The sequence below is a fragment of the Barbus barbus genome (assembly GCF_936440315.1).
Source record: "Barbus barbus genome assembly, chromosome: 19".
Taxonomy (NCBI): domain Eukaryota; kingdom Metazoa; phylum Chordata; class Actinopteri; order Cypriniformes; family Cyprinidae; genus Barbus; species Barbus barbus.
In genome coordinates, this window is record NC_136747.1 from 16,165,250 (window position 1) to 16,236,794 (window position 71,545).

Here is a 71,545-nt window from a genome sequence, read left to right on the forward strand (position 1 = left end):
GCCCATCTGATTCCTTTTCTCTGTGACACTCGCTGATCTCTTCCTCTGGCCTGAGGACAGCCAATCCTGTAGCACAAAGCTGATATAATGAGGTTTACAGAAACTTTTTTGCTGCTATTTGTCACAATCCTTATATAGATTTCAGTGGTTTTATACCTTCATATTGATAAATAATATTTTTAGAGTCCTTGGTCCAAGTGTCTTGAGCGTAATTAGATTACATAATTAGATGTGCTGAGCATTACAGTGTTACGCACATAATACGACATAAGACAATTTGCTATTTTGGCTGTGCCATTTTATTAAAAATGTCTTTTCATATCAGCATATTTCTACCTATTATATTGTGTAAGAAAACAATATACAGTTGAGGCCAAAAAGTTTGACTATGGGTTTCAAAATTGAGTTCAAACTTGGAAATAAATTGAAAAGTTTAGAATTTAATAATCAATTATAACTACAAAATCATAATGTAAAATTAAAAAGAAATGTGTAAAATAATGTAAGAATTCAGCCATCACTAAAATCTCTATGTTGATAATTCTATTTATAAAAATAATTGTGTTAAATAATAAAAATGCAAAAAGATGCTCAGATGCTTGGACTGTATTCTGTATATTCAAGAAATTAGGAAGAATAATTTTAACTGCAGCATGACTTTAATTAACAGCATGGCAATAACAATTTTAATGTTAAATTATAAAAATGCAAACGCTTTTTTTTTTTTGAGGGGATTTGCAAAATACAAATTACATTATAATGCAAAACTAGTGGTCTCAGATATTTGGACCCATGCTGTATATTCAGTATTTTTTTTATTGTTTAATTAACAACATAACCTCATTCTTGTAACATTGTTAATGTGCTATAAATAAATGTAATGGGCTCTTTCACATGCATAATATAGATTTGCTGATTTCCATTTTAGTGAATAATTTAATTGCCTCTATACACAACCAGAGTTTGTTATGTGACTGAATAAATGTGTTCTTTCATCATGTGGCTGAGCAGTCTTATAATTGGTGTTTCTCTGCCTGTTCAAATGTTTCTCTAAATACTTCCTTTCAATTAGTAGTCTATAATGGGAGGGGATGGGCCCATGGGCAGACCACTCACTTTATTTAGCATGCAGATCCATTCATATACGGCTTCATATGCTAATCCCTGCTAATTGAATCAGTTTGTTGGGAGTTTTCCTGGGTTTATTGGTGCTTTGGATCTGACCACACAGGGTGAGACAGGTTGGACTTAAAATGCTGTGCAAATAAAGAGGTTTTGTTAAGGTTAGGCTACTTTACAGTGCCACAACAAACGTTCCTGTGGTTCTGTTTAATACAACAAACGAAATCTGTGCCCAATTGTATTGGGCATCTAAACAAACAATCGCTAGCATTAGAACTTTTTATGAGCTTAATATTTAAATTCTAAATATTTGATTAATGACAACAGCTTGGTTACGATCTTTCTGAGTGGTAAAGCAGTAAAGAGGCATTTTTGCTCAAATATATTGTTAGCCATAACGCACCTATCCAAGGCAGCGGTTGGTTTAACGATTGGTTCATCACAGAGCCACCTGTCACTAAAGGCGAGAGCGCGCGCGTCAACGTCAAGCTGCTACAACAGTATCATGAATAATGAATGATCGCTGCACGCGTTCAGCGCTGTGCTGAGCCGCTCGCGAGGTATTCTCAGAGTGGCCGTGGACGTGACCAGCAGCGCCCAGCTGGAGCGACGTTAATGTGTAGAGTAACGATGTTATTTTAGGTTTACTCCGTTTGGAATTTGTATTCGAATAGAAAGACATTTCACTAGTTGAATTTTTTTCTTTCACTTTTTAAACTCTCTTTTTTTTACCCCAAAGAAGTATAGCCTACCTGTTTTCATTTTGAAGGATTTACACACAAAAATGAAGCCACGGATTTTACTGACCTTCCTGATGTTTATTGGTTCATGTGAGTATAAACTTATTTATTTTTTTACATCGTAAAGATATGGTATAATTTTTTGTCGTTTTATTTAGGCTACCATTCACCCATTTGTGTGCGCTTTTCTATAGGCAACGTTTTTATAGAAGCATAATTTGACCAGAAAGATTTGAAGATCATATTTTAAGATGTTCTGTATCAAAAGAATAACTGTTTGTAATGTAACTAAGACTTCAAACTGTCTGATTGTTGTTATTTAGATTATGTCCAAAGTAGTGCGTTGATATGACCTTTAAACTAATTGAAATATTACAATATTAATATTTATTAATATTTTACTGCTTTGTTTTTAACTAGTCTACATCAAATAGCCTACTTTTGTTGTAGAGTTTCTTTACCCTGATGCAGGACAAGTTATTGATGCACAAAGATGTTGGATCTTAGTGACAAGTTCATTAAAATACTCATTTCAGCTGTTACTATTCACCTTTTTCCAGTCTTTGCTAATTGCTGATTTAAGTATTTGGGTTTTAAGTAAAAAAAAAAAAATAAATCAAACCCATAAAATCGAAAAGAAATGCCAGAAATTGTGGCAAGTTAAATGCATGCTAACAAAGATTGTGCTAATATGTAAAAAAAAAAAAAAAAAAAAACTTTTAATATAGTGTTAATACAGAATCTTAACGCAGAAATGTAAAATCTATTGCTTTTTTTTTTGACTGTTGATTTGTCTGATTTGATCATCATATTAACTTATTCTTCAGTCTACTAAAATATTTAAGAACATTTAAAAAATATCCAAAGCAATATAAGTTATCAGAGTAGAGCGATTATACATCAAACTTCCCTGCATCAAATAATTTTTTCTTCTCAGTAATTTTTCTTTCCTTCTCAATAATTCTTATAAAAACTCTGCTTGTATATCTTTTTTTATAAAGAGATTAAATGACTTGGGATCAAAACAGTTTTCAAACCAGATGTTATGGCCATAAGTTTGGATCATGTGTGTTCTTTAGAATAAATCTCTCATGGAATAATAAATAAACATAGTCGGAATGTTGAACAGAAGGAGATGGTGAGTCTCAGGGAGAAGGGGGGATAGAAACAGATGACCTTATAGACAGAGGGGCTGCGTTGACCTTGGGTGGTATTAACCTTTGGGGTCCCCTTTCTGGACAGTGGAGCTGTCCAAAGTGGGTGGAGCAAAAAGAGAGCCAGGGAGACAAAAGTGGCCACCTCTCCCCACCCGCTTTGACCTGACCCTAACACCCTGATCTCCATAACACTGCTCCAGCCTTATTGGGAAGCAGGGGTTAATTTAAAATCGTCTTAAAGCTGTTGGAGGTTTATGAGTGTGCATGCCTGAATATGTTTATGCTGGAGTAATCCCTCCACAGACTCCTCATCTGTGGAAAGTTCTCACTCCATGAAGACATATTTGACAAGACACCATCTAGCTAATCCACATACAGGGCACAGGCTGCAGTGGCTGGCGATGTCTTAATCACTGCATGGATTTCCTTCCTGTTGAGAAACTTGGGAAATTTGACCAGAAGCATATAGATCATTTGGCTAACTTTAAGCTCCAGTAGATGTTATTCAGCATATCGCCACAAAAAGTTGTGAGCAATCATGTTTGCTTGATGCTATCAGGCTATAGCCACTTCAACATTCATTGCTCTAATTGAAGCAATAGCCATTTTCCTCGCTGTAATGAAGCTGCCGTAATAACCTGTAATACAATGTACGGGCTAATCAGCCACAAAATTACTTTGTTTATAGAGGCCTTAAAATGTATAGTTTCAGCAATTCTGTTAAAGAAAGTGATTAGGGTTCATGAAGCCAAAGAGGAACTAAGAGTGGCATTAAAACTTTCATGTTGCAGCAGAGGGATATTTTAACCCTTGGTTGCGCCATTAATGAGATTGGCTTAATGGAAGCCCTGGACCCCCTTCTGGTCCTTATCCCAATAATTAAAGACCTGAGGCCATAGTGATGGGGTGATGGGAGCATATTGCTTATTGATTTTACCCAAAGGTTTTATGTCTGGCAATGACTTTTTCATAAAAAGCTGTTGACCTACAGACATGATCTAATTAATAGAAACACGTATATTTTGCTAAGCACCATTATATGACTGAAATTAGCATCTTAAAACATCCTTTAAAAAGTTTGAGTCAGATACAGTCATTTTTATGAAAAGTGGAGGATAGATCAAAAGAAGAGCACAAAAGAGCTAATTGTTGAGTGGTAATTGGTTGAGTGGTTAATTGGGAGGGTGGAGGGAAACTGCAGGGGGTTGTTTCCTCTCTTAAGTGGAAATGCAAGTGTGTTTGCATGACTTTGAACTTGGCATATGCCACCTAATGACAATCAGTGTTTAAACAAAAGACAGCTTTGCTCAAATGATCAACTCAAAGGAGTGTTTGTGCAGGCCGCTTGTGGCTGTTGTAGTCAGGAAGAATTTAACTCCCATTATGGATTCAAAAGAAGCCCACCCGGAGCAGCATGATCCCCCCCTTTCCACCCAGATTCTTTACAATTCCTCCCCCAAGTTTGTATTCAGCTATTGTTTACGTTAGATCTCCTGCTGCTGCTGTTGATATAATGGGAGAAAAAGAGAGCGAGAGGAATTTGTGAATGTTTGTATACATTTAGAGTTTCTATCAAAGGCTTAAATCACTTTTTCAAAGTGGCAGGTCAGTTTCAGTAATGCTAAAATCTTCTCTGGACAATGGAGAGACCCATATAGAAATTATAATGAGCATTAAAATATTTGGCCTGAAGTTTCAATTCCAAATCCTTGAAGTTTTTTTTTTCTTTTTCTTCTACTCAGATAAGCTATATAACATTGCAGATCTATATGTTCACTACTATTCATAAGTCTTTTCAAAAGTTCAAAAGGCTTTTATTCAGCAAGGATGCATTAAATTGATCAAAATGGAAAATTAAGATATTTATAATGTTACAAAAGATTTCTACTTAAAATAAATTAATTTTTTTTGTTTTTTTTAATACTTTCTATTCATCGAAGAAAATATCATAGTTTGACCGCAGCTTCAGCTTTGCCATCACAGGATTAAATCACATTTTAAAATATACTAAAATAGAAAACTTATAAATTGTAATAATATTTCACAATGTTGACTTTTTTATCAAATGCAGACTTGCAGACATTATAAGTTTAAAGTAAGGTAAAGTGATGGTGGGGGTTGTTGCAAATCTTTGCCACATTGACCCTTTAGAGACTCTGGTTAGAGATGAAGGCCATTTGCATGATGTCTGGATTCCAACAATAGTTTGTGAAGTTCAGGTCCAACATTAGACTGGGGACAATGGACCAACCTGGGGGCTGGGACTGTGTGTGTGACTGGACACAGGCTGTCTGCCTTAAGCCCCACGTTGTTCATCCACCCTTCACCAACTCTCTCATGACCCTTCAGGGACCCAGGTCACAGCTCAAGGGGTGGGGATGGGTGGGGGTCTCCTGCTGCTCAGAACACCATCTAAAAACCCCCAAAACCCCATTTCTATCCACCTCTCATCTGAATGATCAGAATTATCCCCAGGCTTGAGCTCTTAATCACACTTCTGTTCTTATGCAGGTTGGAATGGGTTTATTAGCATAGACTTAAGGTCATTGCACACTCAGTTCGAAATTTTCGCATGCGTTTTTCCGTTTTTTCGTATTCCCCATCCTTTCTTCTCAAAATGCATGCTACGGATGCGAAAACGCAGAAAATCGAACCTGATCCAATTTTTTTTTTGATGGACGAAAGTTTTGGAGGCAGTGTGCAAACGTGATTGACACAACGTGAGGTCATATTTATTTTTTAACGTGCGAAAATTTCAGACGAAAATTTCGGACTCAGTGTGCAGAGACCTTTATAATCGACATACTTTATGCACCATCATCACTGTTGTAGCAACAATGGAGCTCTTAGATCCTAGAGTATGAGGTATAATGACAAACTTCTCTAATGGGAAGATCATGGAACACAGTTTCCATTGTGAGGTGAGCAGAAACCTTAGAAAACAGTATATTAATATATTTAATTGGTCTCTAACATGTTTAGTGTTAAATATGCAGTCCATTTATATCCCTGCTACAAGATTATGTTATTTAATTGGATGTATCAAGCAAGAACTAACATTATATTTGTACATCCATATCTTTAGTGCTTAGGCCCATGTGTTATTCTCTGTATTTCTGAATCCAGCTTGTGTGACATAACCCCCTTTCCCCTGGGACCTCTGAATTTCATTAACACTTCGGGTGGAGTAAGCCAGGGAAGGGTCAGATGTAAGCTAGCCCTCATAAAAATGAAAAAGGAAGAGACAGACTCGTCCCATCTACATCTGCTCAGTGTGTGACCTAACCGGGAGCAAAAGGTGCACCCCAGATATTCCCTTCAGTGGAAGTCAAGTTTATAGCGCTATATATTTATGGACTCCAGTATTGATATTGTTCAAGGTATATAAGTCTAAGGTATATGAGACTGAGGCGATTGAGCTTATCTGGTCATCTTGTCATGGGTAATGTCAGATATTGCAGTAATGGTTTCCTGTATGCACTTTGAATTAGTATGAAACAGATATTTCTGGACTGTACCAAGAGTTTGTAAAAGTTACAAGTAAATTCATCGCATGATTATAATGTACAGTCTGTATATTTATTTGAGATTTGCTAAAGATAATTTTAACACTGTCATTAGATTATTAGTGTTTTTAACTATACAATTTATTGGAGCGCTAGAGGATGTTAAAGGTTACCTGAAAGGGAAAAAGTCCAATACTGGCATAACGATATCTATATATGTAAAGATATTGCTGATTTCTGAAATATTGCTGATAGCCAATATAGTACAGATGTATTTTGCATTTGCAGCATAATATATTATCCTCTGTTACAGCTCTAAATGGCATATGCAACTTAAAACATTTTCTTTTGTGTTCCACAGAGTAAATGATGACACAATGTTCATTTTTGTGGTGAACTATCCTTTTAAGACTCTTATGACTTTCATGTTACAGCTGTCACGATCAAGTGCAGGTGGTGTTTGAGGACCCCGGTAGTAAAAAATGAGTATATTTTAGCAAGCAGAGGAACAGAAGTGCATATTGAAAGTGGGGTCAGTTATATCTACCTAACAGATGCTAAAGGTACTTCATATCTCATCTAGTGCAAGTTCAAGAGCAGACTTGTGCTCTTTAACACAACAGCTGCCGGAGACACCGGCCATCTCCAGAGGTCACATTAAGGGTGGCTATAGGTCTGGAGTTCTCCATATGAAAAGCACAGAAGATGTATGAAATGGCCATGTAGCAAGTTGACAATGAGAGAGGACCGGGGTGAACCAGTGGCATGGGAAATTCACCCTGGAATCAGACTGAAAGGAAAATGTGACCGATGGGGGTTTAGAATGGTGGGGGTTTGTATAAGTGGGGGGCAGATGGTCCAGACTGAGAGGGGTGCAGAAGGCTCCTGGTGGTTGCCGGGAGTTGTTTTTTGGAAAAGGGTGTCGTCACAGGGCTATTGTCATCAAGGGTGCGTTTGCTCAAAAGAGATTCCTCTAACTTGACCCCATAACTCACCCTAATTCTCCATCCCTTCTACTCTGGCTTTGTCACAGCCCTCTATGGTTCACTGGCTGCATTGCATTTGTCCCTATTGTGATGACCAGGTTTGGTTTGGTGATACTGAGTAAATAGGCCGATATGCTTAGATGGTAAAGCTCACTATGACACCAGTAATGAGACAAATTCAGTTTTGTGGATATGGAAAGTTTGACCTCAGAGCTTTCATTTTCAAAGGCGTTTTCCTTTTGAGTCTTGAATTAAAAGAAAACACAGACATATGCAACAAACACAAAAATGTACATGTAGATATATCATAAACTCAAAATCCATGATGCAGTTGCAGATGAGACCAAAAAGGACTATTTTAAAAGAAAATAAAAATAAAAATTTCAAGGAAAGTTGCTACAGATTGTTTCAAAACAACTTTGCAGTAATAAACAAGAAAATAACAGTAATAATGTTATGAATTGAAATATGGCTTCGGCTGTTAAGCAGGTCGGTAACAATTTAGTATAGGGACCAATTCTCACTATTAACTAGTTGATTATTAGCATACCTATTATTAACATATTGGTTGTTTATTTGTACTTATAAAGTACATATTCTGCATGACCATATTCTACATCTCTGATCTTACCTAATACCTAAGCCTAACAACTACCTTACTAATTATTAATAAGCAGCAAAATTAGGAGTTTATTGAGGCAAAAGTCGTAGTTAATGGTTTGTTAATAGCGAGAATTTGACCTTAAAATAAAGTGTGACCAGCAGCAGTCATTATTGAACTCAGTTTAGTTCAATGCTGAATACATTTAGTTCAGTGACAGTGTTGATGTTGCAGAGTTCATCAGTTATGAGACCAATTTAATTTAGCTATAAAGCAGCTCTACAGAAGACAATTGTCATTATCCAGTTCATGGTTTGTTCTCCATCATTAGCATCTGTGCAGTCAAATAAATAATATTTTGGAATATTAAGTGTCTGTTAAATCCAATATAACTTCATCACCATACTTTTTACATATCATCAGTGCATAACCTTTATTATAATCTTTCTTTTTTTGCATTGTAGATCATAGGGTTTGTTTCAGTTGTGTTCTGATCCATCTTCCATTTCTCTCTCTCACTATCAGGTTTGTGTAATGGATCTGAGCTGGCTTTCCTAACTGAGCCCAGTGATGTTATCGCGGTACGGGACAGGCCGTTGATGCTGGACTGCAGGGTGGAAGGCGAGGGTCCCATTACGGTGATGTGGCATAAGAATGGAGCTCCGCTGCTTGCAGGAGTGGGCAGTCGCGCGAAGATCCTATCCAACGGCACACTCTTGATTCGCAGCTTCCAGAAGAGACGGGATGGAGATGCTACTGATGCTGGAGAGTATTACTGCGCTGCACAGAACCACTACGGCCTGCTGGTCAGCCGCAAGGCCCGTGTGCAACTCGCATGTGAGTGACTGAAGAGAAAGCATTTCAAACATGGGCGACAGGGTGACAGTAGATAGTTTTTCACTAGGATATGAAATCGTATGCTTTGCCTATGATTACCCAATTGTTTATGTGGGAAATACAGTGATATAGTGGAGGTACCAATGTCTGATTACTATCTGTTACTCTGTCCTTTCCCATCTTCCTCTGGTTCTCCCTTTGGTCCAATACAAGTAGTAGGGTGGGTGATAATCCTGTAGAATTATAGTTGTCACTACATGCTTCCCCAGAAGGTACTGTTACCATGGCAATGAACTCTCATTGGGAGCCCCTTCTTCTACCACCCCTACCTATTGATTATATGAATGACCAGGCTATTTAGACCACAATTCTCTTGGCACCTCACCCTACATCCCCAATGAAAATCACCATTTTAGATGCCAATATCAAGTTACCACAGTAAATTCACATTTGGGACAGTACAAACAGTTGTTATACCACAAAGAGTCATAAAAATAGTTTTCTTAATAAGTATGCTTATCTTTTATTTCTGTATCTAGAAAATATCTAGTAAACTATATAATGTTATATCCAAATATCTTAACATCCTCAAAACAGGATACATTTATTTGACATGCAAAATCATATAAAGAATATATCTTTGAATAATCTTAAATTTAAACTAAACATAAGTTTTGTAATATATAATAAATATATTAATACAAATAAATCTATATAATATTTTTCAAGGAAGTCTCTTATGCTTGTCCAAGCTGCATCTGTTTAATACAGTAAAAAAAAAAAAAAATACTGTGAAATTTTGTTACAGTTTTTGTTTCCTGTTTAAAATTTACTTTATACTTGTGATGGCAAAGCTGAATAACAGCAGCGATTACTCTAGTCTTCAGTGTCACATGATCCTTTAGAAATCATTATTTGGTTTATAAATAACTCTCAATTCTCTTTGTTCCACAGCTCTTCCAAAATTCTACACTCACCCAGAGTCCATGTCAGTAGATGAGGGAGGTGTTGCACGTTTCCAGTGTCAGGTCAATGGTATTCCTGAGGCCAACATTACTTGGGAGAAGGACCGTGTTGTGCTTGGAACATCTGATGACAGGTAACACACAGTTCTTACTGTCTTTCTTTATATTCTTCCTCACAGGATTGCTCATTCATGTTACTCTTTCTCCACAGGTATACACTTCTCCCAATGGGTATTCTGCAGATTACAGGAGTTAAGAAATCAGACGCTGGTGTCTATCGCTGTGTTGCCACTAATATCGCCAACACCCGCTACAGCCATGAGGCCTATCTGAACGTAACCGGTCAGTAGTCACCCTTAATTTGGCAAACACCTCATACTGCATGTACATAACCTTAACCTTAAACTCTATGCATCCTGTAAATAAGCAATGTGCTGTATTATGTTTGTATTGGACAATCAGCACATTGATTACCTCAAATGTCATGATGTCAAATGTCATCCTTATATTAGTGATTTGTAATTTAGCTCCAGTTTCATCATCTCTTTATTTGCCCTTCTACTCTCAGGAGGTGTTCCTCGCACCTATAAGGAGCCAGTCATCCTGTCAGGCCCACAGAACCTCACCATCACCGTCCATCAGACAGCCATCCTGGAGTGTATCGCCACTGGAAACCCTCGCCCGATTGTGTCTTGGAGTAGACTTGGTATGAATCCTTACTCTTGAACTGTCCAAGGATAACTAAATGTTAGGGATTTCTCATAATTGAATTTGTTCTCATAATTTTTTAACAGACGGCAGATCTATCGGAGTGGAGGGCATACAAGTGCTTGGGACGGGGAATCTGATGATTTCCGATGTCTCCCTTCAGCACTCTGGGGTGTATGTATGTGCTGCCAACCGGCCTGGTACCAGGATGAGGCGTACTGCATTGGGCAGACTGGTAGTTCAAGGTAAACTTCCTGGATACTGAAGATATTTTATGACATGATCTTACTGATTTAAAACAATTTCCTTTTGGCCTTTTGTCTCAGCTGAAAGATCGTTTGCAGTGTTTTGTGATGTACAGTACCATTCAAAAGTTTGGCGTTGGTGCAATTTCTAAAATGTTTTTGAAAAAAATCTCTTACGCCCACAAGGATGCATTTATTTCATCAAAATACAGTCAAAACAGTAATATTATAAGATATTATTACAAATTATTTAAAAATAATAAGTTTTCTATTTGAATATATTTTGAAATGTAATTTATTCCTGTGGTGGTGAAGTCATCTCTCCAGTCTTCAGTGTCACATGATCCTTCAGAAATCACTCTAATATGATGATGTGCTGCTCAAGAAACATTTCCTTTCATTATCAGGGTAGAAAACAGTTTAGCTGATTAATATTTTTGTGAAAATTTTGACTTTTTTAGCATTCAAAAGAACAGATTTTATTTGACATTTATTTCATGTCTTTACTTTCACTTTTGATCAATTTAACGAATCATTGCTTTTTTTCAAAAATCGTACTGAACCCAAACTTTTGAACGGTAGTGTATTGAATCAGAAAAGTAGATATTTTAGCTTCAGTATTTCATAAATGGTTCTAAACCATGTGGGAAATAATAGCTGACCCCACACTGCTTAATCCGGATTTGTTGTGACAGAAGTTCACAAAGCTGCAATATTACATTTTATTATTTGCACACTTCACTGAGCACAACAGAGCAAGCCTATTTTCTTGTGTGTGTGTGTTTGTAGCTGTGTTTGTATTGAATGAATATAGTATTTTTGGCTGCTATGATGACCAGACATCAGGCAGAACTGGTTTTGAACATGACCCTTGGAGCTGACTGGTCAGCACAGCAGGAGAAGTCAATATGCAGGCCCTCCCTTCTCTCTTCTTTGCCCTTCTTGGTTTTTTCCTCACTCTGTACTGGGTCTGATGGTGTGAGATTTTGAATGCTATTATGGAAACTAAGGCCTGCTGCTGCTGTCCAGCTGGGCTTGAGAGGAATAGCTTGGGTAATGAAGTCAACTTAGGAGATATCCCCCTTCAACCCCCCTATGACACCTCTCATCCATCACCCTGCTACTGTCCATACATTCAACCTGATCATATATCCCTGAGGTATATGTGCTCCTTTCATTGGCTTTCTTCAAAGTAGCTGCACACTGGGGGTCTTTAGGAAAGAACAACATGAGAACAAATGGGTAAATCATCTATGAGGTGCGTAGTACAAAAGTTATATTTAATATCACAGTCGGTGGTAGTAAGTGTGAACGACTAAGCTTCTTATTCATCTGAACTAAAGAATAATCCTAATAATGTCTTTTAACATCTTAAACAGTAAAAGTGATGGCCAGGAGGCAGATATTTGATCAGTGTATGCTAAATATCTGCTGCGATAATGAAAATTATCCTGTTGTCCCTTAGCTTTATGCATCCATTCATTTGTTATATTGTTGTTGAAATTGCACCCAGGTGTGCTTTCTCTATCTGTGTTCCAAATGTCCAGCTTAAGTCTGATCAATCAATAGTCACCCCTATCAGTCTTTTTACAACAGAATTGGCAGTGAAGCCATTTGGGGGAGGTAATCTTGAATGTATTGATTCATTTATTGATCCACTTTTTGTGTAAGATGGGAACAAAGAGATTAGGTTTGGTTATTTCTCCAAAAAAAGAAAGCAAAAACCTTCCAAACAAACCTTGAGAAAAGCCTCATTAAGTAATTCAGATCAGTGAAGCAAAATTAATTTTAGAGTAACACAGAGTGACAGAAATTAAATTCATTATCAAGGAACTGTGCAAGAATATGTTTGATTAATAATACTTTATAATAAGGTTTAATATGTTAACATTAGTTAACATATTCAGCATAATGATTTAACAGCATTACAGCATTTATTAATCTTGGTAAATGTTAATTTACTGTGTAAACATCATATCGTTCAATCATAAAAATTATGTTAATTTATCTCATTTAAAATGTTAATATTTATCTGTATAGGGTACAGTTCTAATGCTTGGGGTCAGTGATATTTTATGATATTTTTAAAGATATTAAAACTTATATTCAGCAAAGATGCATTAAATTATTCAGGTTATTCAAGTGACAGTAAAGACATTTATAATGTTACAAAAGATTTTTATTTATACACAAAAAATATTAAGCAGCACAACTGTTTTTAACATTGATAAGAATACAAAATGTTTACTGATTTCCAAATATGAGCATATTATTTCTGAGAGATTGAAAAGACTGCAGCAATGTCTGCTGAAAATGCCATCAAAGTAATAAATTGATAGTTAAATCGGTAATTAACGTGATAGACAAGCACTGAAATTCCACACAAGAAGAAGATATTTTAATCATGTTGTGAGAACACATTTAATAACAGTCTGTCTGCCAGTCACAAAGGTAAAATCAGCACATCCTAGTCAAGTTCAAAGCTGAGTGGTTTGTTTATGTCAGGTTATGGTCCTCCAGACTGCTCATTGTGGACGTGAGGTCTGCACTTTCACACAGTCATGAAGGTTAGGACAGATGCTGAGCCAGGATGTGGACAATAGAGAACAAAAAGGACGGCAGACAGGCAAAGAGCAGTCTTCCTTGTGTGCATGTGTATGTTTTGGGAGGGGCGAGGTATCCCCTCGCACCTCTGCCCTCTCGTTTCTCACCTTTGACATTGGCCTAGGAAGCAGAAGGGGTGGAGCCTCCTCTGACAGACAGGTGATGAAGCAGCAGAATGGATGGTCCTCAAATGAGGAAGGGTGATGGGCCTTCATGACCCCTCCCCCACAGTTTCCATAGCATTATGAGGGCAGTTGTTCATGTCCCAGCTGGTGGTCAGGCAGCGGGTGACGAAGTTCAAGGGGGGGATTGTGACGTTATAACAGCTTTGTGTTGAGCGAACCTCTTCCTCTATTTTCACCCTGGGCTATTTTTAGTATGAAAAATTAAATTGACATCTGGTTCAGCTGAGGGGTTTCCTTAAATTACATTTTCTCAATCTGAAAATGTATGCCTACACATCAAAGCATGTGCAGAAATAGCAATTCATATAAACATGAGGCTTAGTGATATAAATCATTATATGTGACTTGAAATCCAAGAATGCATTCAAGAACCAGCTTATTCAAGTCAGGAGGCAGCCATGTTTTTCAATAATATTAACTGATTGCATAAGTCACACAACAGAATTAAATGAATGAGAAATAGCCACCTGATCAGACTCAAGGTCAGGATCTGAGACCCTGCTAAAAGAATAACTGATCAATACATGAGATGGATTGGGCACTGATGCTGTCAGTTGATCCTGGTTGTAAAGACACAGCTGGTTAGATGCTGAAGTGGAAAACAGACCCCAAAAGCTGATGCTGTCATTTAATTGTACTCTGATTGCTTCCTGTTTGCAGGCAGGGGAAATTACATGTCATGAAATTATAAATCCATCTGAATCAGTCACAGATCGACATGTGCATGTGTGTTTTAAGTGTGCTTGTATTTATAGCTGACTTTCACTGGGCTTTTACACATTCTTAAGAAGTTCGGTTTAAGTCAGACCTAAACACTTATTGTTTTTTTTAAATGACGTATAAATTCTTTTGTCTAACAGAAATAGATCCAGTGCAGTTTTGTGTTAGTATTTTTTAAATAGGCCTAGTCTTTAATGGTCATTACACATTCTAATGTAAAAAAAACAAAAAAACAATTCTAGATTTCTAAGTGTGTAAATTGCATGTTTAGTTAACCCTATCACTTTTGAAAATCAGGTCTAATATTAAATATCAACTGATAAAAGCTGCTATAATAATACAGGTCAAAAGTTAGGAATAATTACGTTTTTTAATGTTTGAAAAATAAGTCTCTTATGCTCACGTACTTTAAAAAAAAATGCTGTAAAAACAGCAATATTGTGAAATATTATTACAATTTAAAATAACTGTTTTCTATTTGAATGTATTTCAAAATGTAATTTATTCTTTTGATGGCAAAGCTGAATTGTCAGCAGCCATTACTCCAGTCCTCATTGTTGAATGTTGAATGTTGAACTGTTAATATTTTTACCATTCAAAAGTTTGGAAAAGTACGATTTTTTTAAGAAACTCATATTTTTATTCAGCAAGGATGCATTAATGATCGATCAAACGTATCATGGTTTACACAAAAATATAAAGCAGAAAAAAAACAGATTTTTAGCATTGCTAATAATAAGAACCATTATTAATATTTGAGCACCAATTCATAGAGACAATTCACAAAAACATTAAAAATTCTTAATATACACAGATGTGTATATCAGCCAGACAGATGCAGCATGTATCAGCTCCCTCTCCTTTAAAGGGCCTTTATTTAGTCCCTCCTCAGTTTAAAACATTTCTATTCAAGGATGTCTATTCATCAAAAGTTCTTCTCAGGTTCAAATGTGAAGTGCTTCTTGGGAGAGAAGAGAACTACAATGACGTGTACACACACACACACACTGTGTGACCGCCGTTTATTCAGACTGTGTCTGGAGGTCTGAAGTGACCTCTGTCCTATTGTGCCCTGCCGTAGTTTCATTATACACACACCCCTCCAGCCCCTCCCACTTTTCTCTTTGACCCTAAAGCCTGCGCAGAACCCACTGAAGTGTTTTTAAAGGCTGTATTTTTTATTTCAGGCCTACTTGCACATATATAATACATTTTGTGTTTTAGAGTGGTACTTGATGTCTTGTCATGGTATTCTAACCTCAGGTTATATAAGCTATATAAGGTTATACGTATTAAACCATAGACTGTAAACACACATACACACACATATGCATATGCCTATGTTAACTCACTTTGATTACAAATTGATTCTGAAGTAGATTTAAAAAAAATGTTTTAATTAAAAAAAATGTAATTCTGTTTAGAGATATTATTCAGGACACAATGATGAGAAACAGAACAATCAGCTGTGAAACCCAATTAAACAGCTTCTCTGCAGCTCATATTGATCTGGCAAATCTATATTTCTGTCCAACAGTTGAATTTTATTTTACCTCATTTGAAGGGGAAGCTGCGCTGTTTTAAAGATCTGTGCCTGCATTGATTAATAGCTGTCTATTGAAATAGGGTTCTCTTTGACCTATGACCCTCCACACCTCCGCAGACCACTTCGGACCCTCTTCCCAGGGAGAAGGGGCTCTTGTGGGGGTGTTTGGTTGTGGTGGGTGTCAGTAGATCAATGAGATGCATAGTCCTGGGGTCTGGAGAGCTCTACATATATGCATGGCCATTGTGTGGACACTGAAGGGGTGTCAAGCGGAACGGTGAACCTGCATCTGCGTTGCTGAGCCAGAGGAGAGGCTGCAGGGGTCATTTAGGAAGATACAAAGCGATTATAAAAAGAGTTTAAGTTCAAGATCTGATGTTAGTGTTAAGGTAAATTAGTGTGTTTCAAAGAGCCATATAATGGTAAAATCATTTTAATTTATTAAATATGAATATTAATGTGTCTTGCTGTTAAACAAATGTCTGGTTCTCATCTGACAGAAAAATGATCTTTGCCTCACTGTCAAACTGTCTGTACTGCACAAAAAATTCAGATTTATTAATGAAATAAAAATTTGGAAACACTTTAGATTAGGAAACACATGCAGTAAGAGTTTTCCCTCTCTAAACTCCTAATTACTGCTTATTGATAGGTAGTTGTAGTAGTAGTTATGTTTAGGTATGGGATCTAAAATATGGTCATGCAGAATAAGGCATTAATATGTGCTTTATGAGCACTTATAAGCAGCCAATATGCTAATAATATGCATACTAAAAAGCTAGTTAATAGTGAATATGTGTGTCCACAATCTGGTGTTTTTTTTAAAGTGCAATTTTAAGTGACATTTTTATTTTGAGAGATTGAAACAGGCAACACATTTAAAGTTATTAATATTATTCAGTTGGTTTTGAAATAATTATATAATTAAATTGGTTAAATCAATAATGTCTTCTTGTTATTTGTGTCTCACCCAGTGTTATTTTAGTCTCATTGAGATTGCATAAGTTATTTAAATTAATAGTTTAATATTTTTGTTTTAGGTTTTAGTAATTTTGTTGTGTGCTTTTGTCATTTTTTATATATGTATATATAGTTTTTATTCATTTTTATTTCAGTTCCAGTCCTATTTATTTTAATACATATAAAATAAAATTTAAGTAAAAAAAAAAAAAAAAAAAAGATTTTTCATATGATTTAGTTTTAAATTGATTTATCTACAATAACCCTGGTCTCACCCGGTTCCTCTGTTTCCGCAGCTCCTCCAGAGTTCATTCAGTGGCCGCAGTCTGTGTCTAAGCCAGCAGGAGGCAGTGCTGTGTTCACATGTGTTGCTCAGGGTGTTCCTGAGCCTCATATCATCTGGCTGAAGAATGGAAAGATACTCACACCAGGCGATAATGTGAAGCTCACTAACAATAACAGGTACACACTTAAATTATATAAGACAGGGATACACAAACTTACTGCTGAAACACACAGTCCATAAAACCTTAAACAATACATAGGCATATATCATAAACAGACAAATTAACAATAAATAAATAAATAATGATCTAAAATGGCATGAAATCTAAAAGTGTTTATTTTTTTATATACCTATTTAGATTATTATTATTATTTGTATTGGTATTTTTTAATTTAATTTAATATGTTTTGTATTTATTTATTTATCTATCTCTTTTTCTTCTTTCTTTTTTTTAAATGTATATGTGTACAATATTTTAATTGCTTTATTTACCTGCAATAACTTGTGTCCACTAGATGTCAGTGTTCATCGGTTTTATATTCTGTCATCCAAATTGTGAGATGTGCAATATATGTGTATGTTAACAAGGTTACATTAAATTTAGAGTATAGATTTAAAATAATAATAATAATAATGATTGTTTTTAGCACCCTGGCCGTGACTCGTATCACATCAGACGATGAGGCCATATACCAGTGCATCGCTGAAAACTCTGCTGGCACTAACCAGGCCAGTGCTCGTCTGGCTGTGTCCCTGGCCAAAGAGCTGCCCGATGCCCCTCAGGGCCTGAAAGCCACGGCTCTGTCTAAAACCACCCTGCAGCTCTCCTGGACCCAGCCACCAGCTGAAATTACGGACGGGATCATCGGATATGTGCTGCATATCCACAAATATGGCGGTGAGTATCTTTGGAATTCAGATTTTCCACTAAATTGGAATATATTTTGCTCTCTGCTAGTATTTTTACTTCATAATTGGTGCACTTTTGTTTTCAGAGCCTGAAAGTAAGGAACTACAGGAGGCTGTGAGTAAGACAACATTTCAGCATGACCTCACAAACCTTGAACCTGCGACCACCTACTCCATCTACCTGAAGGCTTACTCTCCACTGGGTGCTAGTGAGCGGTCCAGTACTGTCGTTTCCACAACACTAGGGGGCGGTATGTAGCTGCATACAGATTACACATGGCATGCTATTTGCTTTTGTTTTGCTTAGGTCACTACAATTTCAAACTCTCTCTCTTGCTCTCTCTTCCTAACTGTCACTTCTTTTTCCCACATCAGCATTTTGGCTACCTCTGTCTGCTACCTTGTCCTTTAATATGATCCTTCTCTCTGCTTTGTCACAGATGTTTAAGCATCTGTTTTTTCTTGCTATGGCTTCTCTTTTTGCCCATCCACCTTATGCTTTTTGCTTGAACAGAATGAACTCTGACAGTGTTCCTTGTTGCTCTGAGCTCATTATAATGGGTTTTCTCTCTTTTTGCACCCTATGTAGTGCCCAGTTCACCTATATTTTTCACCAAAGCAATAAACACCACAGCAGTCCAGGTCCTGTGGGAGCTGCCCAATAAGCCTGGAAAAACTGAAGGTTTCCGCCTGTCTTACCGCAGGGTCCCCCACGGAGAGATCCTGGGGCCAATTCAATTGCCATGCCATGTTAACACTCACACCATTTCTCATCTCGGTGAGGGAAAATAGGATTTCTTGTTTGTATAAACTATTTGAAACTATTGACGCAACTATAGACTATAGATTCAGTATATCTTTGCACATGCCAAGTGGTTTGCTAATCTAATGCCGTTAAATGTTAATACATACAAATAAATTGATTTTAAGTATATCTTAAGTCAATGGTTTTCAAACTCGGTGCAGAGAATTGTATTTTTTACAAAATATGTTTTAAAAATGTTTAATGTGTCAGCTAATCTTAAAATGACTTTGCAATCTGAAAATGTTTTTCTTCAGGGTTTTTTCTACATATAAAATATACAATTTTAATATAAAGAAAATACTTTTATCATTTTAATAATAATAATAAATATATAATATAAATAAAATAAGCTTAAGTACAATTTAGCAAAATCAACAACAAAAACACCATCAGATTCCATCTAGCCCTCCTTATTTTAATGTTTTATGTTGTATACTCTCTCACTTAACTATTCTGTCTACATGAAAAAGCCATTATGTTTCTACAGTGACAGATGAAATATTCCTTCACTCACCCACCTTAAGAGCAGACCTGAAATAAATCATGGGCACTAGAGAACAAATGAGAACAATACTCCTCTAAGTATTTCCAAGTATTGTTACGTGACAAATGTGTGAATCCAGAGAACTCCGCAGAGTGTGTGAAAATTGAGATATTGACAAAAACAGATCCTACATGACATAACAAGAAAATTGCCCAAGTAAATGAAGGACTATAATAGCCAGGAGGTTTTACACTGGACCTCAATCACCATGACTCAGCTGATCAATAGTTCTACTGTGACTGCAAAGTCAACAAAACCAGCTCAATGTATATGTATTAGATTGTGCATGTGTGAGGCAAATGCATCAGTAACTTTGATTGATTTGCAGAGTGTGTGATACTGACCATTTCCATTTTTTTTTTCACAAGACCCCGGCGCTGTGTATGAAGTGAAACTGGTGGCCTACAATGGCAATGGAGAGAGCGACTGTTCAAAGAAACTTGTTTCACTGGCTGAGGACAGAACTAGTGCTAAAACCAGAGCAGGTAAATTAGCATTTGTTTTGGTACACATGATTGTGTTCATTATTTATTATAAAGTATATAATAATGATTTTCTTTGCTGTAGGAGAGGAAACTCAATGTAACTGCAGAGGTGTAGAGAGCTCGGTGAGCAGCATTGTGGTTGGCATCCACATTGGCATGGCCTGCATCATTTTCTGTGTGCTCTTCCTCATGTTTGGATATCGGCGCAGGTAATAGACCTTTTGGAGAGATGTGCAAAATATGTGCAAATTTTAATATTGATTCACTTCACAAACATAAAATATAATAACATCATACATTATTAATATACAGTAAAATAACAATTACGTAGTATATATATATATATATATATATATATATATATATATATATATATATATTTATTATTATTTTTTTTTTCTCAGTTTCCTCTGTAGGAAGGGGACTCAGGACAGCTGGTCTGTGCCACAGGGCGAAGATGGAGGGCATCTCAACGGCATCCCAAAAACGGCAGTAACACAACCTGCTCAAGGCATTGAACTGGTTCCACAAGTAAGACGTCCAGTCGAGCTTCTCAGAAATTATAACCGAGAATAAGCCATCTTTAGCAAATATAGACCCCTCCAACCTTCTTTTTTCTCTTGACCACAGATGCCACAAAATATCATCTCAACACCATTAGTGAATGGATATGCTACTCTTGATTTTGTCATTTCATCTGAATAACAGTTGAATATCTTACCCCAGTAGTGTCACTGTAGTTACAGCTTGTGAAGTTGCTTTGTACGATTGTCATTTACTAATTAGTCACTGCCAAAACACTTTTCTCAGGGCCTTTTTCTTGTCTGCTAACAGAGTGTATCAACAGCGCGGAACTGAACTTGTGCTCTGATTGTCAGGGTTTCGTAAAAAGGTAGCTTATCATACTAACGGCTGTTTTCTCTTTTTCAGTGTCATAATATAGATCGCCAGGCCCAATGCCAGGTTCTTATTGAGCAGCACTCATCCAGTCTGCCAGGCACAGGCACAGGCACAGGAACTGGCTAGCATTAGCCCTTAGCTAGCACTGCCTCAGTGATCTCTCTCCTTGTGGTTCCTCTGCCTAGCCTGCCCACCAAAATCCCTTTAGTCCATATTTATCATGCCCAGTCTGTCACCTAAACTGCTGCTACTGTTTAAAGGTGTAAACCGGCCTGTTTTAACTACAAAGTTTTGCTAATTGAGCTGGTTTAACTTAGCCTGTTTCATTCGCTTCCTCCCTTTAGAACCAAAGCTTGACTCCTTAAAGATCTTTATTTTGATGATGTGTCTGCACAAGAACACCAAATGATAGCCTTAGGAGATGCTGTAGTCATTTGTTATGCTAGCATGCTAAGTTACAAATAGTTACTGCACTCTTTCTGAGCATAAATACACAATGAGAGCTAAACACAACAAAAATGATACCAAACCCACTTTATATTTTATTACCAAAGGGCTTTCTGCTAAAACCAAAACTTTCTTTTGCAATGCGTCCTCTGGTAATAAGATGTAGCCTTACGTTGTGCCTGAACTGATGGCAAATATAAAGTCCAACCATTTTAATTATCTCAATATTTATCTTCAGTATGTGTGATTTAGTGAACTATATGACTTACAAAACAAGCTACAATAAGACATATTCTCAGTTGAAATGATAACAGGGAACAGAGGTTTGTTCCGTTTGTTAGCCTTAGCTCAGATGAATAACCAAGATGAATAACGTGGCCTTGCTTTTGCCTTCGCTTGTGGTTGTGTGAGTTCAGATAAATTGATTGTTATATGTTTCACCGTACATGCCTCGAGGCAGGCTGTACCCCAGAGGAACCATAAAGGTGATGGATTCTTCCCACATTTCCCTCTTTCCTATTCTTTATAATACCCACCAAAAGCTGTATACCTCCAAAGATAGCTACCTCAGAATGTTATTTTGGGCTGACATTAGCCCCCTGCTAATAAAGCTTGCCTACCTCAGCCAAAAAATAGCAGATACCCACTACTCTTCCCACTGCCAGTGCCTGTGCCAGCCTTCAGGTGCCCATCTGGTCGACTGCCATGGAGAGTGTGACCGTGGCTGCCCATCCTCTGGCTCCAAATATTGCCTTAGCAGACAAAAGCTGTCTGGGAACCCCTCCCTAACTCATCGTCCAGAGATGTCTACAGAAGCTTTTAAGCTGTGGAATACTTCAAACACACCTTGGATCCATCGTATGTTTTGGATATGATGATGATAGGATCCTGCCAAGCCGTTCCAAGGATTCCTTTCTGATGCTGCTAAACCTAAACTCCAAAGAAAAAGATGAAACAGCATTTAAAGAAGGGGATTTGTTTTGTTCAAAGAATATGATATGAAAATTTCACATGGAATGTTTGGACCCTCGAAAATTGTAATGGGATATTTTTGGGCCTTTCCATGTGAATACCACAAAAAAACCTGTGAAACCAAAAGCTTGGGATATTTTGCTTTCCACCAAGGAATATGTGATGGTATTGAGAGGACGCTTATCCAAAGTGATTCTTTCCAGCCAAACCAACTGGTCTTTTCTCCAGATGCCAAATCGGTTGCCATGGGAACTTGAAGGAGCTGCGAGATGATGGTTAATTTTGGGTTTACCGAGAAACCACTGCGTTCTCTCTGTCCCAAACGAACAGGCATGGCAGCAGATTATCCAAAAATGTTTTTGATATGAAAACCAAGCTTTATGATATCCAAAGATGTAAAAAATTTTAAGGTTTTCATTTGTCTTTATATCCATGTCCTCTTTGATGAACCTAAGCCATTGTGTTGATGTTTTTGCAGTTCGTGTTAAAAGGGGAAGCTAATAAAATAAAAAAAGCCAATAAAATGGACTTAATAACAAACCTATTAACGCAAATATCCACAACAATATGCTTTAATAGTCAAACATTTTTTGTTTACTTGTATACTTTTAACACTGAACTGCCATATTTTTCTTTGAAAACCTTTTAACATTTAATAATAATAATAACCAAATGAAAATGGGATATATTTTCAAGGAGATTTTATATGTTGATAGAAGAGAAGGAACATTTGTGTCCTCTTTATGATAATAGAGTTGAACTTGCCAAATAGTAGAATAATAATACCAAATACCTCTTTAATATTTAACATTCATACCCTTTATCTTTTGTAACACTTCATTACCAAAGCACAGGAACATACATGAGTGGACGATATATGTATGTATGAGTTCATGCATAAATGTGTGTTTTGTGATTGGCTAACAGTAGGTCAAACCTGGAGTCAGTAGAGGTCAAAGATACCCTTTCAAAAAAGTCAAGGGAACTATGTGTATACAGTAACATATGAATGGAACCAAAGAACTTGATTTTTTTTTTTTAAACGTACGATACGTATCAAGAATAATATCTTCAGAAACCTGCTTTCCTGAGGACGTTCTTCTTTACTCCAGGTTGACCTTTTGAACATAATGAGTGTTAAACGTTTACCCACAATCACTGCAGTTCAAACAGCCCCTCCATAGACTAAAACTCCCATCCTTATGTTGATTTGAAAGAGCTGAAACGTTTAGAGAAAGAAGAAAGGGAGGATTTTAGATTTGTAGCTGTATAGCGTGATTCGTATAGTGGTAAACATAAGATTACTCATATTTTAAAAACAATAATTGGTTCTTTTTGTAGAACTTTTTTTCTATTCTCTTTCACAAAGTTGTCATGGTACCTACCTTGGTTTGGAAAGACGGCATTTTGATGTTAATTTTTGTAATATTATTATTAATATTTTAATTATTACTATTGCTTCTTTTTCTACATCTATTTTGATAAACGCCAGTTTTTGTTTTTCATTTCTCTGTAGCAGATGAAGGACAATGTGAAAGTGTTTGTTAGAAACCTAAAAAAACTGTGGGTTGAATGCAGCAGGTCGGCAGAGATATGATTTGGGATTCATTATGTTTATTTGCCTTTATATTCTACATTTCAATTTGTGTAAAATGGCCCTATGTTAATGTGCAGATACCAAGTGCACTTTTACAAAGGCTTCAAACAGCTAAACATAGCACACATAAATGAGTGAATCCTCCATCTGTTTAAATTATGACCCACTGGTTAGAAAAAAATAGAAAAAAAAAATAGTTGAGAACTAGAGTTTGAGGGCTAGAAACAATGAGGAAAAACAATGCTTTAACATGTACTTCCTTTTGAGTTATTTGAACCTGAAAACCCAAAAGCTTTAAATGCTTTGAGACTGATGTCTCCAACCAAAAATATTAAAGACAGAGTTTGGTGAATGGACTAGTCATGAATGGACAATTACAGAGCCACTGTAAACGAAGAGACCAAGCAACGAATGCACAATGCTATATAAATGGACCATGGTTGTTGAATTGTTTTGTAAATTGGTAATGACTTAATATTCAGACTGTAGTATCTAAATTGATCTGTCAATACAACAAAGCTTGTGATTTACGTTTATCATGTTGCTATTCCATTCTTACAGCATTTCTCTAATTGGCTTGTTGGTCTTTACCAGATCACAAAACTAAAATGTCAAGATCCTTCAACATACTGCATGAACTGTATTGCATCATTAACTTGTGTAGTGATTGTATTGTCAAGAATGGGCTTTGATGAAGCCCATTCTTGACAATGAAGGAAATTCCTTTCTTGTCTGAAGAGATAATGATGTCTGCCATTACTTAGCAACCAATGGGAATGTCTTTAGAAATGCTCCAAGATTTTATTGCGGAGCTCTCTCTTGATTAAGGTGAATATTGTAATAGCACTGTCTCTGATCTCTGCTTTTCTTAATTTGTTCAAATTCCAGGGCGCCTGAAACCAAATAAAAAGAAAAAACAAGAATATTTTTGTGTGATTACTATTCAACTGGATGTATAGTGACAAAATTGCCCGATCATTGACTGCGTGCCTCCTGAATAAAAGGAAATACAGCCCTTCCTCAGCCAGTACCCTACCCATTTCCTTAAACAGGCCAAAGTCATGTATACTTCAACAGTAACATACTGCATTGCTATTGGTAGCAGTGTGTTAGCAAAAATAGCATTTTACCCTTACTCAAGGGTGTAGAATTTAGTAGGAAGCTATACTAGTTCCAACCAATATTCCGCAACTACTAAATTATCCCTAGTAATAATTTTAATAAAACACTTCAAATATATTTATATAACCACTATTGTACATTTGTGTCTTCTGGTTTTTATTTCATACAATTAAAAATGAACAATTTCAGTCACAAAAAAAAAAGGGGTTCTCATGCGCACTAGAAAAAGTTTGCACATGCACGAAATCTCAAAAAGCGTGATAGAATTGTTTCTGTACAATGTCTGTTTTCCCATTCGCTTTATATTTTTTCCCATTCATAAGCAAAACGTTTTAGATTGTCAGAGGCGGACAAAGTACACAACTCCATCACTTGAGTGAAAGTACAGATACTGCTGGTCAAACATTACTACTCCATTACAAGTGAAAGTTGTAAAGACATATTTTTACTCAAGTAAAAGTACAGAAGTACTTGCTTTTAAAAGTACTCAAGTACCAAAAGTAAAATTTCCTTTTTTTATGTCAATGCACTGTTGCTGTATGTAATACTTGAAATACCTCTGAAGCAACTTACAACATTACTGAATAATGTCACAACCCGGGCTTGAACTCGGGTCTCTGGTGTGATGGTAGAGAGATCTAACACGGAGCCACAGAAGTGGTAATGTTGGACCCAAATGAAACACTTAAGGCATTACTCCAAGAAACAAAGATTTAATAAAAACATCTTTGCAAGGATAACTCAAAAGTTCTTCTCGGATTGAGGAATTACAACATCAAAAACGATGGAAAACCAAAAGAGAAAATAAAAACTCCACGAGGGGAGAAAACAAAGTCAGATAACAAATACAATCAAAAACAGGAACTCAGGATACCTTACTTGCATGGGGTAGCAAGAGAGGCTTAGGGAGACCAGGCAGGAAACACAGGTCGAAGACTCAAGTTCAACTGTCCCAATACTTATGCAATTAGTGGGATGACCTCTAAAAGTGCTGTTCTTAAGTTACACTTGGGGAAAAGCCAATGATCCTCAGGTCTAAGGTGCTGTTCATCTTTTTTATTTTTATTTCACATAGCATAAGTTGGCACAACACAATTTTATTTTTCAACATTTTTTTTTTTTCCCTTTATTTTTATTTCAAGGACAAATGCTATTATTTGTACAGAGACTGCATTTTTACATTCTTAAACCCTCCCCAACCAACCCAGAACATACTGCCTAATATTAATAATGATATTGATTAGAATACAACAGAAATGGATGTGCAATAGTTGAATAAAACTGGAAAAATAAATGAATAGTTACAGAAAGTTAAAGTAAAATAAAATGAATAAATACATACATACATACATGAATAGATAAATTAAACTGGATACCATAATCAGGAATACTACAATGTCAAGGAAGTACCTTTATAGCAGTGAAATATGATAACAAGGGTTGCCAGACATAAGAGAATTTATGGGAACCTCTAATTGAATATTTAATCTTTTCTAGATGTAGGTATATTTTTCAACATTTTTAATGCTCATTTTCTTATTCATATTTCTCTTGCTTGCTTTAGTCTCTTCCTTTCATGACTGAATGACTGATATACAATGTCACATTCTTTTGAACCTGCCTGAACATACACGCTCATACACACACACACACACAAAGCCTCGTGACCCTTTTGCTGTTGTCATGGAAACCTCACCATGCAAACCCTTCCTGTCTTCACCCTAGAGATGTCTCTTGATGTGACACCACATATTTTAGTACTGCCAAAGACCTATTAGGAGAGGATTTACCTCCCATATGCAGTTTATTCGTAATGCTATAAAGGGCAACGACTCTTCAATTCCATCTTGAATTGAAACAACAAATCATTAAGTCATTTGCTCTATGACTCATACATTCATAACACATTTGTGTCTGCTTTACTGCCATTATTTTAGTGTGTTTTATTATTGCGCAAACCAGTGTCTATTTTGGTATCTCTGTGACCGTGTGCGCATTCTCTCCTGTCTGCCAGGTCAACACTGTCTGTAACTGGTGTGTTGTTTAGCCCTATACAGTTATAGAGCCACAACTGAATGGCGTACAAGCTGTTCCTGCAGCTGTGAGGTGTCGATGCAATCTCATCATCACAAACCTGAGATTAATTAATAACAGGGTACATTTAGGTGCTTACACGGCTCTGATCACACAATTATAGATAAAGGGGATGTGTCAGGGTTCACTTTGATTGATTGTGTGATGCACATGCCACCTTAAACCATTTAAAGGCTTTTGATATTCACACAGTGAATCTGATTCAGAGCAATAGAGCATTTAGAGATGATTAGATTAAGAGTAATTTAACCGAGACCCAATTAACATCTTATCAGATAATTTATCTCTTAAGTGGAAACTAAACATTTCTATGTTTGTTAGTATCACAGCATTACTGAACTGCTCTTATTCTTTCAAATAATATATATATTTTTCCAAATATTTTAAAACATATAGAGAAAGATAGAAATATTTTATACATAAATATATATAAAAACTTCAAATATATAAGTATTTTTAAAAAAAAAAATTGATTTCAAACTATACAAAATATTTCTTTATAAGATACTGAATACAGCAAGTCAGTGATGTATTTTTATCACATATTATCATATGTATTCTCTCTTTCTCTCTCTCTATGTATATTTATACATAGACTGTATCACTGAACTACTTCAAATGAGAAATGTAGTTACAAAGAAGTTTAGCTTTCATCACTTTTTCAATACCGCATGTTCCTGCTGGTTTCACATTTGAATCCAAAGCTCAACTCCGGTATAGTGTCCTGATTTATTGGTTTATTACAGGAGTTGAAGTAAATGTTATTTATGATGTTGGGGAATGGCAAAGGAATACATTAGAGCATCCATCCTTCTTGTCTTTATTTATTTTTGTGTAATCTTCTAATCAAGTAGCTTTTTAAAAATCCTTTTTTATCTCAAGGGTCCCATTTTCTCTTGCTGCGGCTAGAGAAATTATTTTAGATTTTATGAAAGTGCAATTGTATTTATTAAGAACTGGCAAACCTAAACAGAGCCATTGTCATGGGTAGAGCTGAGGAGATCTGTATGTTATTTTCTGCAGTTTTCTGATCTCCTGGAAAGTCCATTGTGACTGTATTGCATTATTGCAGTGAACACATGACCTGCACTGCGTTTGTCACTGGCAGATTAGTGCAAGTGTGTCTGGAGCTCTGTTCCAAAACCTAGTGCCGAGTTAACAGTGCAATACTCTAATAAGCATACACATTCCTGTAGCGCACAAAAACAATTTTTTTTAGAATTATTATTTTTCAAAATTATTTTGGAGTATATTTAAGAGGACAGATTGCAGTGCATTATGGGATTAGCTTTAACACAAATTATACAAGCTGCATAAGGTGCGTATGTAATAGCTACATTTGACTGGATTCTTATTTCCATTTCATGGTATTGTGGTGTTGCATTGATGCATCTGGTTTTGGCTCCTGATATATTGTTGGCTGTACAGTTCTGCCCCAATCAATAACAACCCCTTTCTCCTCTTTTGCCTTCTCTTTGTTGTACCTGTCCTGAATTATTATTATTACCTTTATTTAACCAGAATAAAACTCATTGAGATTAAAAATCTCTTTTCCAAGAGCGTCCTGGCCAAGACAGGCAGCAGCACAATTAACAAGGTTGCAGACATAAAAACATGTAACATATAACATCAACATATAACAATTTATACAAGTAATAAATAATTATAAAGTTAAAAGAAATCAGAATTTCACATATTATCGCAAGCGATAAACAACAACAAGGATTGTCCGTCATAACTGAGTCAGTCATAACATCTACAGCCAGTTTGTGTAGCTGCCATGTTGTTTAAAAGTATTTTAAAATCAACCAATGAAACTGGCTCCTTAAGAATCAGGACATTTTGCAGCTGATTCCAAGTGCAGGGGGCCGCATACTTAAACGCCCCTTTTCCCAGTTCAGTCCGGACTTGAGGGACAGATAATAATAATAAGTCCTCAGAACGAAGACAATATCTTCCTGTACATTTCTTTTCGATGTAAGATTGGAGATATGGGGGAAGCAGACCAAGAATTGCCTTATAGATAAAAATATACCAATGAATAAGTCTGCGGGTGGACAATGCAGACCAACCAACCCGATCATACAAAGAACAGTGATGAGTAAGTGCTCTAAAGTTTGTGATAAACCTAAGAGCTCCATGATAAACAGTATCTAACAGTTTCAAGCATGTGATGGAAGCATTCATGTATATAACATTGCCATAGTCCAGCACCGACAAGAAAGTGGCAGCAACAAGCCTCCTTTTGGCCTCAAAGGAAAAACATGACTTGTTTCTAAAATAAAAACCCAATTTCAGCTTTAGTTTTTTTACCAACTGTTGAATGTGAGGTTTAAAAGAGAGTGAATCATCAATTAGGATACCAAGATACTTGTATTGAGATACAAACTCAATCTCGGAGCCCTGAGAAGTAGTGATAGTTATAAGGTTCCGTGACTTTGATTTTGCATTTGAGAACAACATAAGTTTTGTTTTGTCGTCATTCAAAACAAGTTTTAAATCGAGCAAAGTACGTTGTACAGTATCAAAAGCAAGTTGAAGCTGACAAAGAGCTTGGTTTGGAGTTGATGCAGAGCAGTATATCACAGTATCATCGGCATAGAAATGAAAATTTGCGTTGGAGACATTTTGATCAAGATTGTTAATATATAAAATAAATAAAAGTGGTCCCAGCACTGACCCCTGGGGCACACCCTTGGATATACTAAGAGGGCTGGAGGTGAGACCATCTGCCTGTACACACTGGGATCTACCTGATAGATAGTTTTCAAACCAGCAAACTGTTTGTTTAGACAACCCGACACTAAGAAGTCTTTGTATTAATATTACATGATCCACAGTATCAAAAGCCTTCGATAGGAATTGATTTAATACACTAAAATTCGCACTGTTCTTGAACAGGATCAAGGACAGTGCAGCTGAGATACTTTTCCAATGCAGCCTGCATCATATTTTGTAAATAATTTCTGTAATGATTAGCAAGTAGCATTTTTGTAAATAATTAAACCTGACTGTGTTAAATAAGATAATGTTCACGTTTAATTTCTTCACTTATTCGTTTTTTCTATTTAAAAGCTAAAAAGTTGGGTATTAAACCCTACAGTTTCATTCCTCGAGAGTGGATGTCTTTGATTTTTTTTCATTGTATTATTATAGAACAACCACAGATCTAAGAATAACACTCCAGTCCAGTGATCCATTCCGGCCTGCTTTAGCTGTCGGAATAAAAGGGAATTCAAGCTTATCTCTGAGGAATAAATCAAGGATGCTTCTCTAGCCCTCAGTTTGAAGTTCTCACAATAAATAACAAGACACGCCAGAGATCTGAAGACATCTCAAGCTGATGAAGTGTGTGGGAGTGTATTGTGTGTGAAGAGGAAGGGGAGGTTTGCATATGGCATGCTAACCTCCTTCACCACCCCCTTTTTCTTAATTTATCCCTCCATCAATGCATCTGCACTTTTCGTTTTGCATTTTGTGTCTGATTATGCATGCACTTTCCCATTTAATTCTCATTACCCTATTCCAGACCAACAACGTTTGGCACAAATCTCTAGTCCTGTTGCTATGTGTCTTTTCTAGCCACTATAAATCCTCCCTGTTTTCTCTATTCAGGGTTTTTGTCTTTGTATCTTTTGCCCTTTCTCATTGCCTGCCGTTTATTCTGTCCTGCGGCAGTTGTTATCGTCATCCTCTGTCTGAGACACACCTTTCTTCTTCATAATGAGCCCCTGAGCTGTAATTACACTCATGTTTATACAAAGATCAGGCAGACCGAGGCAAGCTGCTCCAGTAAGCTGTTTTAAGATGCAGGAAAGTGCCAAGTGGTTCTCTGTTGTTGTCTTTGTATTATTTGCAAAGCTGCTGTCTTTATTATTTTTGTGTCCTATCAGCTCTCCTTATCCACGTGATTGCTCTCGCTGTTGTTTGTGCTCATGCTGTCTATCACAGCATGCAGTGTCTTTCCCCTCCTCTAAATTCCATCATGTGGATTGGCTATTTCTGGAAAGTTGCAGCATCTCCTACTTCTATCCTCACAGTATGTCAATTTTACCTCCCATAGCATCTTTTGCCTTCACTGAGCCTCTTTCTGTTGCCATTTCATTCTTATGTCATTGCAATCCTGTATAATTTATGAAGCAGTGTAATACAGAACCAAATTTTAATTTGTTACACACACAAAATCTCTTCCTCTCAACGGTCTTGAATCTTTCATTCGTCCAATTGAAAAATTTGCATATTTAAATTTGCATGTCACCATAAGTTACAAAACAATAAGAAACAGTGACATTTGACAGTATTGACCTGGAGTGACATGTCTGGATGAGCCATGTTTGAATGAATATATATATATATATATATATATATATATATATATATAATTAATAAAAACTAAATATAATGAAACACATTCACATGTACTGCAAGATCAGTGCTGCAGTTTCACCGGTATAGTACAAGGATAAGGATAAAATAATGATTTTCATGTAAAGATTAAATTAATTGGAGCTTCACAGTAGTACAAAATTGGAAATCAAAACAAAAAGGCATGAAATAGAGCTAACATATAAATTAAAGATCACTAAGTTACGTATTTAATTATTCTAACTATCATTGTCATCTATCTGTGTAATTTCTGCTGGTCTCTGGGTGCTCATTTGATAGATATTTGGTATAAAAAGGCCAAGGATTGCTGTGATTGCATTAGTTTATCAGCATGTGTTGCACTGTGTTCTCATCAGTCGACATGCAGCATCATTGACATGGGCAATGTCAGCTCAAAGTCAGCATGAACTGTAAAGATCCTGTCCAAACAATGTGATGCACAAACAAGCCCGTATCTCAGGTACAGATATGTCACTGGATACCTTTCATGGGCTCACACAGCTCTGAGCTTGTGTTTGTTTTCCTCTCCTCCTTCAAAAGTTCAAAGGTGCTTTGTTCTTGAGCATCCATAGATTGAAATGCAATTATCTCAGGAAACCCTCTAATGTCTCATGCCATAAAGCTGTTCTGCTAATGAGAACATTCTCTTCTTTAGGAAAATAGCAGCAGCAGTGTAATATAATATGTGAGGTGAAACTGTTTATGTACACAGACTACTAAAGATACTCACACATGCCTTCATTTGTGGTTATGGACTTCCCTTGTGTCTTCTTTAGTCTCTTAAATACATGAGCCAATACTTGATGCCCTCCATAGGCTCAGATGAATGCAGCAGAACCACGTTAGACCGCAGTTATACACACCTCATTTTTGAATGAGTCGTTGACTTTTTTTTTTATTCAGTCGATTTGATCAAACACTGATTCATTCAGGAACTAAACGAATGATTGTTTATGAGTGAGTTGACTCTTACATCCATTCCATTCGTCCAATCACACGGATTAATTCAGGAAAGAAGCAAATCTTTATTAATGAGTCGTTGGATCATTTACTCAACCGATTCATTTAAACACTAAATCGTTTAGAAATGAAACAGGGGTAACCAGGTCGACAGTCCATGCGCAGACACATAAGGTAAGCGACATTATAAGTAGGTATACCCAAAGTATCATAAGTAAGTACTCTTGGTGGGTGTCTTTCTCTCCTAGGCAGCTGGTAAGTTTGCCCCTCTTGGTCACTTTCAGCAGATGGTGTGGAAGCAGGAAGGTGTTCCAGGACCTCGTTTGGATGCTCATCCGACTCTGTGGTAGGTAGTGGTTTAAGATGTTCAGATTAAATAACATGGTTTGGTTGAAGTACTTATGGTGACACATAATGGAAATCTAATTCATCTTCACTTTCCTCATTAGATTCAACATGGCTGATTTGAGGCTTTTTCAACTCTCGTTTCTGTCTGGTCTTTGAGGGCGGAGCAGTTTCAAAAGGTAAGTGGTAGCAAGGCATTAATAAGTTGCGATGGAGAGGTCCCTTTCCCTTTTCTGGCTTTACTTCATAAATTGGAAGCTCACCACTCATCTGTCGAACCACTACATGGATGCTGTCTTCCCAGAAATTGCGAATTTTACCAGGGCCTCCCCGTGGTGTTAGGTTATTTACAAGAACACGATCACCTGGCTGCAATGTGGTGCTCCTCACCTTTTTGTCAAAGTTCTTTTTGCTCCTGTCAGCAGATTTTCGAACACACTCTCTTGGGATTTTATATGCCTCTTCCATTCCATGTTTCTATTTCTCCACATACTCCTTCTCATTACAAGTAGGAGCTTCTGCGTTCAGTCCAAATAACACGTCGACAGGCAGTCTTGGAGACCTTCCATATAGTAGGTAAAAAGGAGAAAACCCTGTGACTTCTGAGCGGGTACAATTATAAGCATACAGCAACTTGTTCAGAGAGTCTTTCCAGTTAGATTTTTGACTTTCTGTGAGCGTTCTTAGAATTTGTAACAGTGTCCTGTTAAAACGCTCGGCTTGACCATTACCTTGCGGGTGATATGGGGTCGTCCTGGAACCTGTGATACCGCAGTATTGTTGAAGCTGTTCAAACAGCTGATTCTCAAATTCTCCACCTTGATCGTGATGGATGCAGGAAGGGAAACCAAATTTCAAGGCACAATTATTAAAGATGCGGTCTGCAGCTGTTATACCCGATTTGGATGTAGTGGCATATGCTTGGGCGAATCAGGTGAAATTATCTACCACCACAAGGATGTACTCAAAACCTCCTTTGCAGTGGTCTAAATGGAGAAAGTCAATGGAAATCAATCCAAAGGGCTGGGTCGAAACCATGTTTGTTAATGGGGCTCTTGTCTCATGACTGCTTTAGGCATCTGCATGTTTTGGTGACATAATACTCAATGTCTGCTGCATATGTGGCCAAAAGAAACGTTCACGGATGAGTGAGAGAGTACGATCTGTACCTTGATGGCCCATTCCATCGTGAAGCTCTTTCAAGACTGTTCCTTTATATTTCTCTGGCAGGACCAACTGTGTGCGAAGTGGTTCGACAGAGGATACCATCCTGATTCATGGTAAGTTTTCCCCCTTCAAGACACAGGCATTTTGTTTTTAGGCTGTATGTTTTGAGTTGTCTCACTTTTGGTCTTGATCCAGACAATTTGCATTCATATACAGGACTGATATCCTGGTCATTCATTTGAGCGTCTTTTATTACATTCACAGACAAAGGGGTTATTGTCAGGACTGCTGGACAGGTCTGAATAGATGAACAGTTGGTTGAGACTGACCATGGGATGCTGGGTCCTTCTTGAGCTTCTACGGCTTGAATGGTTGCACCTATTATGTCTGACGACAACTCCTTAGAGCACTCTTTCATCGTAGTACCTATATCGAGGGGCAATTGGGACAGCGTATCAGCTTCAATATTTTCACGGCCTGGGCGATATCTGATTGTGAAGTGGAAATCTGCTAATTCAGCCACCCACCTGCAACCTGTAGCATTCAATTTGGCAGTTGACAGGACATATGTAAGGGGATTGTTGTCACTATATACAGTAAAAGGTGGAGCATAATACAAATAATCACGGAATTTCTCAGTGATTGACCACTTCAAAGCAAGAAATTCAAGCTTGCCTGAGTGTTGGTTGAGTAGTTTTTCTCAGCAGCAGATAGAGTACGGGATCCATAAGCAATTTATTATCCATAAGCAACTCTTGCTTGTGTGATATTGCTTAAAATGCATCACAAGTTGCTTGTTTTTCTCAGCTGCAGGTTGTCAGTGCAATAGGGCTTGTCTTCATACTTAAAAAAAATTCAGCGCTGTGACCCTTCGGCGTTAATTTTACCTAGCCTGTATTAGGAGCCATTTATGGATTCAATTATTTGCAGATTTTGTTTTGTGGCCTTTCAATGGCACATGGGAAAAAATCATCTGACAGTGTAGCCACTGGATGATTCATTTTCTGTCTGGCATTTCTCCTAACCCTTGAGCTCAGCAGAAATGGCAGATGATATTTCTCCTCAGCTCATTTTTAAATGCTCTGTTGTGTCATCAGTGCTGGTGACCCATTGCTGCAATGGACATATAAGGTGGTCAAGATATCTGCTGAATTTCTTGCTTCAGGCACCAGGATTTACTGTTAGAGGAAATGTCTTGTGTTAAAATGTTATTTTGTGTTAGATCACAGTTTTGCAAAATTCTGATACATACAAATCTAACTGCAAGCCTCCAGCTTTCTCTACAATGGGTAAGTAAATCATCAATCACTAATTAAGTTACAAGCCTGCTAAATTTAGGACATAATGATTTCTCTTAAACCCTGAGGAATGCAACATTGAAAAGATAATTAAACTTGGTGTTACTGCTGCACTGTAAAAAAGGTTATGTTATCAGCTAACCTACAAAGGTGGTTTTAAAAGCCAAAAACATATTGAATATGACTAAATCTCTCTGGCTCCATTAGCTACCGTCAACCAAAATAATTTTTAATGATCATTATAAATACCTCCTAAGGTAATGACTACCTGTTTTCACTTTCTACAGTGTATTCTGCTGAAAAGAAATCTGATGCACTGGCTCTGGATATCAGCAAACATCACATGTGAGTTGAAACACTAATTTATCTTTCTCAGAGATGAGTGAAGATTGTTTGTGAGGTGATATTAATTTTTGAGACACTGTTTAGTCATGTTAGCTTTAAAAGTCACAGTTATTGACCGACTCATAACATGCTTGTTCACTTAGTTTGAGCTTTCTTTTTTTAGTTTTTATCCTGAGACCTGAGGTTCATTTCTGAAAGAAGTATTATATGCTCACCAAGGTGACATTTGTGTGACATTTGTACACCACACATGTCCTGCAGAAACAAGATGTCCAAAATTGATCTCTAAATTATACTGTGGAATTCAAAATATGGGAACACATATATCTCACACACTAGGAGGATATACGTCTAGTGAGGCAATGGTTGTAAAAAACTTGTATTTGCTGTAACAACTTGACTGGACCCCAGTGGAGAAAATCACCTGACTAATGGCCCCCAGGTAATTCCAATTTGAGCCCCCTGCTTTGCTGACTGAACTGAGCTGTTAATGGATGGCTGAATGCTGCCTAATGTCCCATGCAAGCCTCGTTTTCATTAAATCATATCCTGGGAGAAGAGAATTACATTATCCCACAATTAACTATAGGCCAATGTGTTTATCAATTATGTGCATGGAAACACATGTGTGAGATACATTGCAATGCGAAATTAATTTAATCACTTTGAAATAGCTGCAGAGCTTAATGCTACATCTCACCTGAATTATGTGATTTGTGCAGCCTCAACACATTTTGCTTTCAATTTGTATTCAATCAGTATGAGATAATTATGTTACACCATGCTAAAATATCAGAAGTTTTTGGTGAATAAAAAGCCATAATCATATTTTCCTTATCCAATAGCACAATATGCATTGTTACATTCATATTTAAATAATGTTTAGTAATTAAATGTATATTTTTCAAAAAATATTGTTCTATCCATTTTGTGATATTTATATTTTGTGATATTTATATGTATTTGTAAAATTTAATTGTATTCATTATATATATATATATATATATATATATATATATATATATATATATACCAACATTTTATAGCCTATATTATATAAACATACTGTATGACACATCACTTGCTATTCTGACTTGGTTACATGTTCTTTTATACGTGTTTTAATGTGAAAGACATAAGTTATATTCTTCAGCACAACTCCAAAATAGACCTGTGAAAACAGTGTGAGGAAAACGGAACAAATAGTGAAGGAAAGTGAGAAAGAGATGGCATGGGTTTAGCTAGAGAGTGGGAAGAATTTTTATGAGGAAGGAGCAAACAAATGTTGAGAATTAATGACGTGCAGAATCAATGGAGAGTGATAATCAGATCTGAATAAAAATTAAAGCGGAAAAATCACCAATCCAAATAGGATGCAGAATGCATTCTAGGCCCAATTGCTTTCCCATGTAGTTTGGTTTGTCAATCAGGTGTGTGTAGTCCATCTTGTGCACGTAAATAGTCCGTCAGTCATGTCTGAATGTGCAGCCAGAGTGGCGATGCATTCATTCACTCATCAACCGTGGAGGCTTCACTCATCCTGTTACAAACTACCATGTGGAAAATCCTTAAATGAAATGCACTTTTTTTTCATCTATCTTTGCTATAGATTGTTTGACTAACACTTCACGATAAGGTAAACATTATTTTAGGATGACTAATCCATTAAATTAAACGTATAGCCTTTGTTTTGGCAGGTCACATGAGTCAAGCTTGCATCAGCTGACTCTCAGCTTAACCTAATTGGAATGTGACGCCTATCACAGCATTCCTATGTAAGCTCTATTCAGTATTATTCAGCAACTTTTTCGCTTGCTCAGGAGCAAATTACCCTTCTCCATTCCCAACTCCTCCTTTCGCCACAGTCAGGACTTGGCTTTCTGAGATTCCTCATTAAATCAGACTCCTTTTATCTTGAATAATCATGTTGTTGTTACACTTAAATATCATCAAGTACAATAATGACATCTGATTTGTTCTGATCTATTTACCCTTGGGTTATTATTGCTGCTCTCCCTGCTCATTCATGACAGGCTGCATGGAAGGGCAGGGAGTTTTTGCCAGAACAGAACCATACCACCAAACCACACTGTAAGCTAAGTGTCCTGATATAACTAATGTTAAATAATTTTTGTTTCAACATTTATTAATCTCGGTTAATATTACAATTTCCTATAAATAAAACTAAATAATGTGCTCAAAGCAACAGCATCTTAGTTTTGTTATTTTGAGCCACAGGATCCACAAAAAACTCAAATTAAATCACAATGTGTAGGCACTCACACCTGCGTTGAGTAATTGTTGTCTCCTAATGTTATAGTTGCGCTCATTTAAGTCATTTGCGCTCATGTTTCTTCGTAATTTCATATAATCACTCTCGTCTGATTTTTAGACTGTAAGCAGGTGGCTGATTGAACACATTAGGATCACAAATTATGAGCGCCTCCCCAATACACTGTAACGTGTGGTAAATGTCAGCCACTGTAATCAGTGTAGGTGGGGAAGCCTACCGTAGAGGTGAAGTTGGACTGGAGGAGAGCTGAATAGGCACCTTTTAAAGAATAACCTTAAAGGGATGGTTCACTCAAAAATGAAAATCTGATGTTTATCTGCTTACCCCAAGGGCATCTAAGATGTAGGTGACTTTGTTTCTTCAGAACACAAACAAAGATTTTTAACTCCAACCATTGTAGTCCGTCAGTCATAGGCACTCACGGCTTTGAGAGAGAAAAAAAACATACACAGACAAAACCAAATTAAACCCTGCTGCTCGTGACAATACATTGAGGTCTAAAGACACGAAACCATCGGTCTGTGCAAGAAACTGAACAGTGTTTATATAATTTTTTACCTCTGATCCTTCGCCTGGTCCAACTGTCCTGAGTGTGTTCACACAACAGCCGGCATGTTATGCGTCGTCTTCTTCTTCTTGCTTTACGGCGGATCACAGACTTATAAGTGCATTACCGCCACCTATCTCTCAATTGGACCATTGACACTCCATCTACGATCTCAATTAGGAGTGTCAATGGTCCATTTGAGAGATAGGTGGCGGTCCACTCTGCTGTTGTGTTTATTTGAGAGATTCCTTTGAGGCTTTAAATTAGAATGAATGTCAGGTGTCATAGTTTACCTGTTCCTTTGATATTTACTTTTTTATTTTCTGTGGGACACAAAGGAGGTTTTTATTGTTAGTTTTGGCTACAAAAATGACAAAAGCTCCATAAAAGTATGATAAATGTAGTAAAAAGATTCCAAAAGGGGGTTTAGATGCCAAAGAAGAACAGTTTTTCGTTCCCCAACAACCTTTCAATGAACAGTTCCTAAAAGAGCTATTATTTTTATTATTAAGTGTGAAATGCATTTTAAAAATCTAAAGAACATTTTTCAACTATAAAATATTTTTGTGTAATGGAAGGTTCAGTTTGAAAGGCTCTTAATGGAAGCACAGATGCCAATAAACCTTTTTTCTTCTTCTTTTTGGTCAAGCTTTCAGATTGTTTATTTTCAGTCTCTGAATTCAGTATCCCACTGAATTATGTAAAGACATACAGTACGTCTGCTTTTCAGCTTTGTACACTTGACCTCTATCAGATCTTGACCATAAGTATTGGAACAGTAAAGACAAAATTGCTCTGTTGGCTGTGGAGTCAAGACATTTGCAAATATGATTAAAATATGAATATGAAACAAAACTACAGAATGTCACATTTTATTATTGGGTGATTCAACACATACATGTTTTACCAAATAAAAAGAACAGCACTTTTAGAGTTCATCCCACTCATTGATGTAGTATTGGGACGGTTGAACATAAGGCAGATATAAAATATTAAAAGCTATTATTTATTTGCAGATCCCTTGCGCACAATCACAGCAGTGAGTCTGTGACCCATAGACATCACCAGACTCTTGGTCTCATCCTTTGAAATACTTTTCCCAGCCTTTAATGCAGCCAGTTCCAATTGTTGCTTGTTTTGGGGAGTTTCTGCCTTTACTCTCCTCTTCAGCTGGTGAAATTCATGTTCAATCGGATTTAAATCTGGAGATTGACTTGGGCAATCTAAGACTTTCCATTTCTTTGCCCTTATAAATTCCTTGACTGATCTGGCAGGGTGTTTTGGGTCATTGTCCTGATGCAATATGAAGCATTTCCCAATTAATCTGGTGGCATTTTCTTGAATATTGGTAGGCAAGATGGTTTTGTACCCTTCCAAATTCATTCTGCTACTGTCATCATACATTAAGTCATCAGTAAAGTTGAGAGGGCCTGTTCCAGAGGCAGCCATGCATGCCCATGCCATAACACCACCACCACCATGCTTTACAGATGAGGCTGTATGCTTGGGATCATTGCAGTTCCCTTTTTTTCTCCACATTTTTGCTTTGCCATCACTTAGATAAAGGTTCATCTTTGTCTCATCGGTCCATAAACACGGTTCCAAAACTCTTCTGGCTCACCTTTATGCTTTATGCTTTTAACTCTAATCTTGCCTTTCTATTTTTGGTGCTGGTCAGAGGTTTGCATCTTGCTGTGTAGCATCTGTAATTCTGTGTCAAAGTCTCCTGAGGACAGTAGATTGTCAGAGCATCACCCCAGCTTTCTGGAAGTTGTTGGTGATTTTACAGACATGTCTTTTAGGGTTCATTTTCACAGCTTTTATGATTTGTCTGTCATTGAGCACTGTTGCTTTCTCAGCTGATCAGGTCGTTGTTGGTTGCTGGTGTCGCTGGTAGTTTCCAAACTCTTGATTTCTCTATGCCCTTTGTTTTTGCTATAGCTCTAATTGACTTCTTCTTTTCTTTTAGCATAAAAAATTGCTTGCTTTTCTTTCAAAGTCAGCTCCCTCATCTTCATCCTGGTTTGTGTGTGTCATCATCGATTGCAGGATTCAGAATACAGAAGTAATGGATATAACTGATACGACACATTCACTGTTTTTAATATCTGAATAATTAATGCAACAGGACACAGCTGATCACTTAGAAAGACCTGTGAGGCAACTTCTTAGCTGGTAAAACATCTGTGTTGAATCACCCAATAATAAAATGTGACATTCTGTAGTTTTGTCTCATATTCATCTTTTAATCATATTTGTAAATGTCTTGACTCCACAGCCAACAGAGCAATTTTGTCTTTACTGTTCCAATAATTAAGGAGGGCACTGTATATGATTAAGTTTCCCTATGGAAGGCCAGTCTGAGAAAAACAACATATGTAACAATATTCTTCAGGTCGATTCACTGCTAGTCTGACTATCTTTAGCATTCAAACTTGCTTGCTTGTACTTAAATGAGAACTTACTTTCTGTGTTTCTCCTTTAGAAGGATTAATAAAAGGATGTCGGTTTTCCATAGACACAAATGACCTTTCCTTTTTTCTCTGACAAAGCTCTGTTTGTTCAGATCAAGACGCTACATACAGTATATTCAAGGTCATATCTTGGCAAACAGGGACTGATGAACATGGTCTGTACATGCTGAAAGAACACAGTGTCTTAGAGAGTGCAAATGATTTACTCAGCCGTGAAATCTGATGTAATCACACTCTTCTAAGTCAGACAAGCGTTAGTGAATTACTTAAGTTACACCTCACAGATCTTAAGTCTTGCCGGTATCTGGATCTCCGCAGAGCTGCTATAGGAATGTGTTAGTTTTACAGGAGCTTTACTGTTTTTCTTCTTGTTTTTGTTTTAAATATTCCAAACCTCATGATTTGGTAAATCATTACAGTTTTTTCCATTGCAATTTTGTTACAAGTTTTAAAATGCCTTTTATTTTTTTCGCTCACGTTTTTATTCTGTTTGATACTACTTGCTTTTTTATCTTTTATCTCTCCTGTCTCACAGGAAATAAAAGCCACAGTCTTCTCTTGCTTTGTTGTCCCACATCAAATTAGACTGATGAAAGAGGACACAGCCAAAAAGAGCAACACTCAACACTCTTTGAGGCTTAATTATAAAATGTATTCATTCCATTCAGTCCCATATAACACATGCTGGGAATTAAAAATCCCCTGCTCAGTTTCTGTTAATGCCTGTGGAAATTATTCATGTGGACCCAATTCGAATGGACTAAGTAAACTACTGTTTCGCATATTTACGTAGACTTCACACAGTTAAATTTGCTGCATGTAAGTTTTTGACTCTACTAAAGCATAAAAATACCATAATATGTATGCAGATATTTAAGAAACATGCTAATTTAACACACTTGTTTATCTGAAAAACAATGCTACAGTCAGTTATTCTCCTTTGAAAATGTGCATTCCGGCCTGGAATGTCGGTCTGTTTTTTGGTTTGTGACACTGCCAGTTTACCCAATTGTATTTCGGCCCCCCGGCTTGCCAGTTGGCGGAAAATCACAGCATATTTCATGTCATTCATCATCATGTGCGCTCGTTCCTGTTGGTGTTGTTAATCTGGCAACCTGCATGTGCGTCAAGTCTGAGGAGGAGGGGCCGGGTGAAAAAAACCCTCTCCAATATTTTGAATTTGGACTGCAGTACCTAGTTCAATACCTACTCAATCCTACATACAGCACCTATAAGCTAAACATTTTTGATTGAATAAATCAGGAAATCAGCTAAATAACTTGTTTCTTCTTAAATTGTACAATATTTCCACCTCTGTGGGGTGAAACATGCACACAGTCTTTAATTACCTACATTTAATTATTTGATTTTTACTTTTTGAAAAAGTCTCTCATGCTCACCAGGGTTAAATTTATTTGATCAAATTACAGTAAAAGCAGTAATATTGTGAAACAATTTAAAATAATTGTTTTCTATTTGAATATATATATTTTTTTTAATTCTGTAATGGCAAAGCTGAATTTTCAGCAATCATTACTCCATTCTTCAGGGTCACATTATCCTTCAGAAATCATTTTAATATGATGATTTGGTGTCCAGGAAACATTTCATTATTATAAATATTGATTATAAATGTTGAATTTTGTCTAACAGTTGTGCTGCTAAATATTTTTTAAAATATTATAGTATACAGTGGATTTTTTTTAGGATTCTTTGATGAACTGAAAGTTCAAAAGAACAGAATTTATGTGAAATGTAAATTATTTGCAGCAATTATAAATGTCTTTAACTGTCACTTTTGATCAATTTCTTTCTGAATACAAGTTTTAATTTCTTTCATTTAAAAAAATCTTACTGACCACAAACCTTTGAACAACAGTATATGCAAACTGTTTTCCCCATGGTTTTACAGTCATTCCCCCCCCTCTTTATTCTCTTGAGTGGCAGTTTTACTGCCAAACATGTCTGCTCACTGTACCTCACAAAAACACATGTTTTATGTGGCTATAAAACTAAATGTGCTGAAGTTCATTTTCCAATAGGGTTTTGGTTTCACTGTGCAATATTTTTTTTCTTCAAAAATCTGCCTCACATCTGCTCACAAAACTGGATGATGACTTCTGTGCCTCATTAAAATGGAGAGATGATCTGTCAAAGTAAATTGTTCTTTGAGGTTTTGTTGCTTGAATTAGAGCTGTTATCATGAACAGCAGTGTAATTGCCAGAGTCATTGAGACAGAAGAGAGGCGATGAATGACGCATTGCAGGAAGAGAAGTGAGAAGGGCAGGTTCCGCAGGGAATAACATCTCATATCCCCATAAATGTGTGCGCACTCACACTAAGGCCATTCAGTGATCATTCATTGCATTATTGGATGATCTTCACATACCGTTAACACACAAGTCAGCATCACGGTAAGCAGTGTATTTGTTCGTTGTCAGTAACATTTGGTTGTGTGGGGTCTTTGAGGGAATGACTCATCTTTGAGCAAGCACTGTTAGGAACAAAAATTCCAGTTTTACCACTTTTTCTTCATTATTTTTTATCACCTTGAAATGAAATCTTATACGGAGTCTAACAGAATTAAAATGGTGCAGCGCACATGTGTAACTTACAGAACCACAGACAGTGCTGCTGCATGTACAGCACTCATAGGTTTGATTAGATTTGACAGGATTATATGCCAATAAATCTCCTTACAAAACCTGCAGTAAAAATCGCATTTCACAATATTTATAAAATATAGAAAGTATAGGAAATTGTAGAAAATATAGTATTTTGTTAGAATGTTTTGCATTATGCAATTATATTTTACCCATATATTGTACCTTCAGCGCATTTTGTATCGTCTTTTCTTCTTTCTTTTTTAATGATTCTTTTTATGGCAAATACTTTTAATGCTGCTTCATTTACATTTTTTATTGAATAATTTATTTTTGATCATTGTTGATTATCATATTGATAATAATTTGTAAAAAGTTTGTACTGATGAAAATTCAATGAAATTAAAGAAATGTAATTAAATTTTGCATATATAATTTATGTGCACTGCATACTCCTATGCAATGCAATGCAGTCCTAAATGTCATGTAGAAACTAATTTACTGTGAAGCTGCTTTGCAACGCTTTGAATCGTGAAAAGCGCTATACAATTGAATTGAATTGAATTGAACTGAACTGCACTGAAATGAACTGAATTGAATTACACTAATGAGAATTGAGAGGTAAAAAGGGAGTGGAAAAATCCTTATGCAATTCCTTTTTTTCCTTTGATTTTTGGGATAAAATGTGACCTGGACTCCTTGCGCCTTCTTTTTTACCTAATGATTCCTAAGAAAAACTTAACTTCCATTTAATCTACAAGATCTTGTACCTATTTACAGGGATGGTCCTCTGGGGCTTTAATGCCTTGCCCAAAGGCACAATGGTAATAAAGCAGTATTGTAATTGCAAATGGGACTGAATGCAACTATTCTATTAGTAACCTAGATCTTAAACCATTAACCGCTACCTACCTCCCAGTATGCATGAGAATCAATTCAAATGTAAAACTTGATTTTAATGTTGCCATCTGATTTTAAGATACCTGCATTCCTCAAAATAATGCATTTGAGGCCACAGATAGGGATTTCAGAGACTTCAATTAATTATTAATAGAGGCTGAAGCTTATTGTGGTGCTGTCTTTCCTTAAGAAAACTGAATTTAGCACATATCTTCAGGGAAGAGTGCTATTTTTGCATGAGAGAAATTTGTTATGTATGTGAATCTCTCGCAGTGCACTGAATTCAGATAATGGCTTAGTCAGGCATTTCAAGGGTTTATTTTTTGGATACTGGAAATCTTTTAGGATAGGAATCAGAATTTGGAGTGTTCAATTGAAGGCTGTTTTATTGATCTTCACCCCAGATTCAGATGTGACTGAGGACCAAAGCTTGTCCATTTTTAATAGCTTTGGCTAAAGCCCCACTTGACAGCTTAAACAGATCTGCACTCTAATAATTTTGCAGAAAATGAGAACAGCGTTCTTTAAAACCAGAGTGATTAAAAATAGAGCTCCCAGTAATAAACAATTAATTAAACTGTTGTGTTATTTTTAACTATTCAAACAATACTCTATTACTGTTACAGAATGTAGACTCAGACACAGAAGGAAGATATAACTGGACTGTTTATTAGCAACTTGAGCACAAGCAGGCATTTGCAGGTAAGTATGCAGTTCAGAGAAATGTAGAAATGAACGTAGGAGATCTTAACAGGACTTTCCTTATTGCAGACGCTGGAGATTGTGGATGGCAGAGCAGGTGGGATGATGGAAGCACACACCTTGTCTTAAGTGGTGCTTTCTGTACATAGAAAACCATAATTTTGAGGCAAAAACATGGAAATAATTTGCCATTTTTATCGTATTGTTTACTATATTTATTTGCTTGGTCAGTGTCATTGTGGGTTTTGGTTCTTCTGCTGTTGTAGGTTGTAAGAACATTTGAAATAACTGAAATCATTTTGCGGAATGATATTGACATGTATGCGGTCAAGACCTGCCTGGAACTACTTTTGCCGTGCAAAAATAATTGCACACCTTAGAACATCAGCAATCAGCAATTATTTGTGTGTGATAGACTGCAGAATGTCTTTGAGTTCCAAGATGGTTTGTCATTCTTGAAAAAAGCATATTTTATTTCAGGACATCTTATTTAATCTATAAGCAATAATTGGATAATTGTTTTATATAGTAACCTTTATATAGTAACCTTTACAAGTGTTACTTTATACTAAAGGCTGAACACATAGTATGCATATTGATTAAATAAGCAAAATAATAATAATAATAATAATAATAATGTTATATGCAAATCCTCCCACTGGCTCACATTAAAAATAAACTACTGCTATGTCACAGCTGGTGGTGTATGCTTTAACAAGGTATCCAGGGTTATATTGCCATATAAGCTCATGAAGTCTTTATAAGAATGTTATTAGATGAGGCTGTGTCTCAAGTTTACTTCTGTTGTTTTCATCACTTTCATTAAGCGTATAAGAAATGGCCTGTAGGCGATTGCATCTGTTGAAGTGGCCAGTTTCATTTTGCTTAGCTCTTAAAGTTAATTAAATGCTGTCTAATCACATGGAGGAACATATGCAACCTATTTTTGTCTATCAGAGGGTCATGGCAGAGACAAAAGCTGTGACATGAGCGTTGCACATGCATTGGTGTGCCCTCTCATTCTCACAGAGACAATAGTGCGCAGAGATAAGGCTGGGTAGTGATGTGATTAGGGTGCATTTACTACGGAGCACCTGTCAGAGCTGTCAACAGAGAGAGCATATCTCACACATGGCAACACAAGTCACGCTGATTTATATGCACACCCAAAAACAGCACTATTGCACTCCGCTGAATAATGTTTGAAATTGATGCATCTCCCCATGGCAGCCCCTTCTCAGTGTCCCACTTTATATTAAGTGGCCTTAACGACTATGTACTTACATCAAAAAAATAAGTACAATGTACTTACTGTGTTCATGCTGTATTTCAAAACACTTTTGCTGCTATTGAGGTGGGATACAGGTAAAGTTAGGGACAGGTTTGGTAGTATGGGTAGGTTAAAGTGTCAGAGGTCAACAGTGTAATTATAAATGTAATTACAGAAATTATTTACAGATGTAATTACATGCAGGTATTTTTAAATATAAGTATTATGTAAAAACATGTATATACACAATAAGTGCACTGTACTAAATTATTAATTTAAATGTAAGTACATAGCCATTAAAGCCACAATATAAAGTGGGACCTTTTAAAACTTCTTAAAAATAGCAGACCTGTTTAATTAATTTTTCCCATTCTTGCTCCCCCCCCCCCCCCCCCCCCCCCTCTCTCTCTCACTTTACCGCTGAAAACAATTGAATCAATTTGAGCTCTCTCATTATTTTTCTGCCTGGATGTCAGATTTATTTAGATGTTAAATGCTTAGCAGAGGCTTATTCTACAGTGACACCACTTGCAGAAATAGATCTAACTGGAATCACAATTATGTTATAATTGTTATATTACAATTAGGCTATGTATATCTTTTTTGATCATTTATCATTTAATCTGTGCCATTATGTAGAAACCTTAGGCATTCTAGCTCCTCAGAAATCTCTGTTGATGATAATCTTTCTATAAAACCTTCTTTAAGGTGCTGTAATGAGTCTTTTTATAGTAACATGGAAAAAAAATCTGTCTACAGCCTGACAAATATAACTAAAATAGAGATAAAAAAAAAAAATCCCACACGTGTGTGTCACGGATCTGTACGTTTTGTGTGTGTTTTTGTCCCCACGTGCTCCCCGTGACCCAGTTTCCCCATGTGTATTGTTCATGTGAGTCACCTCGTCTCGTTAATTACCCCTCTTAAAGTGTTGTCTTCCCTTGATTCCCTGTCAGGTATCTATACGTCTATCCTTTGATCTACGTGTGTGTTCCTGCCTGCTCTCTGTTCCCTGCTATTTGGATTAACAAAGATTATGAAGTGGAATCTCCTGCATCTTCGTTCTCCTCGCTCTGCCATGGTACCCGCCCTGGAGAGTTCCCATCCTGCAAAAGCCTGTCCTGAGGGGCCTCCAAGGTGCCTACCCTCCCACCCCTTGATTGTATGTGGAGTGAGGACAAGCCTTCCGGGAAGGGGGCGATATGTCACACCCATGGACTGTCTGTGTTTGTTTTTCTCCTCATGTCCTCCCCGTGACCCAGTTTCTCCCTTGTTTGATTGTGTTCATTTGTTGTGTTCTATGAATTATCCTCATGTGCCTCCCTACTTAAGCTCTGTTCTGTTCACTTTCTGCCGACCGGTGTTAACATTATTTTGTGTCTCCTGCCTGCTCTATGTTCCTTGCTTTTTGGGTTTCATTAAAGATTGTAAAGTTTAAGTTCCTTCGTCTCTGTGCTCCTCGCTTCCCCACTGCAGCATCGTGACACCACGAGCTGTGTAAACACCAATAAAATAAGTTTGGAGAGAATTAGCTGATAGCATTTCCATTAATCTCAATGGCAGTTGCTCGGCTGGAAACAGGACCCCTATTAATATTGGATTGCTAAATGGATGACTTTGTTAATATATTACAGTCTGTTGTGTATTGTTTCTGCCGTCCAAGTGCTGTGCTACATGGATTAGGAATCAGCAGCTAATTTTTAAAGGCAGGTTGAAAGGTAAATTGAATGTGTAAAAAAGTGTTTTATGGTGGGATTATACAGTGTGCTTCAAATATTTAAAAATGCCTTTGGCAAAGTGGAAGTTTGGATTATATTAGAATAAATACTTTTGACTATGAAATTATGAACATTTTAAAAATGATTAAAATATACATCATCTATATAGACCCTCCTTTTTGTTCAAATTGGTTTATTGTGCTCTACCATTAACTGACAGTCAATGACTAAGGCTAAATGTGTGCTGACCCAATAAGCTTCATAAAAGAATATATTTAAAAGCAAGAATACTCAGACTGAAGGACTTATTTTGATACTGTCCCAAATCCCACTGTAAAACCTTTTGAGGCCATTGACTTACTGCTGTTGAGCCAGTTCTTCTGCATCTTGCCTTCTGTTTCTTCCATATCCTTATATTCACCAATAAGAGCAGACAAGATAACTGATTTAGTCAGTAAACTTATTGGGATCCCCACCCCCAATTTATCCAACTGTTTTACTTCATCTGGTTTGTAAAGCACATAGGCCTTGTTCAGACTGTCAATCCAAATCCATTTGTGTGTAGCCGATTGAAATGAAATGAAATTAAATGATTGACTATCCACACTGAATCGCAGCTGTACAAGTCCAATTTGTGTGTCCCATAGTGCTCTTTCACTTTACCAAAAATCTGCATTGGTTTCTAAATGACGTTGTGTTGGTTTGTCTACGCTAAAAACATCAGTAACAGCAAAGTTTGCAATACAGATGTTGTCTTTCAATATGGCTACATATTGCTGTCGCGCTGGATTATATGTAAGGGATGTGTGTGTGTGGGCCCAACCTTGGGCCTGTCCAAATATCCACACTTGAGGTCTTTGCACTTGACCACTTGTCTTCTTACATGATGTATTTCCAGTAAGAGTGTTTAAGTGGGCATGAAGACCACAAGTGTGTGTAGAACTTTTCATTAACTGATGGGACACACTCATAGTGTTGTAACAATGCAAATATAGCCTTGCGGGCAGCACATCCACATATAGTGCTGTTACGCTTGGGCCGTCCCAAGTTCAAGTCCTGGCTTGTGGGCCTTTCCCGATCCCGTCCCCCCTCTCTCTCCCACTTCGCTTCCTGTCTAAAAGCAAAAATGCCAAACATAAATCTTTAACAAAAGTGTTTACAGAGCTTTATTTAGATTTTCAATGCTTTCCATTTTAAAATAAACTTCTAAATGTCTGTTCAGTAGTCTCTATAACAGACAACACAATTTAATAATTGTGGTGCTTCTAATTAAATGCTAAAAAGCAGTTGCAAATGTTGCACAAAATAAACATACTCATCTTTGCACCAATAAAATGTGCAACACTTGGTTTTACTAAGAAATTATATGTAATATCTAGTTGTGCCAGCAGCTGTCACTCTGCAGCTCTCACCTGGTTGTCCATTGATGCTAAGCAGGGTTGAGCGTGGTCTGTACCTGGATGGGAGACCACCTGGGAAAACTAGGTTGCTTCTGGAAGAGGTGCTAGTGAGTCCAGCAGGGGTGTTTACCCTGCAGTCTGTGTGGGGCCTAGTGTCCCAGTATAGTGACGGGGACACTACTGTGAAAAAGCAGTCCTTTGAGTGAGATGTTAAACAGGTCCTGACTCTGTGTGGTTATAAAAAGGATGTTCTAGGACAGTGGTAGGCAACGTCAGTCCTGGAGTGCAGCTGTGCTGTAGAGTTTAGCGCCAACGTTGCCTAACCCTGTTCTAGGATGTTTTTCAAAATGAGTAGAGTTGTGACCTCACTTAGCCTTGGAGCGGTATTCGAGGGCATTAAGGGCACTGCGCTTTGACATTTTTAAGACTTGGGACTGTCTTGTGTACTTACGTCCTGTTGTGTGCACATCCTCTCCAGTGGCCAAGACCACAGGGATGGGTATTTGGACAAGTGCATAATTTCTGCAAAGACGTTCGGCACATTTTCTAGAAAAAAGTCTGACGTGTTTACGTTTTGCATGCCATGAGAAAGTGACATAGGCAAAAAAGCTGAGCAAAATCCAATCTGAGCGATCAGACTGAAAAAGATTTCCAGAAATTAGATTTGATTAGGATTTCAGACCAGAAGTTATTTAGAAGTGTTCTTTAATTAAAAAAATCAACCTTACTGGACAAACAATCAGTTCAAACTATAACCTAATGCAACCTAGTTTTTATTATGTGTACTGTAGCTTGTGTTTGTCAATTGGACTAAACAGGGAGGGAAAGGCAGCTTACACATACACAGTATACTCTTAGAAGAAAAGGTTCTATATAGAACCTAAAAAGGTTCTATCAGGCGCTTCATATATGGAACCCCTAAAAGGTTCCATAAAGAACCCTTTTTAAGGGTTCAATCAAAAGAACCCTTTAGGGTTAATAATAATTCTGCTCTCCAGAGTCCAGACCTGCAGTGACAGTGCAAAACATTTATTTATTTATCTATCAATCATAAGAACCTGCATGATAAAACGTGGAAAAAAAGTAAAAAAAAAAAGATAGCAGTAATTTCAGATTAGCTGATGATGAGTTTCAGTTGGTAACTGTTACTGTGAGGAAAAATAAACAATGTACCTTCTGTGATATTGTTTTGCAGCATTGGTCATGTTTCCTCTGACTTCCACTTTTCCACCCTCTGATTAACTGGTGGTAAAACCTTTACAAGTGCTCTCTGAGTTAGATGAACATCTACAACAACCAAATACAGCGTGTTTAGAATAATATACAATTACTTCAGCAAAACAAATCATTATATTTTACTATACTATGACTGCAAACACCAAATACTCGCAGTTATCCACAGAAAAAAGGAAACCTCTCCATCAGCTTCTCTTTGTTGTTCTTGGTGTTAATTCATGTTTATAACAGCAGTCTGACGAAACTTTGTTTCATATTTTCCTATAACGTTACGTATAGGTCCAATACAATCTACAGGGCAAATAAATATTACGTTAGGCTATAACATGAACTATCGCCAGCATTATTAATCAATTCACAACTGTTTTTATCAAGATACTTTAGGGATTCATGTTAAAAATGACAAGCGCAGGCCTGCACAACGCGATAAACTACCTTTCTTCTTTTGGCTTCTTGAAATAAACGTGTAACCTTAGGCTAAAAATGACAAGGGTTTAGTTAAAATTTATTCAAATAATCTCAAATTAATTAATTTTCTCACTTACCAATGTAATCGTACGTCGTTCTCCTGAGTGTTGAGCGCAGTCAGCGCACCGTGAACCGTTGAAGTTTAAACAGTGGCGCCCCCGCGCTTTTAAATGATCACTCTCGCGAGAGGCGCGCGACTCACACTGTGCCGCATTTAATGCATCTGTTTGGAGGGATGAGGAATCTAAATGAAAGACTGAAACTATATGAGCATGCTGCGTGCTTGTCAATAAAAGAGCTGCAGGGCATCTTACATGATATATAGAACTCGCAATCCTGTTAGTATGCTGATTAAATAGAAGAGAGTGTAGGCTACTTATTAATAGATAAAACTGTCCAGATTGCTCACTGCTAGAACACATGTATTTCTACCAGATCAGTTTGTTGGTTTAATAATAGGTTGAATCAGTGCAGACCTAATTTTAAGTTTATTTTCTTTGGAATAAAGTGTCAAAGTAAAATTTAAGTAAAAACACAAATATAATGTAGTATAATAATTTTAAATAGCCTAATGTGTAAATATACATAAAGCATGTTTTAGCCCAAAGAACCCTTTTATGCCAAAAAGGGTTCTTTCTCCTTATATAGAACCTTTTTGGCTGAAAGGGTTGTTTGGAGTTGAGTAAAGAACCCTAGGGTTCTATATAGAACCCCAAAGAACCTTTTTTTCTAAGAGTGTATATATGCCCTTTTAAACGTCAGTTTTTTAACAAGAATTCCCAGTATTACATCTCAAAACTTTAAGTACACACAACATAATTGTCCAGTGAATTTCCTAGACACATCCAGCTCCTCAGAGGACCCTGTTTCATGAGTTGACCATTTATTATTGTTATGACCTCTGATTATAAGTTGATTGTCTGTCAATTAAATAAATAAATAAATGCATACATAAGGGTTTTGTTTTTCTGTGCATATGCGCTAGACCAGCACATTGTAACAGCAATCAAATTCATTCAGATCGTTAAATCAATGGAAGTGTTCACCTAAAAAGGTTTTCTTATTATTTTCTTACATTTTTCCAAAGCCATATGCTGTTGGAACACAAAATGAGAATTTTGAAGATTCATTGCATGTTTTGAATGCAATGACAATTCGGTTCTTATTCTAAAATCAAAACAGTTATTGTCACGAATCCTGGCCATGCTCTTCCGTTAACTCGCCACCAGATGTCACTCATTCACCACATGGACTTTTCACACTACACAACACATTGGACTCCATTTCCCACTATGCATTGCACAGATCAGCTGTCACCATTCACTCATCACACACACCTGATCACCATTTCACAATCACCATCACTCTATTTAAGCCTGGGATTGCTCTTGCTCAGGGCCGAGTATTGTTAGCGTATATCACTCCCCAAGCGATAGCAACTCTACAGAGCCATCATCCTAGTCTTGCCTTGTTTTCCTGCCGTGTCTGACCCTGCCCGTGTTTCCTGGATTAACCCTTCGCCTTGCCGTTTGGACTCTGTTTGCTCCCCGTTTGGATTATTGCTTCGACTCTGGATTATCTCTCTGCCTTGCCCCTTTGGATACTGTTCGCTCATCGTTGACCCACGCTTGCTCCACGGATTGCTCTGTCTTGCCCTTGCCATACCTGTTTGCCGATGTCTGACCCTGCCTGTTTCTGACCATGTTTTTTAATAAAGCCTTGCATATGGATCCGCATGTCTCACGTCTCGTCAGCCCCGTAACAGAATACTCGGCCACACAAGGATCCAGCAGCTTTTCCAGAGGACATTGGCCAGGTATGGACACTGCACGACTGTTGTTAACCCTCGAGCAGGGTTTGAGACCGCTCGAGGAATACATACAGGAGTACTTAGACCTCGCCTATTTTTCTGATCTGCCAGACTATGCACTAATAGACTTTTTTTTGTGAGGGCATTAATCAGCCGCTCAAGTCTCAGTTAATCCGCGAGGGTCCCCGTTCATCTCTCAGTAAATTTATGGACTATGCTTTGCTGTGTGTGGGCTCTCCGTTCACTGTGGGTGTCGCGGAGGAACACGGCACCGCACTCACTCACAAAATGGCGGCAGCAACAGCACCCCTTCACGTCATGCCTGCCAAGCCAGAGTCTGCTCACGTCGTCGCTGTCAAGCCAGAGTCTGCTCACGTCGTCGCTGTCAAGCCAGAGTCTGCTCACGTCGTCGCTGTCAAGCCAGAGTCTGCTCACGTCGTCGCTGTCAAGCCAGAGTCTGCTCACGTCGTCGCTGTCAAGCCAGAGTCTGCTCACGTCGTCGCTGTCAAGCCAGAGTCTGCTCACGTCGTCGCTGTCAAGCCAGAGTCTGCTCACGTCGTCGCTGTCAAGCCAGAGTCTGCTCACGTCGTCGCTGTCAAGCCAGAGTCACACCACGTCACAGTGCTCCAGCCAGAGTCTGTCACACCCAAGGATTCAAGGTCGGTCCTTCGAGTTCTGATATCCAGTATGATGGACCCACCACTGATGTCGGTGCGAGTAGCTGGCATTCCCAGGGCCTCAACCTTGGCTATTACAGAGACTGTTCCCCTGACCTCAGTGCTTCCCGTTATGGCGGTTGCCATTTTGAGTGTGTGGGCTGCACTCTGTGCTCCTGAGGCCTCTTCAGTCCACGAGTCTGCCCCAGAACCTCCAGAGGAGGCGGCGTCCACTGCAGAACCACCAGAGGTGGCAGCTTCCGCTGCAGAACCTCCCGAGGTGGTGGCGCCCACTCATGAACTCGCTGTCTGCCTTGTCACGGCCACGGAGGCCATTCCTGACCTCATGGTCTGCCCTGTCACGGCCATGGAGGCCGTTCCTGAACTCACTGTCTACCCTGTCACGGCCATGGAGGCCGTCCCTGAACTCACTGTCTGTCCTGTCACGGCTAAGGAAGCCATCTGTGAGCCCTCGCCCTGTCCTGTCACGGCTAAAGAGGCCGTCTGTGAGCTCACGCTCTGTCCTGTCACGGCTAAAGAGGCCGTCTGTGAGCTCACGCTCTGTCCTGTCACGGCTAAAGAGGCCGTCTGTGAGCTCACGCTCTGTCCTGTCACGGCTAAAGAGGCCGTCTGTGAGCTCACGCTCTGTCCTGTCACGGCTAAAGAGGCCGTCTGTGAGCTCACGCCTTGTCCTGTCACGGCTAAAGAGGCCGTCTGTGAGCTCTCGCCCTGTCCTGTCACGGCTAAAGAGGCTGTCTGTGAGCTCACGCCCTGTCCTGTCACGGCTAAAAACGCAGTCTATGAATCCTCGTCCTGCCCTGCCACGCCCCCTGAGATCATGAATGCTCTCCCTGTATTGTCTGTCTCTGCTCTCCCTGTGTTGTCTGTCTCTGTTTCCCCCAGATCTCAGACTCTGCCATGGTTTCCTGCCCAGTCTGCTTCCTGGCGAGGGTCTTCTGCTCAGGTCTGGTGGTCCTCTGCCCCGCCATGGTGGTCTTCTGCTCGGGTCTGGTGGTCGTCTGCTCCGCCGTGGTGGTCTTCTACTCCGGTCTGGTGGTCATCTACTCCGCCCTGGTGGGCTCCTGGTCCGTCTGCTCCGCCCTGGTGGGCTCTTGCTCTGTCCTGGTCTCCGGTTCCGCCTGGGTGTCCTGCTCTGCCGGTTCTGCCTCAGTCCCCGGTCTTCCCACTTCCTCATGGACCTGGCCCTCCGTCCCTCCCCCTGTTCCGCCTCCGCTCCACCGCCCTCCTGGACTATATAAGAGCGTCTGGAAGCCGCTCCTTGGGGGGGGGCTATGTCACGAAACCTGGCCATGCTCTTCCGTTAACTCGCCACCAGATGTCACTCATTCACCACATGGACTTTTCACACTACACAACACATTGGACTCCATTTCCCACTATGCATTGCACAGATCAGCTGTCACCATTCACTCATCACACACACCTGATCACCATTTCACAATCACCATCACTCTATTTAAGCCTGGGATTGCTCTTGCTCAGGGCCGAGTATTGTTAGCGTATATCACTCCCCAAGCGATAGCAACTCTACAGAGCCATCATCCTAGTCCTAGTCTTGCCTTGTTTTCCTGCCGTGTCTGACCCTGCCCGTGTTTCCTGGATTAACCCTTCGCCTTGCCGTTTGGACTCTGTTTGCTCCCCGTTTGGATTATTGCTTCGACTCTGGATTATCTCTCTGCCTTGCCCCTTTGGATACTGTTCGCTCATCGTTGACCCACGCTTGCTCCACGGATTGCTCTGTCTTGCCCTTGCCATACCTGTTTGCCGATGTCTGACCCTGCCTGTTTCTGACCATGTTTTTTAATAAAGCCTTGCATATGGATCCGCATGTCTCACGTCTCGTCAGCCCCGTAACAGTTATAATTATTAGATGGATGTTTGCAGTTTTGAAATGTGGTGATAAAACGTGAAAATCAATCACTTTTGATATTATTGATGTCCATCAAAGCTATTGCAAGGCTTTTGATAACACGGAATGCAGCATAAGTATATGAAACTGAGAGCAAATAAAGCCTTTTTGGAGCTTGAACGCTTGTGATTACAAACTTTCTTTGTCTGGAAAATATTTAAATATTCATCAAAATTCTCTCTTTATTTTCCTCAGAAAGAATAACAGCATACAAATGCAATTATATGGGTGAGTAAATAGCATTTTTATTTTTACGTGAACTATCCCTTTAAGGCTGTATGGTCCATCCAGATAAATTTTTCATCACAAGCACACACCACAAAGATCAAGATAGCATATCGTGCATATCCTCATCAACACAATACACTGCAAACACAACTGCATGAATTCCACGAAGAACGTTTATGGTGATTCCACAGATAAACACAGTGTGTAAGCCTGAACATTTATGACAGCATTTCATTTAAATGAATGATTCATGAGCTAAGGCCATTGTAAAACATTAAGTGACATTCCTAATCAGGATGTAGAGAGGAAATGTTTGATACGCAACGTGTCAGAGAAGCTTTTAGCTGGGGTTGTCACTCTGAACTCTGAGATTTAATTAATTAGAGATCCTCATTAACCGATTCCACACATGTAAGCCATTATACACGAGGCATTGTATATTTATAACCCTGTTCCAGACCAGCAAATATCTCACATTCAAGGTATTGCCTGAGGCATTGTGCTGTCATTTGGTCCTTTACATTCATATGTACCTGTAGTTACATCTTTCTAGAAGATATCCAAGCTTGAAACCACAATGTGATACTATTGCTTTTCCATGTTCAAGTGGATTCAAACCGAATCCAAGCAAATGGATACTTGCTCATACTATAAATACCAAGACACCATCAGCGGCATATACATGTCTGGACACAGAGTAATTTCATGTTTACAGGGCAAAATCCCAAATAGTATCTCTAGCTCACTGAGGTGTCTTGACCCTCTATGCTTGTTGTCCGCTGGGCTGGTCACCGCTTCCGAGGTCCGACTCGGCTTCTGCGCTTGCGCCCCCTCTCCTTGCAGAGAGTCTGTCCAGTGATTTGGGAGAAGAGTTTTGATTCCTTCTGTTGAAGCAGCTGGTTATGTCCGCTCGGAACGAGGGTGTGAAGAAACCATAGATGACCGGATCGCAGCATGTGTTGAGGTTGCCGAAGACGAAGAGAGCATGATGGATGTATTCTGGCATCACTTGCAGCATACGAGGCTGAAACCAGTACCAGATGCCAAGCAGGTAGTACGGTGTCCAGCACACCACAAATGACGCCACAATGATGATGGTCATCTTCAGGGTCTTCATGCGTGCTTTTGGGATTATGTCGGTTCCACTGCGTCTCAGACAAGGTTCCCCACCTACAAAACCCAGTGCAAGTTAGAAGTCTAGAAAATGGTGTTGTGTGACCTGCCTTATCATTTTAATCCAGAAACCAGTCAATGAAAAAGAAAAATCTATGCTCTCTGGTGAAATAACACAACTCTGTACTGCTGTTTGAATTGAGGACCCTGCATCGATCTGTATTACCACACAAAAGAGCCTCTAAACTAGTTTTTTGAAATTCACATTAAAACTGATGTAATTTGAGATGAGACTTGGTTTGATCAAAAATAACACATTAAAAGTCCAAATTCAAAGCAGCCCTAGAACCTGTCTCATTAACTGTAAGAAGTAAATTCTTCATCAAATTCAGTAGACTATGGAAATCTGGATGCAGTCACACTGTTTATCAATGACAGGTACCATGTCAGAAGAGAGCAAAAGTCAATTACCCTTTCCTTTACCACGAGGCATCTGGCGGTTGATTTCCACGAGGATTCGCGTATAGCAGAAGCTCATTACCAGCAGAGGGAACACATACAGGGTGACAAAGTGGAACATGTTGTAGGCTGTCTCCTGCCAGCGCTGCTGGAAGCTTCCATGAGTTACACACTGCACAAAGTCAACTCCTTCAGCCTTAATTGCCCTGAAAATAAATAACTGAAACGATAAAGAGCAATTTATAAAGAAAAGCAATAAACAGGTTTTTTTTTTTTTTTTTGTGGTTATCTGGGCCTTTGCCTTATTTCACCTATATGGAACACAAAAGGATACTTTTTTCATTTCTCATGCAAAGCTATTGTATGGTATGAAGAACACTTTTAAAATATGTCTATGGTGCTTTTGTGTCCTTTATAGAAACTTGAAAGCTCCGGTCTTCATTCATTGCAAAAAATTTCATCTTTTATGTTCCACTGAAGAAAAGTCCTACATGTTTGGAATGACATTAGGGTGAGTAAATGGTTTTTTTTTTTTTTTTTTTTTTTTGGGGGGGGGGGGGGGGGTAGACTAAACCTTTAATCACTTTGTAATCTGCTGATCAGCATTTTGTAGCTATTTTGCATAAAAATATTCACACATCTTCTACAAATAACTACATCATGTAAAATGTAAAGCCTCAAAGTTAGCAAATAGACTAACACCAAGCCAAAAAGTTTTCATGTCATGAATTGAGACATGAAATAGAGCATTGTGATGACAATGCTTTATTTCTTTTTTTTTAATGATTACATGATTACATGTAATTGACATAACTTAATGATTCTTCCTATTTCATCTTTTTCATCTTTTAATTGTTCCTTCTAAAATATCCAACACATGACACACAGGTAACCAAATAAAATATTAAATTTTTAGTAAATGTTTTATTTACATTTAATTTCACATATTTACGATTTTATTAATTATTATCTTTTCATTAAACTCACAAATCCCCTACAGTTCCTTGGTGATCCCCAGTTTGTGAAACGTTGACACTTCATGTTTTTAATAACAATGAATGGAATAGGCCTATATGTTTTTTCTTTCTCTTTGTATTTTTGTATCAAGATTATCATATTTAAATCAATGTGATAAACAAGTCTAAAATCTAAATAAAATAAATAATAATCCAAAAGTCAGATTATATTACCTAAAATGTGTAATATAGTGGATTCCATTATTAAATACAATTTTTTAATGTAACTTGGAATCAGTAGTGAATTCTGGTGTTCCCCTGAATTTGCAAATCTATTTTTGGGTCATTATAGAATGTAGAATATAGAAAGAACACATTTCGCTATCTCTGTTGAACTGCAATAAAACATTGTAAATTCTTGTCATTGTCTTGTTCATTCTTGTCAACCACTTTGTGCTTTCAGATTTGTTATTTTTTTAATTGTTTGCTCCAGGTCCACTTTATTTTTCTGTTTGATATACTTCTCTATTTTCTGCTACACGATTTATCTGGTTACTCAGACTGGATTCTTTATCTCTCTTTTAATGATTTTAAATGTCATGGCCACATCTACAGGCTGCTAAAAACGACATTACTGGAGTTAAGTGTGTGGAGAGAAACAGTTCTATCAGAGGGAAAGATAGGCCTGACAAGACACACTGACAAGATTCAACCAGGCATTTCAAAGGTTACAGCAAATTCCCCGGGACTACTGTAGCTTGACAAATAGGATCTATAATCAATGCAGCAAGAGCTCACTGAAGAATCACTGACCCAGTGTCAGTTATTGCAGCACTTTAAGCCACAACTAATTACTTAAATGAAATGTGCAAGCTTAGATGGCTTTCAGGAAATGCATGTTGTAGGCTGAAAGTGGAATTGAATTAACTTTGAAACTAAACTCCACTTTTTTCCCTCAGAGGTAAAATGTGTCATTGCACCATTAAATTAGTGTGATGATCTTTTTATAGTTGTCTCCTCATATTAAGCTGGAATAGGACGCAGTATTTTGAAAAAGACATGCATCACCGTCAACAAGTGTTTTCTAACACCAACATTTTCATCCATCTATAAATCCTCCGAGGCAGTATTGTGCTGTTTCATAACAAGACAAGTCCCACAGATGACAACTCCAATTAACATAATATCTCTTTCATTTACCTGCGGAGAGGCGAGCAGAATGCTGAGGATCCAGGCAGCCAGCAGCATCCTCCTGTTCCTGCGGCCGGCATCCAGAGCTTCCAGCGGGTGCAGGATTGCATGGTGCCTGTCCAGACTTACCACCACCAGGATAAACGCTGCCGAATGCATGGCAAAAAGCTTGAGGAAGCAGAGGATCTTGCACATGGCATTGCCGGCATACCACTGCACTGTGATATTCCATATAGCGTCCAGTGGCATCACCACAAAAGTCATGACCAGGTCAGCGGAGGCCAGGCTGGCAATGAGAGGCCGCAGGTGGGAGGCCAGGTGGCGTCCTCGTCCCCAGGTTACGCTGATCAACACTGAGAGGTTACTGATAGCTGCGAAGACAAACAGCACCAGGGTGGCCGCCACACGGAAGCGTGCAGCCACAGTGAATGTGGGCGTCTCCCAGTCTGAAGGAGCAGTGGTGGCGTTCAGCACAGAGGAGTTTTCCCAAATGCTTGTGGGACTCATTGACAGAAGAGACACGTTTCCTGACATCCTGCGAAAGGGGGAAAAAGAGGTTTTGTGGCATGAGCCACAATTGTTATTCTGTGAGATTTCAGTATCATATGGTCTCAATGTGGATATTAAGGTTAGATAACATTTAGAATTTAAGAATTGGCTACTTTTGAATTCATGATTTGAAATTTGAATTAGAAGAAATTTGTTCAAAATAAAAAGTATATACATTTAAAATTCTATTGGTAACGCTTTAGATTACAGCCCGCAATGTACCGCGTAATTAAACAGAATTTACAGCGTACCTATTTGTAACTATAGAGTACCTCCACAGTACCGACTTATAGGTATAAGGGAACTTATGCTGTAAGTATTTTATAACTAAAGAGTACCTATTCTGAAATTACGTGTATGTGGAGTCAGCATAACTTTAATCCTTCCGATTTTCAGCGTTAGCATAATTTAAAGCTGAACGTATATGTAGGTAAACGGAAACAATTGGGGAATAAGGGGGTAATGACTTGGAAAATTAAGGTAGTATTTGTTAGTATTTCATAAACAAGGTGTAACTATTCTAGGATTACGTGGTATTTATATTCTACTGTCTTAGGCAACAATATTGTGATTTAGAACAATTTGCCAATAACACAAAATATATGATGCCACATATTTTTACACTACGTATTGGGTAGCCTACTTATTGTATTATTACAACATATATATCTTACATGACATTGATACAAATAGTAAACTGTATACTATAGCCTAGTATAATTTAGTAATTATAGTGAAATTAGAAAACACCATAATCTTTATAAATTTTTACCACAGTTTACTAAAGAATATAAACTATATTATTTACTAGTGTTATTTATGTGGGGTCATGGAGATTACTGAACTCAGCTGTAAGTATGGGGTAATTATGTGATGAGTTTCTGATATGATTTGCATGGTTTAGAAATTCCCATATGAAAATTTACCCGATGAAGAGTATTGCTTATGGTCATCTCCTCAGCGAGTCAGGTCACCAGCATTGAACTGTCGAGGTGCAATACAGTGGAAAAGTAGATTACCTGTTTCCAGCTCCTTCCAGGATAAATAGCAACATAATACACAACACGTATAATTACTGTATAATTGATGTTTTTTGAAAGCTGTAGTGCTGTTGGTGCACTTTGAGCTTTCGTATGTGGGTTGAAGCAAGTAGAATAAAATGTACTACAACCTTTTTCTTAGCTACTGTGCAAACATACACCCTTGTTACGTGTAGTTATTGTGTAAGTGTAACATCCATGGGCTGTAATCTAAAGTGAAGCCTTGTTACCCTCTTGTTACATGTAGTTACTGTTTAAGTGTAACATCCGCAGGCTGTAATCTAAAGTGAAGCCTTGTTACCCTCTTTTTATGTGTAGTTACTGTGTAAGTGTAACATCCGCGGGCTATAATTTAAAGTGATGCCTTGTTACCCTTTTGTTACATGTAGTTACTGTGTAAGTGTAACATCCGCAGGCTATAATTTAAAGTGATGCCTTGTTACCCTCTTGTTACGTGTAGTTACTGTGTAAGTGTATTATGAAGCCTTGTTACCCTCTTGTTACGTGTAGTTACTGTGTAAGTGTATTATGAAGTCTTGTTACCCTCTTGTTACGTGTAGTTACTGTGTAAGTGTATTATGAAGCCTTGTTACCCTCTTGTTACGTGTAGTTACTGTGTAAGTGTATTATGAAGTCTTGTTACCCTCTTGTTACGTGTAGTTACTGTGTAAGTGTATTATGAAGCCTTGTTACCCTCTTGTTACGTGTAGTTACTGTGTAAGTGTATTATGAAGTCTTGTTACCCTCTTGTTACGTGTAGTTACTGTGTAAGTGTATTATGAAGCCTTGTTACCCTCTTGTTACGTGTAGTTACTGTGTAAGTACACAGTAACTACACATAAAAAGAGGGTAACAAGGCATAACTTTAGATTACAAACACAGTACGTCATGCATACCACATAATCTTAGAATAGTTACGCATTACTTATGAAATACTAACAGTATGAATACTTTTCATTTTTCAAGTCAGTACCCCCTTATTCCCCAATTGTTTCCGTTTACCTACATGTACGTTCAGCTTTAAATTATGCTGATGCGGAAAATCGTAAGGATTTAAATTATGCTGACTCTACATACACATAATTTCAGAATAGGTACCCTTTAGTTATAAAATACAGTATAAATGCTTTTATAATTCCGCAGGTTATTACCCCCTTATTCCCCAAACATTGCATATTGTTCCCTTATACCTATAACTCGGTACTGTGGAGGTACTCTATAGTTACAAATAGGTACGCTGTAAATTCTGTTTAATTACGCGGTACATTGCGGGCTGTAATCTAAAGCGTTACCAGATTCTGTTTATACTTTGTTAAAATAGCAGGATTTTCTGCTATTTATACTACTTATTGCAAATAGTGGAAATTATCTACACCTCGGTATTGTAGTACATTATAAAACAGTATGGAATAATAACTTATTGAGTGTAAATTTTAATTTTAATTAAAATAATTCAATGGATGGGACAATAAAGCCCTCCCTACACCTACCCAATTGCAATTCTGCACATTCTTTTCTACCTTTAAGTTTAAAGGTTTAGAGCCCAGACAGACAGATGCGCAACTGAAATGAGTTAACTGAAAGGGAGCCAACTCGTCAATTTTAGTTTTCGCTCAACTGCAGATTCTTGGCATTACTTCATGCACTTTACTAAATAATAATGCATTCTAAAATTCCGCAAAATGTTCACCAAGACATGAATATTCAGATCACATCACCTTGAAAGCCTGATTACCATTACATTACAGTCACCACAGAGGCATTCGTCACCCTTACGACTTTTCACCCAAACATCCATCTCCTCTGCAGTGTAATATCCTCTGCATTTATAGCACCCATCTGCCATCTCATCTTTCACAGATAAAAAAAAACTCTTGCCGGGGGCATTTTTTTCACTCTGGGTCTCCTCTAGCAAATAGGGGGTCCTTGGTTAAGTGACTGTGAGATAGATTACACCTACAAAGTTTTTTAAAGGTCTATATATAAACCTCCGAGACTACTATCAGGGGTCTGCGCTGAGATTATGTACAGCAGACAGAGATGCACAATTAAGTTTTTCATGCATACAGTAGTACAGATGTTCTAATTGTCTTTTTCATCATTCTTGCTGAAAAAAAAAGTTAAATCATTTCTAATTGAGTGATTTTGTGATAAGATAAGAGTTTACATTCTTGATAACATCATGCTGCCCTGAAGACAAAATATGTTTTAATGGTTAAGGGTTCCCACCTCAGCTCTGGTTCAGATATAAATGTCCTATCATGCTGACAAATGGCTGTTGTCAGTATTTCCCTTCGCTCTCAAAGTGATATGGTCTTTTGTATAGCTGTAGTCTGGTAAACAGCATGGAGGTGATAGATAGAACTCTAGTGAACATGACTGCTGCACGAGCCTCCCTTGTCTCTGCCACACACACCCCCTCACACACACACCAAATTGCACAGCGCTCCAGTACTGCATCTCTGCCTTTTCACTACAATTGTTCTTCATGCTTGACATGAAATATATTCTCCAAAGAGTAGCAATGTCTTGACCTGGAGAAACTTACTTTGTATTTTTCCATCTAGTGAAATCAATATGTATTTAAAAATCCATTTCATAAAAGATATTATTTCTTGTTGTTGTTTATTTAATTAATCAAATGAGCCAATGTATGTATCTGCTGTATGAATTAGCATTATACAGATGTTATAATGATTTCCTTGGCTTCACTGTCATCCTGTTTATATGACAGATTGCTTGAATGATTGCTGGACATCTGCCCACGGGAAACATGGCGGATTTGCACTGCTGCCTCTTAATGTTGGTAAACATTATGCAAATATATGCGAAGAAGACTGTCAGCCGTCATAACTCTTTGTAATATAGCACACGTGAGGTCATGAAGATGAAAATCTTACTAAAGTGCTGTTAGAAATGCAGAATCACAAAACTACTTTAAATTTCTTTCTTGTTTTCTTTTACATGGAATGGGTTGTTTTCTTTGGTGGACTCATCATACATTCATTCAATGCTGTTCAGAAAAACAAAAATATTCCATGATTTTTAGGGATCATTGTCATCATAATCTCCAAAACTTTGCCTGTGAATTTGCGTAATTATATTCATATCCTTGCTCACATGACTAATGACTTGGAGCCAGCTAATTAAGATAGGAGTGATGAGAATATAAAAATTTCATGGCAAATGAATTTGAATGGGCTGATATTTGCCAGAGTGGGATAATATTCACCGAAGTGGCCTGAAACTTTATAGCTGACCCACAAAAGAGGATAAAAGGAAATATATGTTATAATGCCACTACTCCCACTGACCATTTGTCTACTGGACATTTTTGGTGTTTAGTTTATCAGATGCCATGTTCAAGTTCAAGTTCAAGTTGAGATTTATTGTCATTCCGCTACATGTGGGGACAGTGGAACGAAATGTCGTGCCTCGCAGGACCACGGTGCTACATAAATGCAGACATACAGCAATGAAGTAAAAAAATACTTTAAACCTATAAACCTATAAAAAACAAACCTATACACCTATACACTATAAAACTATACACAACTAACCTACTGACAGATTTTAACTATAAGTATACTATATATAAATATTTACCCTATACAAACTAAAAAAAATAAAAGATAAAAAATACAAACTGTCATGAAGCACATATTTAATAGCTGAAAATGAATTGTACATGCGCTTCATAAGCTTCATAAGGGTTTAGCAGCTAATTAATTTATGCCTGATAATGGTGTAAAATAGTTAGATCATCTTAATTATACTAATCACACTATTTCTTTGGTACACCTTTGTGGATTCACATTCAGGATTAATCAGGGAAAGTTTTGTTGTTGTTGTTGTTCTTTAACATTTGTGTATTAAAACAGAAGTGATTCTGAAATCAATTCCAAACTTAGACCATTTATTTGCATTTCCAGACCTGTAAACTGTCCACCTACTTAAATTGAAAGCATTTCTGCGCATCATATCCCATTTGATGATCATAATACTGATGATCATGCACTCGATGGCCAGAAATACTTTCAGTGAAGGCGGTTTAGAATAGTTTCTAAGGCAAAACCTTTGACTTGCATCGTTTAATTTCTTCAGTAAGCGCATTACAGTAGTTAATGGCTCTCATGCACAACTGGAACAGTAACAGAGGCAGACTTACCTGTATGCTGCTGCTGCAATGTGTGATTTGTAGATCAATCCATAAATATTTCACTTATTTCCACCAATATGCAGACAGTTATTTACATCTAGACATGCTGCACTCGAGAAAATAAATGCAGTTCATTTAGCAGTCCGTTATCAGATCGGATAAGTGCGGTGTTGATACGCTGATAAATCCGCGAGGATTTCTCCTCCCATCCCCGCATGAGCTTGACGGCACCATGGACTCCTGTAGGGAACAGTTTGCCGCAGTCAACGGTAATTCACTCATCAGGGTGGTAACGATGATTTCCCGGTGCAAAAGTTTAGTTGCTTAACGATGTAGCATAGTAGGGCACTTTTTAAGAAGCTACATGTTGTTTTAGTCACACTTTTTGCCAAGAAACGAAGGTTGAAAGGGACTCGCGTAGCTGTCCAGGTGCTGAAGAGTCTCCAGTGGAGGAAGCCAAGAGCTTCACTGTCAGTACAGCAGCCAGCGCTGCTTCACCCATAGACACACACACACACACATACTCATCAACTGCACAACACCCTCCTCAACACAACTGCACAGTGAGGAAACCTCAGCGTCATCGTCATTTGAATGGGATTAAAGAATGCTACAGTAAAAATCTCTTAGTTGGTTAACTGTAATTTAGCTTACCATACACGGTGGAGACTACACGATATAACCTACGATATACTTTTACGGTAAAAATAAATAATAAGCTATGCGAACTATGCGAATGTTTAGATTTTATTTAAAAAGTTATTTTTATTTTTGCTTATTAGTTGATATATAGAGTGTTTTATTCCGTTTATACTTGTTGCTTTGTTTTAGTCTTATATTATTATAGTCTTCTTCTAAACTTCTTCGAAATATTGGTTACAAATTATTTCACACTGTTATCAATTATCTGTTTGAGACTGAATAGAGGCTATACAGAATAACTAAGTACCAATAGGCTACACTCAATAGACTTTTGACAGTAATGAAAACGAGGCCGTGAGAGATGAAAGTAGGCTACGGTGGTTTCTATGGATTGTACTTTCAGTAGACCAAACCTCCAAAAAGTCATTTTGCGTGCTATTAATACGCAGAAACTGATTTTGGCGTTTCAAACTTTGTGTTTGACGTGCATATGAGATCGGGTTATTAATTTCAATATGGTGTCTAACCTGACTAAGGTCTATGTATGAAGTTGAGATGTATTACCAATGTTCAAGATAAACAAAAATAGTTGAAACGGCTGAAGTAGTAGTTTGCAAGTAGGCCTTTTGAACTGTTGTAATGTGTCAAGACACAATTGACTCTCCAGTGTAATTGCTATAGAGACCAATTTTGATTAACTTTACATCATTGTGTGATTTTCCATTGTACCACTTGCATTGTTATCAGTAACCTATATTTTAGAGTAACAAACACATCTGAATAGCCTAGGTTTTATATAAGCACACACAGTAGCTTAAAACTACAGTCACTAAAATGCCACACACATCATAGCATCATAACTGTATGTACTTTAAAGTCCTGCAAGAATATCAAAACAGCTTTTTCATTTTGAAGTTATGCGTGATGGTTGAATACAGAAAGAGAAAATGCACACCATTATTTCAGTGAATACAATATTCATAAAATATTAAATAGTCTGTAAATAAGGTTTACCCAATTATTCTAAAAGGGAGAAATAAAACCCCTTTTCTGTGGCATAGCATGACTTTTTAACAACAGGGAGTCTCTTGAAATTTATTTGCAATGCAGCATCATTATTGCATTCTCTGTCTAAACTGGTTTAACTGCAACAGATTGTCACTAAAACAGATTTATTTCTGTGCTAAATGGTATAAAGGGGTCTGTTTTCTTAAAACTCATTTGTATTCACCTCCTTTTGTATTACACATATATGTTAATGGAGGCATTCAAATGTAACTGCCTTTTAATTCTGCTTCTGTGGACATTTTAATTGCAAAGAATGTGTTAATGAACATATTCCATTTGCAGTTTGATCTCTGCTGTCACATCTCGCCAAGGTTAACTGGTTCAGAGATTAAATGTCGTGCAGGTTGAGGATTTCACTCCATTCTTTTTGCTCTGCTTAAGAATTATAATTAAATAATAAAAAGCCAGTTTTTGTACAGAGTGAATATCAAGAGTCTTTAATTTGCTAATGATCCTGGTGAAGGACACCGAACAAATTTTCCAAGACGTTCATTTTATTCTTTAGTTCTGCACTTAATAGACTGTACAAGGTTTCACAATTAGAGGTGCATGTACATTTCAGGCATTTAGCAGGCCGCTATGCTCAACAGGTAGCAGTAAATGCAATTTAGTAAGTAATGACTTATAGATAACTTTCACATATTCATATATAAAATATTCACATATTTTGTCTATTGTCAGTCATGGATCAGAATCAAATGCATGGGAAAACCTGATTGATCATGGATTCACTTATAAATATAATCTGCTTATCTGCTTAAAGGTGTTACATGGATGCCTGATGCTGCAGAGGCATATGAAGTTCCAGCAAAAAATAATAATAATAATTGCTAGCTATGCAAATAAAAATAAATTCTTGAAACAAAAATATATTTTAATATATTATTTTTTTAATTAATTTGGCTAATGTGATTATATAACATATATATTCATATAAAATAAGTACAACATTTGATCACATGTTTTCAAACTGAATTTTTTTTGCAGAGCCAGTGTTTTTGACTGACAATCTCATTTTAGGTTGTACTGCCCTCTGCTGGGAAGATCTCTTCATTTAAACAAAGTGTCCTACCAGTGACAACCAACAGACATTCTCGGAATAAATTAATATATGTCCCTCCGGATTGTATTTAAAAAAAATATATATATTTTAAAATAAATTTGTAAAGAATTCACTCTATGATTGTGTGTCTGTCTGAACAAACCAGAATCCAAATTTTAAACAAATCAGAATAAGTTATATCCAATAAAAACTTTAATTTGTGTATGTGTAAATATAAATAAACCCCGAATTCCGTAAATGTTGGGACATTTTTTAAATTTGAATAAAATGAGAACTAAAAGACTTTCAAATCACATGAGCCAATATTTTATTCACAATGGAACATAGAGAATATAACAAATGTTTAAACTGAGAATTTGGCACTAATATTTCAAATTTTATTCACTAAATAAGCTCATTTAAAATTTGTTGCCTGTTACAGGGCTCAAAAAAGTTGGCACGGGGGCAACAAAGGCCTGAAAAAGCAAGAAATTTTGAAAAGATTCAGCTGGAAGAACATCTAGCAACTAATTAAGTTAATTGACATATTGGTCTGTAACATAATTAGCTATAAAAGGGATGTCGTAGAGAGGCAGAGGCTCTCCAATCTGTGAAAGAGTGCGTAAAAAGATTGTGGAATACTTTAAAAACAACGTTCCTCAACATCAAATTGCAAAGGCTTTTCAAATCTCATCATCTACATAACATCATCAAAAGATTCAGAGAAACTGGAGAAATCTCTGTGTGTAAGGGACAAGGCCGAAGACCTTTGTAGGATGCCCGTGGTCTTTGGGCCCTCAGACGACACTGCATCACTCATCGACATGATTCTGTCATTGACATTACTAAATGGGCCCAGGAATACTTCCAGAAACCACTGTCGGTAAACACAATCCGCGGCACCATCTGCAGATGCCAACTAAAGCTCTATCATGCAAAAAGGAAGCCATGTGTGAACATGGTCCAGAAGCGCCGTCATGTCCTGTGGGTCAAAGCTCAGTCAAAACGGGCTGTTTCAAAGTGGAAAAGTGTTCTATGATCAGACGAGTCCAAATTTGACATTCTTGTTGGAAATCACGGACACCATGTCCTCTGGGCTAAAGAGGAGGGAGACCTTCCAGCGTGTTATCAGCGTTCAGTTCAAAAGCCAGCATCTCTAATGGTATGGGGGTGCATAAGTGCATACGGTATGGGCAGCTTGCATGTTTTGGAAAGCACAATGAATGCTGAAAGGTACATAAAGGTTTTAGAGCAACATATGCTCTCCTCCAGATGAAGTCTATTTCAGGGAAGGCCTTGTGTATTTCATCAGGACAATGCAAAACCACATACTGCAGCTATTACAACAGCATGACTTTGTAGTAGAAGAGTCCATGTGCTGAACTGGCCTGCCTGCAGTCCAGAACTTTCACCTATAGAGAACATTTGGACCATCATTAAACGAAAAATAGGTCAAAGATGACCACAAACTCCTCAGCAGCTGGAAACCTATATCAGGCAAGAATGGGGCCAAATACCAACACCAAAACTCCAGAAACTCATAACCTCGATGCCCAGATGTCTTCAAACTGTTTTAAAAAGAAGAGGAAATGCTACACCATGGTAAACATGCCCCTAACTATTTTGAAATCTGTAGCAGACATAAAAAATTAAAATGAGAAATTTTATAATTTTATGCACAAAACGCTCAGTTTAAAAATGTATGTTATCTATGTTCTATTGAGAATAAAATGTTGGCTCATGTGATTTGAAATTCTTTTAGCTTTCATTTTATTCAAATTTTAAAAATGACCTCTTTATATAATCTCTCTCTTCACCTTAGTATGCATTACTAGATAACCACCCAAGTGTGTGTGTGTGTGTGTGTGTGTTTGCGTGAGCGCACACTGCAGTCTTAGTTGACAGATTGCATAACATTCATGAGATTATTTAATATGCACTTTGAGTGTTTACATAACATCTCCCCTGTCTGTGAGTTTAAGAATAGATTTGATGCTGTCTCTAATATTGATGTTGCATATCTGATATTGATGATACTTATACTAATATATTAATCCTCTCGTGTGCTGAATTTGATGCTGAATATGGATTTGGAAGTGTTTTCTATCCAAATGTTTTTTTTTATAATCAACATTCAGACCTTTGAATGAATTAACAGCTCACACACCAGAGGAACCCCTCCTCCAGTTGTGTCTAATCCTTAATGTTATTCAAACCTTACTGAGCTGTAACTCATTAACATGAAGCTTAATTACTCCCTGTCTGCTGTCTACCTCTTAATTTTGAACATTAATTAGCAATGAGAAATAATCTCTAACATTTGATAAAAGAACAATCATACATCAGTAATAATAAATCAAACATGAAGTTACTACAAACAGAAATCTCTGTATTTGTGTTCAAATTTTAAAGGAAAATTCATGCTATATTAAAATGAGAATGCAGAGTGTTTGAATAAAATAACATAAAAGACTTTTCATTCTATGAAGCATTTATTGTTTACCCTAGGCCAAATCAGGGCTTGAAAGATGGAAAATGCTCTTGATGTGTGTGAATTACATATGACTGCTGTCTTGTCTTTCAGAATTGTGATACTTAGATGGAATTTATTATGACCACCAGGTGGGAGACTAGTTCCTTAAAAAGGACAATTAAATCGTATGTAGTGTATTGACGATATAGACATCCCTAGCACAACCACAACTACTCTGTAACCAACACAGAGCCCACAAAATGCACACTGATCTATATTTAAAGTTAAGCTTAACTAACAGAATTCTTGGCATAATATCGCAAAAAAAATTTAGACTTAAAAAAAAAGGAATGATTACTATAAAGCACTTACAATGAGGACAGTTTCTGGAGGATTTCAAATATGAAATGTGAAACAAATAATTTTATAAATTGTATAAATGGTTAATTTACATTTATTCTTCTGTTAAAATGTGTGTATTATTTGAGTTGTGAAGTCATATGTTTAAATCATTTTTAGTCATTTTAAGTCTTTGGGAATTACGTTGTCAAAGTTGTATAGTTTGATATAACTTTACACAGAAAAGATTTTATCACACTAAAGTCATGTTAACAGGGATATTGTTCACATCTTGTGGCTATACTACAGTAAGTAATGTAATATTTACAGTTTGGCCCCAAAATATCATCATACATCCCTGATTGAAAAACAGAAATAAAAATTAAAAAATTACATCCTTAAGCTCAAATTCACATTATGAAAGAAAAAAAGTGTTTTTACACAGTTATTCCACTGTTAATTTTGTAATGTTTAAGAAATGTTTTTTGTTTATCCCCAGTTTACATTATTGTAATATAATTTGAGCTTAAGGTTGATGTCCTGTTTTGTTTTTGATTTTAAATTGCATGATAAAACAGTTATCAGTTTTGAGGCCAATTTACTACCACTGTAACCCAGATTTGTGCTTTTGCATTTAAAGAATTCACTGTAAAAAAAAAAAATCTGTAAAATCTACAGTAAAAACTGGCAGCTGTGGTAGCCGTAAATAATACAGTACAGGAATATTTTAGTAT

The 71,545-nt window shown here is 37.4% G+C and overlaps 2 protein-coding genes across 2 annotated transcripts; one reads left to right on the top strand and one right to left on the bottom strand.

Annotated features, from left to right (window-relative positions):
• Positions 1-1,906: 1,906 nt before the first annotated feature.
• Positions 1,907-20,937, top strand: LOC306885786 (immunoglobulin superfamily DCC subclass member 3-like; the record flags this gene model as incomplete). Its single annotated transcript, XM_079442579.1, has 14 exons — positions 1,907-1,952; positions 8,638-8,949; positions 9,904-10,048; positions 10,126-10,256; positions 10,483-10,620; positions 10,709-10,867; positions 17,179-17,344; positions 17,816-18,066; positions 18,164-18,328; positions 18,667-18,855; positions 19,795-19,911; positions 19,994-20,120; positions 20,316-20,442; positions 20,842-20,937. 14 exons carry the CDS (start codon positions 1,907-1,909, stop codon positions 20,935-20,937), a joined length of 2,169 nt encoding a protein of 722 aa, XP_079298705.1.
• Positions 20,938-56,543: 35,606 nt separating this feature from the next.
• On the bottom strand, positions 56,544-60,033 carry LOC306885204 (gonadotropin-releasing hormone II receptor-like; the record flags this gene model as incomplete). The annotated part of the gene is made up of 3 exons (XM_079441594.1): positions 56,544-56,950; positions 57,365-57,572; positions 59,509-60,033. The coding sequence occupies 3 exons, from the start codon at positions 60,031-60,033 to the stop codon at positions 56,544-56,546; spliced, it is 1,140 nt and encodes a 379-aa protein (XP_079297720.1).
• Positions 60,034-71,545: the final 11,512 nt, after the last annotated feature.